At 39.4% G+C, this 72,089-nt stretch overlaps 2 protein-coding genes across 5 annotated transcripts in view; one reads left to right on the top strand and one right to left on the bottom strand.

Moving 5' to 3' along the window:
- The first annotated feature begins 12,423 nt into the window (after positions 1-12,423).
- On the top strand, positions 12,424-43,440 carry NRBF2 (nuclear receptor binding factor 2). The gene is made up of 4 exons (XM_004369848.2): positions 12,424-12,663; positions 28,164-28,248; positions 40,715-40,755; positions 41,919-43,440. The coding sequence occupies exons 1-4, from the start codon at positions 12,634-12,636 to the stop codon at positions 42,627-42,629; spliced, it is 867 nt and encodes a 288-aa protein (XP_004369905.1). The 5' UTR covers positions 12,424-12,633; the 3' UTR covers positions 42,630-43,440.
- Positions 43,441-52,300: 8,860 nt separating this feature from the next.
- Positions 52,301-72,089, bottom strand: part of JMJD1C (jumonji domain containing 1C) — a 115,366-nt gene continuing 95,577 nt past the window's right edge. For 3 of the 4 annotated variants that reach the window (XM_023739185.1, XM_023739180.1, XM_023739189.1), the window contains 13 exons: positions 70,529-70,618; positions 68,562-68,689; positions 68,161-68,374; positions 67,436-67,650; positions 66,419-66,697; positions 63,446-63,614; positions 62,796-62,886; positions 62,315-62,445; positions 61,999-62,121; positions 59,793-59,932; positions 58,368-58,544; positions 53,531-53,662; positions 52,301-53,213 (listed from right to left, as the gene is read on the bottom strand). In XM_023739185.1, the coding sequence (XP_023594953.1) occupies positions 53,124-53,213; positions 53,531-53,662; positions 58,368-58,544; positions 59,793-59,932; positions 61,999-62,121; positions 62,315-62,445; positions 62,796-62,886; positions 63,446-63,614; positions 66,419-66,697; positions 67,436-67,650; positions 68,161-68,374; positions 68,562-68,689; positions 70,529-70,618 (1,979 nt within the window). In that variant the 3' untranslated portion in view covers positions 52,301-53,123. The remainder of the gene's footprint in view (positions 53,214-53,530; positions 53,663-58,367; positions 58,545-59,792; positions 59,933-61,998; positions 62,122-62,314; positions 62,446-62,795; positions 62,887-63,445; positions 63,615-66,418; positions 66,698-67,435; positions 67,651-68,160; positions 68,375-68,561; positions 68,690-70,528; positions 70,619-72,089) is intronic. The other variant, XM_023739187.1, reaches the window with a different exon arrangement.

Genomic DNA, 72,089 nt, shown 5'->3' with positions numbered 1-72,089 from the left:
TTGAATAGACTGATATTAAGACAGGGAATTGCTGTGGGGGTACTAACTCAAACCCTGGGACCAGCCAGGCGACCGGTGGCCTACTTTTCAAAACAACTGGACAACGTGGCCTGGGGATGGCCCCCTTGTCTTCCAGCCGTGACTACAACATGTGATTTGTTACAGGAAGCCAAGAAATTCGCCCTTGGGCAAAAGGTAACGGTAAACACACCACATACAGTTTTGCCTTTTTTAGAATAACAGCGAGGTCTTTTTGGCTCACGGCAGGACGGATGAGAAAATGTTAGACAATCTTGTTAGACAACTCAAACGTGGTTCTGAATGCTGTCTCCTCCCTCAATCCCACCACACTGCTGCCTATTTCAGAAGATGCCCCTGTACATGACTGCCTAGAGATAATTGAAGAAGTTTATTCTAGCAAACCAGATCTGTCAGATGTTCCTTTGACTGACCCAGAGATAGAAATGTATACGGATGGCCATAGCTTTCTATATGAAAGATGCCACAAGGCGGGATATGTAGTGGTGACACAGACTGAGGTCTTAGAGACAGCTCCACTTCCTGCTGACACTTTAGCTCAAAAGGCTGAACTCATCATCCTCGGGTGGGCCCTGCAACTAGGAATAAGAAGACGCATAACTGTGTATACTGATAATAAATATGCCCATCTTATCCTTCACTCACATGGTGCCTTGCAGGAAAAAGGAGACTTCTGAATCTGCCAACAAAGAAATAAAACATATACCAGAAATCCTAGGACTCCTGAAGGCAATCAATGATCCCCTTCAGGTGAAAATGGTATAATGCTCCGGACACCTAGAAATTTTAAATATCTGCTGATTTTTGTGGACACCTACTCAGGGTGGGTAGAGGCTTTCCTTTGTCGAACCGAATGAGCCCAAGAAGTGATCAGGGTGTTATGCAAAGAAATCATATCCTGTTTTGATCTTCCAATCTCAGTACAGAGTGACAACAGGGGAGCTTTTATGACAGCAGTCACCCAAGAAGTCAATAAAGTTTTAGATACAAATTAGAAAGTACACTCAGCCTAGAGACCACAGTCGACTGGAGAGACCAAAAAGATGAACCATACTCTGAAAAAGGCCTTGGCGAAACTTTGCCAAGAGACGAGCTCCACTTAGATACAAGTTCTCCCCATTGCCCTGCTCAGAATCCGGGTAGCCCCTCGAAGTGGGCTCAGGTTGAGCCCTTACAAATTAATATATAGAAGACCATTCCTGAAAAAGTCGACTTTCCCCACCTCAGTAATGACCGAGGTAGAGAAAAGAGACTGGGTCCGTTCTCTGAGAGCTGTCATAAACGCTGTTAATCAGTATGCTTCTTCTCATTTGTCTTTTCCTTCTGACACTTCCCTCCACAGGTTCCAACCCAGAGATCGGAGATTGGGTCCTGTTGAAGGCCTGGAAGAATCAGCCCCTGAAGATCAACTGGGGCCTCAGTGGGAAGGACCTTTTGAAATTCTCCTGACCACCCACTCTCTGAAATTAACAAGAGTAGCGGAGTGGGTGCATCACTCCAGAGTAAAAGATTCCATTAGTGGTAAGATTCTCATTTTTTTCTGGGCTGTTTTGCCCCAGCTTCCCCCTTCCCTGAAGCCTTCATATGACTTCCCAAGACTGCCAAACTGATGTCATCTATGCTAGCTGTTGCTTAGACGAAGTGGCAGCCGGGAACATGGAAGGAACACAGTAGGCACTGAGTATATTAAGCAATTAACAAAAACCAACCAGTTGCTGTCAAGTGGATTCCTACTCATGGTGACCTCATGTGTGTCAGAGTAGAAATGTGGCTCCATAGGGTTTTCAATGGCTGATGTTTCAGAAATAGATTGCTCGGCCTTTCTTCTGAGATACCTTTGGGTGGACTCTAACCTCCAACCTATGCAGCCAATAACCTTTACAGCCAATAACATTTGTACCACCCAGGGACTCCAGATTAAACAATAGATTTAGGAATCATGGCAGCTGTGGAAATTGCTCGTTAAGAGGAAGCTGGAGGCAAATCTTTCCCAGAAAACTTAAGGAAGAACAGTGAATGAACTTCTGCCTTATTACTTTAATCATTTCTTTCCTACCATTCAGTTTCTAAGTATCCTCCCATCTACACTTCGTTCAATGGTTATCAAACTCTACCATCTTTTCATAGCTCATGATGCCCTTGACTCATTCACAACATGTGACAGCTCTATTTAAAATAAAGCCCAGATTGATTAGCATTTTGCGACAAAGGGTCAGAACAAGAGGTAAAGGTAGAAGTATGAGGTCTGTGTAACTGGGGATGGTGAATATAAAGGCCAGAGAGGATTTGATTAGGATGTCTCAGTGCTCTGAAATGCCTAGGAAAATAGTATAGGTGAAAGGGATTTCCCTAGTGCCTGATCTGAAGCAAATCAACAGGTAAGTTATTTTTTTAATTTATTTATTTTTAATACACTTTATTTGGAGTCTCTGTATGGCGCAAATGGCTAAGTGCTCAACTACGAGCTGAAAGGTTGGCAATTTGAACATACTCAGAGGTGCCTTGGAGACAGGCTTGGCAATCTGCTTCCAAAAGGCCACAGCCTTGAAAATCCCATGGAGCAATTCTACTCTGCACATGGGGTCACCGTAAGTCAAAATCAGCTGGATGGCAACTAACAACAACAACAACAATTTTTTAGGGTTTAAGGTTTACAGAAAAATTGCACAAAGTACAGAGTTCCCATGTATCCCGTCTCCCCCTGCACACAATTTCTCCTATTAACATCTTGCATTAGTGGGGCATTTGTTACAATTGATGAACTGATATTGCTACATTACTATTCACTGTTAAAAGTAATCAAAACTCAATGAAATCTAAATATAAGGTCTATTCTGAGCTGTTATTCTATATGCATATAGGGAGACCATTTTGATTGCAGAAAAAGCAAGTGGCTCGAAGAAGCTAGGTACAGTGAGGCTTACAAAAAGAAGAGGAGGGAGAAATATGGAAGATCAACCATTGGCTAATCTTTACATGATTAATTGAACCCTGCCGTCCCCCTTTTGCTGAGATGAAGGGATATCAGTTCACAAGATAGCCTTTGCCCCTCCAGCCGGCCATCTTTTGAAAATCAGATTTGGTAAGCCTGGTTTTGAACAGAAAAGAAAAGATTTGCAACTTTTGTTGAAAGAAGAGCTGCTGGCAAACAAGTTTTGGTCAGGGATTTCTTTAAAGTGAATATTTGGTTTTGCGAGTAAGAAAATCCCCAAATCAAAGCAGGTTATTTGCTATCAATTTCTCTCCTTGACATAACCAACACTCTGTGTTGTACAGTTCTATGGATTTTGACAAATGCATAATGTCACGTATCCACCATTACAGTATCATGCAGAATAGTTTCAGGGTAAGTTATTTTTTATACATGCAAACAAGACAGCTCTATGAGTACACCAACAGCTGTGTGGTCCAAAAATGTTTGGGATTCTGAGGGGGAGCTGGGAGCAGCTCTCTCCTGCTCCCTCGTTGGGGAAACATTAACCTAACACTAAGTTATTGAATCATTGCCTTTCTGCCTTTATTTGACTTACTTTTCCCAGGTGTCAGCTTACTGGATAAAAAACCTGCCCTGAAATTCTACTTTCCTTGGCCTCCCCTCTGTTGAACTTTGTTGAATAGAATGCCTGGCTTCTGCGTAACTTGGCTCTGTTCATCCTGGCTCATGCTGAAGCAACTGGACAACTTGACTCATAGTCCAAGAAGTTAAGAGCCGGCCGACCGCACGGCTATCCTCTCCCACTCACATGGCCTGTTCCTGCCCAGTCTGGTTTGTGAATAGCTCTTGGCAAATACCGCGGAGGAGAATAGAGCCACTAACAATAGCAACTCCCTTTTTAGCTTGAATTTCTTAGTACTCAGGACTGTGAACTTAGGAAAACCAAAAATAACCTGTGTAATTGCAGTGGTTTTCCTAACAGTCTATTTCTGCTATTACCAACATTAGATGTCACTCCAGTAGATATTTAGCCGCTTGTAGTGAAAGAAGAACTGGGCTTATAGCAAGACAGACCTAGGTTCAAGACCTAGCTTGGCTATGTACTAATTTCATGACGCTGGGCAAGTCACTAATTTGAACCTTTGGAATTAAATGGCAGAATGTACGTGGAAGTGCTTGGAAATCTGCAGAGTGCTATATAAACTATTACTACTAGGAAATGGGGATACTTTGAAAGTTTTAGGAAAAAGAGTAATTTAAATCTTCAAGAAGCACTTGAATCAACTTGATACAAGATAGTACTTACCCTCTGCTCCCCATCATGTTCAGTCTTAAAAACAAACAACTAAATCTATAGTTAGTTTCTGTTTAAAGGTAGTCTTCCACTTCATTCATTATGAAGTTGGAAATGGTGCAACATTTAGTGGTTCCTTTCAAATCAAGGAATGACACAGTAGTGTAGTAAAAAGGGTCATCCATTACATGCCGACTATGCTGGTAAACTGGTTTTCTAAGAATTTTATATATAGCGAGAAGTGGTTTTTCAGATTTAGACATTGTTCTGGACTGAATTGTGTCCACACAAATATGTGTTGAATTCCTGGCCTTTAGATCTGTGGAGGCATCCTTGGGTGGTGCAGATGGTTAAGTGCTCAGCTACTATATGAAAGGTTGGTGGTTTGAACCCACCCAGAAGCTCCTCAGAAGAAAGGCCTGGCAATCTGCTTCCATCAAGATTACAACCAATGAAACCATATGGAGCAGTTCTCCTTTGTAACACATGGGACCACAATGGGTTTGTTTGCTTGTTTGTTTGTTTTGGTACTTGTGGATGTGATCCTATTTGGAAATAGGATTTTTCTTTTGTTTTGTTAATGAGGGTGCCCAGTGTAGGGTGGATCCTAAGCCTTATCCTTCTGAATGTTAAAAGACCAGAATAGACACAGAACCAGGGACTGCCTGGGGCTACCAACAAGGAAGGAATTTGCACTGCCCAGACCCTGATTTGGACTTTTAGCCTCCAGAACTGTGAGAAAATAAATTTCTGTTCTTTAAAGCCATCCACTTGTGGTATTTGTGTAACAGCAGCCCTAGGAAACTGAGACATATTTTTGTCCAATGCTTCTCTTGCGCATACATAAAAAGGGAAACATAAGTGAAAGAAGCTGGTCAAAGTATTCCTAAGGCAGTACAACTTTATCATAACTGCTACTGACTGTGATTTTAGGACCACCTGATTGCAGAGAGACCTGGTGGTGCAGTGGTTAAGAGCTCAGGCTGCTAACCCAAAGGTTGGCAGTTTGAATCCTTGAATCCACCAGCTGCTCTTTGGAAACCGCATGGGGCAGTTCTACTCTGCCCTACAGGGTTGCTATGAGTTGGAGTTGACGGCAACGGGTTTGGGTTGGATTTCAGAGATGGTAAAGTGGGGCAAAAGACAACAGTAAACACCCACATCCTCACCACCTTGCTTAGATACAGAACAATTCTCCATGCTGTTGTGATCCTTTCAGCACGGCCCCCTGATCCATTCTCTTTCCTTCCTGCACTAGATACATGTACTGTTTATTTTTATGAAAATAACGCATATGTTATACATTTTTTCCCAACCTCGCAACCCTTAGGTGTGTTATATGTGAATGTGTTACTTTAAGAAAAAAATGATATTCACCTGTATTTTGAGTTTTGATAAAACCATTTTGATTCTTCTGAAATCCAGATTTCTGGGTTCATGGAATTGGGGCAACCCATCCAGGCCATCTGCCCTTAGGTGTTCTTTTGAACCTTGAACCTTTAAGAAACTGTTTTCCTAAAGTCACCTTAAAGGCAAACAATAGCCTAGTAAGCAGCTTAGCAGAGATCATTTTGCCATAGACATTGGGCTCTTTTAGAGAGTTATCTATGTACAGCCAGTTACTAGGAACAGGAACCCCAGGGTCTGACTGGGAAATATATGGCATGTCCTTAATGACTATGTTTTTCTTGTGTTTTGATGTCATCTCGTAAATTAACAACAATGACCTACATAACCTGCTTTCACTCTTCCCTCTTGGGAGCACCTTTCCAAATACTGTGCGATTGGGATCATATTTACTCAGAGTAAATATATTCTGTTACACTAATTTTTGGTTTTTCTCTGTACATTTAGGTTTTTGACATTATCATTCCCTTGTTTCTTCTCCAGCTTCACCAAATATGTACCTTAAACAATACATTGTTTGGTCTTGCTTATGACCTGGTTGATTAATGAGAACTGTATCACGTGTTCTTCTGTAACTTGGTTTTATTTTCAACTTTAGTTGAGATTCGTCCATGCTAATGGATATGGCCGCTATTCATTTTTGTTGTATAGTGTCCCCTTGCCTGTATATTCCACAATTTAACAATTCTTCCCTTGATTGGCATTTGGGTTATTTCCAGTGTTTTGGAATTACAGATTAGTTTTCTCTAAACAATCTCGCAGTTATTTCATAGAACATACGTGTGAGAATTTCTCCAGAGTATATATACCTAGGAGTAGAATTTCTAAGTCTGGATGGCGCACTGTCCTATTCTCATGGCCAACACATGTTGCATCCTTCCTCTCTTCCCTGAATATCCTGAGGGGACATGAATCCTCTTCTAGGTTAGTCTATGAATTGGACTGAATGTTTATGGTCAGGTACCTTCAGAGAGAAGAAGAGGAAGAAGGGAAGTAAGTGGTACTGGTTGTAGTGATCTTTCCAGCCTACAGTTCTGAGAGAATAGGGAGTTTGCATACTTAGAGTAACTATGGAATCAGAGAAGCTACTTTCCTATCTCTGCAAGTGAGGCACTTGAATTGCCTCCTTGACCTCCTTTCTGTCCACCTTAGGCCTATTAGGTGTGTCTGAGGGGTCAGTAGTATGTGTCAATGCTTGCAGTGGTTTAGGGCCTGTCTTGGTTATCTAGTGCTGCTGTAACGGAAATACCACAAGTGGATTGCTTTAACAGAGAAATTTATTCTCTCACAGTCTAGGAGGCTAGAAGTCCAAATTCAGAGTGCCAAATCCAGGGGAAGTCTTTCTGTCAGCTCTGGGGGAAGGTCCTTGTCATCAATCGTCCCCTGGTCCAGGAGCTGCTCAGTGCAGGAACACTGGGTCGAAAGGACATGTTCTGCTCCTGACACTACGTTCTTGATAGTATGAGGTCCCCCTGTCTCTCTGCTTGCTTCTTCCTTTTATATCTCAAAAGAGATTGACTTAATTAAGACACATTCTAATCTTGTAGATTGACTCCTGCCTCATTAACATACCTGCCTCTGATTCTGCCTCATTAACATCACAGAGGTAGGATTTATAACACATAAGAAAATCACATAAGATGACCAAATGATGGACAGTCACACAAGACTAGGAATCAGGGCCTAGCCAAGTTGACAGATATTTTGGGGGGACACAATTCCATCCATGACAGGGCCTAACTGCAAGTCTAGGATAGAACTTGGTACGTGCCATTTCTCAGGGTCTGGTTTTTAGGTTTCCTCCAGGAGGACCAGGAGAAGACATGTTCAATGAATTCGGGGCGTATAGGTTTCCTTCAAACAGCCATTCACTCTACCAGAAATAAACAGTCTCCTCAGTACTAACCCTGGCTCCTCTAGACCTGAGGCCTAGCTTAAATTTCACTGCCTCCATAGACTTCTCTGGAGCCCTGCTGGCCCAGTGGTTAAGAGATTGGCTGCTAACCAAAAGGTTGGCAGTTTGAATCCACCAGCTGCTCCTTGGAAACCATAGGGGGCAGTTCTACTTTGTCTTATAGGGTCACTATGAGTTGGAATCTACTTGATGGGAATGGGTTTTTGGGTATAGACTTCTCTGACCCAACAGCTGAAAGAAACTTCTTAGCTTCCTCGGCATTATCTTTACTTCTCTTTTGGTATTACTTTTTACCTCATAGTCATAATTTTACACCTCAAATGAACATTCACCATTATCCAGGAATTCAACTGTTTCCTTCATAGTTTGACTTCTCCACTCTGGGACATTCTCTTCAGATGAACTTTATCTTCTCACTTTCTGTTGATGGTTTTTACCCCATTCTTCATTAAAAAAAAAAAAAAAAAGTAGCAGCAGCAATTGGTCTCAAATTCCCACATTTTCCCCATAAGCAAATTACAAACTACTTGTTATGGATTGAATTATGGCCCCGTAAAATATATGTTGAAATCCTAACCTCTATGCCTGTGGTTATAATCCCATTTGGGAATGGGTTGTCTTTGTTATGTTAATGAGGCAGGACTGATGTAGGGGGTATCTTGAATCAATCCCTTGAGGTATTAAAGAAGTGAGCGAAGCAAAGATGGGGAAAGAGCAATGCCAAGCCACATGAAGACTGCCCAGGAGCAGAAGCTTATAAGAGACAACAGAGCTGACAGAGAGAGAAAGCCTTCCCCTAGAGCCGGAACCTTGAGTTCAGGATTCTAGCCTCCTAACTGTGAGAAAATAAATTTCTGTTTGTTAAAGCCACCTACTTGTGGTATTTCTGTAATAGCAGCACCTAAGACACTACTTTTATGTGTCCATCTTCTCCTTTTCCTTCCAGTTAAAATGGAGGAAGCATCTTTCCTTCCCAAGGCCAGTCTCTCCACTTGGAATCTGAATTCCTTTTCTCCTCACGTTCTTAAGGAACTTCACTCATCCTATCTCTGCCTCATCTATTATCTTTCTGTTGCATACATAGATTTTCATGTATCTCACCTTGACCCTCTATTTCAATTGTTCCATTTTTATCCTCCATGGAATGCCTTCAATTTCTTCATCCTTCAGTGGCAGTACTTTCCTCCTCCATCAGATGTCTAATTGCTGGCATTTGATTTAGGAAATAATATTAGAATCATTTATTCCCTCTACTTGAGCACAGAGGATGTGACCCAGCTGGAGCTGGGCTCACAAGGACTCACAAGGACACATCAACTGGGCCCTGAGGTATAAAGAAAATAGCTAAAATAATCTTGGAAAATATCTTTTAGGGAAACTTTCACATAAAGCCCATCAAACAACACAAAAGACTTTCTACTCTAATCTTTTTCTATTAGCATTTAGTGAATAGAAATTGGTTGGACCAATGAAGACCCTCCTGACTCTCTTACTGAAACCTGTACTAATGATTGTTAAGAAAGGCAATTTAAAATGTAAGATCACAGTTTCTAGCCAATCTGAAAAGGCTAAGCTTTCAATGGTTTTGCCCGTTTGTAATGTTAATATATACTGATGATTCTGTAACTATTCTTTGGGCTCGGGCAGACATGACTGTGGCAGCATGCTTGTCCATTTTCCCATTCTTGCCTGTAGTGTAATATTCTTTGGACTTGGACAGACATGGCTCTAGCAGCATGCTTATCTGTTTCCCACTTCTGCCCTTTTGAATATATGCCGAGTAAAACTTACTTTTTGTTTTACTAAACTTTATGATGTTTTTCCCCTACAACACATTCCTTAGGGCTCAGACCTACCAGCTCTTATCGGCGTATACTCTTTCCCTGCCCAAATTAACATCTTTACCTAGACCTCTCCTCTGAGCTCCAGTTTTGTAGATTAAGCTGCCTACGTGACATACCCACTTGGGTGTTAATATGTCTCTCACTTGTATGAGCTGTTGTAGCGTAAAAAAATCACGAAGTTTAGTAAAGCAAAAAGAAAGTTATTCTTTATTTGGCATATATTCAAAGGGGCAAAAGTAGGAAACAGACAACCATACTGCCAGAGCCATGTCTGTCCAAGTTCAAGGAAATACCACAGAACAGACAAAAGTGGGAAAATGGACAAGCATGCTGCTAGAGCCATGTCTGACCAAGTCCAAAGAATATTACAGAATAGGCAAGAATGGGAAAACGGACAAGCATGCTGCCATAGCCATGTCTGCCCGAGTCCAAGGAACCCTTACAGGGCCATCAGTATATATTAACATTACAAATGGGCAAAACCATTGAAAGCTTTACATTTTCACAAACTGGCTAGAAACTGTGATCTTACATCTTGAATTGTGTTTCTTAACAATCATTGGTACAGGTTTCTGTAGTGACAGGAATGTCTTCTGTAGGTCCAACAAATTTCTATTTGTTAAGTGCTAATAGAGAAAGATAAGAGTAGAAAGTCTTTTGTGTTCTGTTTGACTGGCTTTATGCAAGAGTTTCCCTAAAAGATATTTTCCAAGATTATCTTAGCCTCAGGACGCAGTTGATGTGTCCTCGTGAGTCCTTGTGAGCCCAGCTCCAGCTGGGTCACATTCTCTATGCTCAAGGAGAGGGAATAAATGATTCCAATATTATTTTGTAAATCAAAGAGCCAGGTTATTACAGTATTAGTTTTTCCAGATCCACTCTTCACCTTTCACGGCCTTGATCCCTGCCCTGGGAGACTGATTTGTATGAATTGTTACATCAACGGGCTCTTTTGCCTTCTAGCTTTGGTTGGATTTGACCAATGGAGAATCTGAGCATGAGGTCTAAGGGAAGAAGAGAAGGAGGAGATACAGTTATTTATTTCCCTGGATCCTCCCTGCTATGTCACCTAATGGGACAATGGAAGCAGAGTCAGAGAGAGATTTGAAGATGCTGTGCTGCTGGCTTTGAAGATGGAGGAATAGACCATGAATCCAGCAATACAAGCAATGCAGATGTAGAAGCTGGAGAAGGCAAGGAAATGGTTTCTTAGACACTCTAGAGGGAGCAAGGCCATTTCAGTACCTTGGTTTCAGCCCAGTGAAACCATTTTGGACTTCGGCTCCAGAACTGTAAAAGAATACATTTTTGTTGTTTTAAGCCACCACTAAGTTTGTGGTAATCTGTTACAGAAGCCATAAGAAATTAATACAATGTCCAAAATAGAACTTCTGATTTCTCTTACAAACCAGTTCCTCCCTATTGTTTCCACCTGGTTGTTCAAACTAGAGATTGATCCATTTTCTGCAAGTTTACTTTCAATCCTTTACCAAATCCCTTCAACTCTATGTCCCAAAATATATTTTCTTCTCTCCCAAACAGTGCCAGGCACATGGTACAAACACAATAATTATTTGTGTTTTAATAATAGAGTGGATGTATGAACAAATCTTCACTGCTGCCATTCTATCTAGTCCAAGCTGTCATAATTAAGTTGCCTAATAGCTTATCCTGGTTCTTCTACTCTATTCTCCACATTGGAGGGGAACTCATCTTTTAAAAACTGCAAATTAATGCAGAGCATTGCCTAGCTTAAAATCCTTCAATTATTTCTCACTGTACTTTGAATAAAATCCAAATGCTGCAAGTTTATCTGGCTTTAGAATTTTAGTACAAGACATTTCCTGTCAGGAAGCCTCTTTGGTTAGCTGGCTCATATCTTTCAGGTTTCATCTTAAAAATTACACCCTCATAGAGGCCTTCCTTCACCACCCTCTAGGAGGGCCACATCCACCTTGGCTACTCTAACACAACTCCCTATCTCTTCCCTTTAGAGCTGGTAAAACAAAAATCATATTAAGCCAATAATAGAAATTGATTGAAATTTACTGAATATACAATTTGCAAATCGGGTAACATTTCGATCAGGGAGTCAAAAATGTTCCGAAGATGAGAACTTCTAAAAATTCTTATACCCAACCTTATTGGCATTGCCATGGAAAAAGGGCTGGAACAGAACTGATACGGTTTGTGGTCAGAAGGATTTCATACAGCATTGTCTTGAAAAACACCCACATACTTTGGACATGTTATCAAGCGGGACCAGTCCCTGGAGAAGTACATCACGCTTGGTAAAGTAGAGGGTCAGGGAAAGAGAGGAAGACCCTCAATGAGATGGATTGCCATGGCTTGGGTCAGGCACACCTTAGTCCTCAAAGCAACATCGTTGCTTTTTAACGCTTTAAGGAAATACCGGTGGCATAGTTTACAGCCTCACAACAAGCAAGCCACCAAAGTATGGCAACTGACCAGGTGGTAGTGTTTATTTACTCTGTGAATTCCATGACAGAAAGGGTCTGCACACAATTGTCAAATTTGGCCATTTGTGACCCATATTTCCTTTATTCGTTTGTGAGCAACTAGAAGGAAAGCCGTGAAATTATTCAAGTTTGTCTCTTCCAGTCTATAATTGCTCAAGTCGTTTCTGAAAAAAATTAATGAACTGCAAATGGAATAAAGGTGGGAATGGGGGAGCAAGAGAGTGCAGTTAAGTAGAGTGGATATCAGCACAAGTCAGGCTGGAAAGAAACGAGAGAAACCAACAGCAGAAACCAGCCTATTTATTTAATAAGTTACCAACAAGCCAGCACCCTCTCACGTGACGTCAGGACCGACTTCCAGAAGCTGAACAGAAGCCTCTCGCGAGAGGAATGATTGCCCACGCGAAAGCGTGCGTCTGTCAGTGCCTCGCCTTCCCTGAGCCCCACCCACTCCCTGTCTCACTCCCACCTTGAACCAGCCTCCCGCGCGTGTGATGTCAGCACGCCGTGCGTGGCCGCGGTGCGGCGGAGGGGGCGGGCCCGGGGCGAGGCGCCGGAGGAGGAAGTGGTGTGGCCGTTGCTCCCTCTGCGCCCACCGCTGGCTCTTGGGGCGCAGAGAGGGGCTGCACCGCCACTGCGTCGCGCTCCATTGCTGCTCCCCTCCATGTGCCCAGGCGCTACCGCTCCCCTTCCTCAGGCCGCCGCTTACCCCGGGGTCTATGGAAGTAATGGAAGGACCCCTCAACCTGGTGAGTGACCCACAGAGGATCGCGCCCACCTTCGGCTGCCTTTGCCTCAGGAGTCCGGTCCCATCCCCGGCGTGCCAGCCGACCCTGGAGGCCTGGCGGTGGGTTTGGCAGTGACGATCCCGGAGGCGGGGGGCAGCAGGCAGGCCGTGGCCCCTCAGCAGCTTGGGGCAAGCTGCCGCCAGACTTTGCTTCCTCCCCGGGGACCCCCGAGGAGCTCCGGAGTCCCACTTCTCGCCGCCCCCCTGCCGCTGTGTCCTGGGCGAGGGGAGGTCGCCAGCCGGGGTCGCCACCCTCTCGAGAGGCCGGGGAAAATGCCTCCAGGCGCCACGTAGCCACCTTCATGCAACCTGGAGAGGCAATGTAGAAATGGTGTGTAATACTGGTGTTAACTTCAAACACGGGAGTTCTGAGTCTGAGCCTCCCCACTTTGGAGAGATGGGGGGATATATTCCGTTTTACCCCCATTTTTCCCTTCACCTGTTTGTAGCGTACATTCAGACGCATAATCTGAGAGTCTCTCTTCTTCCCAAATTAGAGAGAGGTGGAAAGAAGGGCCATTCTTGTTTTTAACTCAGTTTCGTCACTGCAGGCATCACGAAAGTATGAGAGAAGTTTGCCTTTCTGAGAAAAAGTGCTGATAGTCCATCCTCTTTTATTATTATGTTCTTAGTTATTTTAAGTGTTGCAATTAAAACAAACATACACGAGTTCTTTCCAGACTGGCCACCGCATCCTTTGGTTTCCCAAAGGGGGTACGCATTTTGGATGTAAAAGTCAGATTACTTAAGGTTGCAGAGAGAAGGAACTTTTAAGAGCCACAGATTTGCAGTTTTGTCACAGATGGGATTGGAAAAAAGCACGTAGTTCCTCAGATTGGAACTCTGATCCTAGAGTCTTGGAAGAGCCCTGGACTGGGTTCAGATCGCTATACAGAACCATACAGAACTGACGGTTTAAAGCATAGATTCTGGAGCCAGAATGCTTGGATTTGAGTTCTGGCTTTGTCACTCAATAGCTGTATGACCTTGGGCAAGTTACTTGATCTCACTAGGTTTCAGGTTTGTTTTAAGCTTGTTGTGAGGATTAAAGGAGTAATAGGTGTAAAGTCCTTAGAACAGTACCTGGTATATAGTACAATGTAAGAGCCATTATTATAACCAGACCATGAGCCCTTAATTTAAAATCTCACTTGTAAAATAAAGGTTTGGACTTATTGAGCTTTAAAAACCTAAAATTCTGGGACCTAAAGCCGTTTTTCCCAAAAGACTGGTGTTAGAGTAGCTGCTCTGAGGAGCTCCTCCAAATTCCCCCTCCCCCCAATGGATGAGAGTTGTTTACACTTAAGAAAAATTGGACTAGATTTGCGAGTGTTTAAAAGTCAGGGAAATCTCTTGCACCTTTTTTGTTCTTAAGGTGACAAGTAATTTGTGGTTAAATAGATGGATGGCCTAATACTGAAATGTCGCATTATTAAAAATAATCAGCAGTTTACAAAGTGCTTCAGAGTTCAAGTGTCCTTGCAAAATAACCATTGGTTCATTTCCAGTTAGCTTCACTTTGTTTGACTGCAGGCTGCTGTATAGCCACAGCCAAATGCTCCACAAGCTTGTGGATTATGAGAAGACTGCAACTGAATTAGAGTTGTAGATGGAGTAGCTGAATAGCCATTTAGGAAAAAGTAGTTAAATGATGACAGTAGTGTTCTTCTAGAAGGAGAATTTTGAGAAGAGTTCTGTTAAGCAGGCTAGCATAATTCCGTAATCTAGCCATAAAACTTATGTGGGCAAGTATCAGAAATTTGGCATCTTGGTTTCTTAAACCATGTGAGATTTGAAAGATCTGACTTCAGCATAGCTGTTTTTTGGAAGATAATGATGGAACAGTGTTAGCGTTTACTTAGTTGGTTTTAACTCTGCTGCTTAGTATCACAGACAGGCCCCTGAATTTGTTGTCACTCAGTTTTAGAAGACTGGGGTTTTTGAAGACTCGCATTCTTTTACATCAGCAGGTATTCAAATTAGTATCCAGTTGACTCAACTTGAGAAATAGTTCTCAGTGCTGTGATTCAGTGAGTGCCTGTGAAAATCCTGGTAGTATATATAAGCTTTTTCTAATGGTATAATAGCCTAGTCCAAATTCGTTGTATAAGGACTTATTACAGTATAGATTTATAACCTTGCATCTTCAGAGCATCCTTGGAATTTATAAGAATGCTTCTCAGATTTACAGATGAATAAATGTAGAGACAAATTAAGTAGTTGCTTAGGTCATGACTCAAATTCATTATGGATCACAACTTATTTTAATATCGTGACCTCTTTCTAGCAACGCTTACTTCTGTGTTGTAGTTGTTAAAAAATTTTTTTCATTTCATCCGTGTTTACATTTAGTGCCTCTGATTTAGTATTGATTTTTTTATGTTAGGTTTGCAGTAAGGGCCTGTAGACTTTATTTCCTTTCAGATAGTGACTTTTTAAGATAGGATGGAAGAGACCAGTTTGAAATACTCGTTTCAATATGTAGTATACATATTGTGTTCTAGTTCTCTGCTCTATGAAGTTGGTCAAAAGAGAAATAAGATAAATTGTATTTCTGTTGAAATAATTACAGCTTGGACTCCTAATAAGATTTTTTTCCATCAGTTTTTTTTTTTTTTTTTCCCTGGGCCAGTTTTTAATATGGAAAAACTGTAACATAATTACTTAGTGTGTATTTAGGCCCTTTTTTCCATAAATTTAATTTTAGGTAACGTGAATGCTGTTAGCTAATGTCAAAACTTGTGTGAAATAATTTCTAGCTCTTTGGCTTGCTTACTGCCAACTTGGTAAGTTTAGTCAGACCTTAATTTGTTTATACATGACCGTTGCTCATGCTTTGCTTACCTAGACTGCAAACTCTTAAGGACAGTGACCATGTGACTACCTTGGCCACAATTGTATTTCATGTATTTGGCCCTTAAGAGCGCTGAGAAGGTATTTATTGAATAACTGAGCTTCCCCCTAGAGTAGTCATTTCTCACAATACATGAGGTTGTTAATGAAGCTTTTTGCTTTTAAGCTTCTCATTTAAGAAAAGGAATCCGATATCATGGTCTAAGGAATGGCCTGGTATATACCTGGAGTCTTTGTAACTATCCCATATTAATTATATTGGTGTGCCTCTCTGTTTTGTAGTGGATGGCAATAAAATCTTTAAGGTAAAAGGAGGTGGTTTGAAACCGCTTCCTGTTACCCTGAAAAATTTCAAGGGAAATTTATCACATGTCACAAGCTCTGCTGGGCTTAATGGACACACTGTATCTGGCGATTACTAAGTGCTGGCAGTTGACTCGATGGCAACAGGTTTTTTTTTTTGTTTTAGATTGGCATCAGGTACTTTGTATATATTATTTTGTACTCTTGATATCCATATGAGCATTTATCCCCATTTTACAGGTGAAGACACTGAAATGCAAAGTGGTAGTAGTGGGATTTGAAAGCAGGATTCTAAATAAAATACTGACTTTTCTATTAGTTCAGTGTTTGCTTTTATTTTTTTACTGTGATCAACAATGAGAAATTTTTACATAATGATCAATACGCACATACATATGTGTATATTAATGTAGAGCTACTACATTATGGATGATGCCTCTTGGAATTGTGCAAAAAGCAGAGGCCCTCCATAAATTTTAGCAGAACAAAATAAAACTTTGCTATATGTGATGTACTCTAATAATATTTACTATCAGATTTTTAAAATGCAGCTTATGACCCACTAAATTGATTTCACAAGGTATAAGTAGGCTACAACCTGTAATTTGAAAGATGGTATACTAGATTCCCACTGTCTTCAAAGCAGATGGTGATAGTTCTGAAAAGAAGCAAGCTAAACGGGAAAATAAAGGAAGGAAACAGAAGCTGGCAGAGCTGCATGTGGGAAAAGTTGATTCTTAGACTTAAAATTGTAAAGAGGTCTTCCTGGACTTCTCTAACACTTGAACAATTTTCTTAAGTGTGATTGTATTACATTAGTTGGTGTGACAGTTTAGTGCTTATTGTTAGAAAATACTGCTTGCTGCTTGTTGTCTATAGGAGACTCTTAGTGAGTTGACTGGAAAAGGGAGCATGAATAAGGTTTCTTCTTTGCTCCACCCTGAACACTCTACCACAAGATTGAAGTACATTCGATTTTCCGTCACCCTCTTTTTGGTATTGTTTCATATTCTGAGTATTCCTTTTCTTTTCACCTTTCCTTATAGCTTTCCCCAGGGACACAGAAATAAATAAATAAATAGAAAGTAATACTGTTTTTCTGTGAGAGAGAAGACAGTATTGAGCCTGCCTTTTTAGAGTGGTTTGTAAAAGTAGAATACCTGCCAGTGAGGGAGTCAGTTAGTAATCTGGCCATAATTGTTAGGATTTTTTTGGTGGCAAGTATTGGAAACCCAGTTCAAATTAATTTAAGCCCAATGGGGTAATTTATTGGAATCCCAGAAAGGTGCTGGAAGGCCAGGCATACAATGCAAGTGGACCTAAGAACATGTGGGACCTGGGTCTCAGATGTAGTCAGGATTCTCCATTTTCTGCCTCTCTGGGCTTGACTGCTCACTCCTTACTGCAGACCTATGTTTTCCATTTGGCTAGATCCTGAATGTCACATTAGTTAAAACCACTTGAAACTTCCTAGACATGCTCTCTGGTCCTAAGTCTGAAAATCTGGAGGAAGGGATTCTTTATGTATGTGTCCAAGGGACCAGGTCATACCATAGTATGACAGCTTGCACAGGAATCATATGGATTGCCTAGGAAGAACAGTTCACAAAAAAGGGGTAGGGCACGTGGAAACTGTTGGCTGTTTCTGAGAAGGAGGAGCCAGGGAGGGAGGAATTTGTACAGAGTACAGAGTAAGTTATCAACAATGTTATTATATCTGAACTTGTTTTACTTTTTATAAAGGTTTTAGAACATTTTTTAGTATTGTGCTTTCATTTTTACTTAGGAGGGAGTAGGAAAATTTTAGTCAAAATGTCCTAGAGATTGGATGGATGAAATAGTGTGTGAAGTAAATGGACCATTGAATATGAATATACATATCTGTATACATATAGATGGAATCCCGGGTGGTGCGAATGGTTAACATGCTCAGATGCAAAACAGAAGGTTAAATGGAAGGTTGAGTGCACACAGAGGTGCCCGAGAAGAAAAGCCTGGTGTAAAAATGGCCTGGGTGTGGTGTCTGACCTCCTCTAACTTCACATGGGGGAAGGAGAATCAAGATCAACCGCCCAAGGCTAATTCCTATGAGACAGAGGTCAGCCATGCCTTCTCTCTCCACCATCTTTCCCAATTCTGACAAAAACTGTCCCACGGCACTCTACTGCTATGTTGATCCATTTTGAGTTAACTTTCATATATGGTGTGAGGTATGGGTTGACTTTATTCTTTTGGGTATGGAAAATAGTTGTCAGCACTATTTATTGAAGGGACTATCCTTTCCCTGTTGAGTGGACTTAGCACCCTTGTCGAAAATCAGTTGACCAAAGATGTAAGGGTTTATTTCTGGACTGTTGGTTCTATTCCATTGGTCTGTATGTCTATCATTATGCCAGTACTATTGACTCTTGTAGCTTTAAAGTACATTTTGAAATCAGGAAGTGTAAGTCCCTTACTTTGTTCTTCTTTATCAAGATAGCTTTGGTTGTTTGGGACCCCTTGCAGTTCCATATAAATTTGAGCATTTGCTTTTCCATTTCTTCAGAGAATGCTGTTAGCATTTTGATAGGGATTGCATTGAATCTATAGATCACTTTCAGTAGTATTGACATCTTAATAATATTAAGTCTTCTAATCCATGAGTACATAATGTTCTTCCATTTGTTTAGATCTTCTTTAACTTCTTTCAGCAATCTTTTGTAGTTTTCAGTGTACAAGTTTTTCACCTCCCTGCTTAAATTTATTCCTAGGTATTTTATTCTTTTAGATGCTATTGTAAATGGACTTGTTTTCTTAATTTCCTTTTCATATTGCTCATTGCTGGTGTATAGAAACTGAACTGATTTTTGTGCATTGACCTTCTGTATTGACCTTGTGTATTTTGTCTATTGACCTTGAACCTTGCTACTTTGCTGAATTCGTTTATTAAAAATTAACTCTGGTAGCTTTCCTGGAGATTCTTTAGGATTTTCTGTACACACACTCCTCACTTATTGACTATCTTGTTATCTGATGTTTTGCATTTATGATAATAGTGAAAACTCTTCTGTCTGACTGTTTTGTGCATTAAAGATGTTTATCTGATAGTAACTTGCAGGCACACCTCTCCCTGGCCCTCTGCCTCTGCCCAAAGGCATTCAGCTTTCTTGCTCCATGGGCTGGGAAGCCCACTGCATGGTCTCTCCTCCTGGTCTTTCCTGCCACTGCTTGTCTGCCACTGCTTCTCGCAGTCTTCAAGTTTACAGCTCGCTCTCGTCTCAGCTCCTGGCTGTTCTTCCTCGGTGGTGGTGGGATCCTCTTTTTCCCACCTCTGGGGTGGCTCATTTCAAGCCCAGCGGAATGGCAAAACTGACTATTCCTTTTGGTGGGCCACAGTTACCCTATACATAGTCACACCCAATCACTTGGGTGGGAATTACAAGATCATGGCTAGAAAGGCCACACAAAAGTGATTAATTGCACCATACCCAGTGATCTACTGTTGAAAAACCAGCCATTGAAAACCCAGTGGAGCATGCATGGGTTGCCATGATTTGGAATCTGCTTGATGGCAACTGATTTATACGTATAGAGACACATATACTTAGATTTAAAAAAAAAATCGTAAAATATAATAACAGGTTTTCATTTTAACCATTTTTTTTCATGTACAAGGACCTGAGGGGAATTTTTATGCATATTTGTAGGGTGTCTTCATGGCATTTCTTCCAATCCTGGACTCTTCTCCTCAAATCCTAACCTTTTTTGGTTCCAGTCTTCTCCTCTGCTGAATGACATACTACTTTCCGCTTGAATTTTATTTTTTTGTACTCCATTTTGGAAAGTGTCATCAAAAAGAGAGCTGGGATGAATGTGGGTTTCGCCTTGTGTATTTCCCTTTTCTCAAAAGAATATAGTCCTCCACTATTTTTTTGTCCAGTGCCTGTAAATGGTAGCTTTCATATATTTTGTTCAGCTTTGTAATTGTTTGCAGCAAGAAGGTAAGCCAATGCCAGCTACTCCATCATGGCTGGAATCAAAAGTCCAAATTTCCATGAGAATTGTAAAGAAATTCTTACAAGAAAACTAAATCAGTTTATTGTAAACCCTAAATGCCAGAAAGTACTTTACTATGAGATTGTGGTATCATTAAATCTAATACTCAATGATAGGGTATCACAACTCCTTGAGGATTGGCAATCACTGCTCTCCCTATTTAAACATTATTTCCAATAAAGTTTGAGGAAGTTTACAATAGAAGACAGACTTGCTATATAATAATTGTATGACTTATCTATTGCTGCAAAACAACTAAAAACTTACCAGCTTGAAACAACACACATTTTATTATGTCACAGTTTCTGTAGGCCAGGAATAAGGGCATCGTTTAGCTGTGTCTTTGCTTCAGAGTTCTCACAATGCTGCAATCAAGGTATCAGCTGGGGCTACGGTCTTAAGTGAAAGTTCCACTGGGGCAAGATCAGCTTCCAAGCTCACATACATGGTTGATGGCTGGATTCACGTCCTTGAGGGCTTATGGACTGAGGGCCTGAGTTCCTCGCTGGCTGTTCACTGAAGGCCACCATCTGTTCCCTGTGAGCTTCTCCATAGGGCATTTCACAGCATGGCAGCTGGCTTCATTAAATTAAGCAAGGGACAGAGAGTGTTATCAAGATGGACGTGATAGTCTTTTGTAACCTAATCATGGAAATGACATCCTGTCACCTTTGCTGTATTCTTTTCCTTAGATTCAAGTCACTAGGTCCAGCACACATTTGAGGAGAGTATATATGGCATCAGTACCAGGAGGCAGGATCATTGGGAGCCATGTTCGAAGCTGCTTACCACAATTATTGATAGAGAAGCAAAGAAAATAAGAACTGAATTACAGAGTATGAAGAAAATTCTAATTCTAAGGAACCCTTTGCCGTCAAGTCGATTCTGACTTATAGCGACTTTATAGGACAGAGTACAACTGTCCCATAGGGTTTCCAAGGAGTTGCTGGTGAATTTGAACTGCTAGCCTTTTGGTTAGCAGCCATAGCTCTTAAACACTGTGCTACCAGGGCTCCAATTCTAAGGAAAGCTGCTACTAATGATTTAGTAAACGTACTGTGTGACATACTAAAATGGAAAAGATAATTAAGACAAAAAAAAACTTTGATTTTTATGAACATCAAATTTATAAAATTTTATAGGAAATCTAGAAGCTCAACAGAACAAAAAAATTGAACTCGTTTATATACCAACGAGGGAGATGAAAATGGGTTAATGGAATTGAAGTTCTTGAAGAGAACTGTCTTAATAGTTTCCAAATAAATAGTGATATTTCATTTAAGAAGCATAATAATAAGTTAGGAACCCAGGTAGTGAAGTGGTTAAGTTCTCGGCTGCTAACCAAAAGGTCCGTGGTTTGAACCTACCAGCCACTCCGCAGGAGAAAGATGTGGCAGTCTGCTTCTGTAAAGATTACAGCCTTGCTTTGGTGGTGAAGGATAAGACAGTACACAAGATTGGGGAAGCCAGCACATCTTGACCAAGGCAAGGTCATGGAAGCTTCATAGATACATCTGAACTCCCTGAGAGACTGAATTACTGGGCTGAGGGCTGGGGACCATGATCTCGGGAACATCTAGCTCAACTGGTATAACATAGTTTATAAAGAAAATGTTCTACATCCTACTTTGGTGAGTAGTGTCTGGAGTCTTAAAAGCTTGTCAGTGGCCATGTAAGATACTCCACTGGTCTCACCCCATCTGGAGCAAAGGAGAATGAAGAAAACCTAAGACAGAAGGGAAAGATTAGTCCAAAGGCTAATGGACTACAACTACCACAGCCTCCACCAGACTGGGTCCAGCACAACTAGATGGTGCCTGGCTAGGACCACCGACTGCTCTGACAGGGATCACAATAAGAGGGTCCCGGACAGAGCTGAAGAAAAATGGAGAACAAAATTCCACCTCACAAAAAAAGACCAGACTTTATGGTCTGACAGAGACTGGAGAAACCCCAAGAGTATGGCCCCTGGACATCCTTTTAACTCAGTAATGAAGTCACTCCTGAGGTTCACCCTTCAGCCAAAGTTTAGACAGGCCTGTAAAACAAAATGAGGCTAAATCGGCACACCAACCCAAGGGCAAGGAGGGGACAGAAAAGCTGGTAATGGGGAACCCAAGGTCGATAAAGAGAGAGTGTTGACACGTCGTGGGGTTGGCAGCCAATGTCACAAGACAATATGTGTATTAATTGTTTAATGAGAAACTAGTTTGCTTTGTCAACCTTAATCTAAAGTACCAAAAAAAAAAAAAAATTACAGCTTTGGAAATCCTGTGGGGCAGTTCTACTCTGTCCCATAGGGTTGCTGTGAGTTGGAATTGACTTGACCAATCAGAATCGACTTGATGGCACTCAACAGCAACAACAATAAATAAAAATTTGAGCTTAATTTGATTAGTACCTGAAATAAATGCACTCTTGACTTAAACATTATTTGAATTGTTAGTGAAACTGTCATAAAGACCTAGTGTGTCTTTTGTCCTTTCTGAGTGAATATGAAATATTGAGATAGTCTTTCTCACAAAATCTTAGTGCATCTTGAATACTTGATAAAGAAACATGTCATCAGAATTATAAAAATATCAGTGCTCAGACTGCTTTTAGAATCTCTACCAAAATTCCTATTTGCTTCTTGTTCCTGTTTTACCTTGAATTACCAATGAAACATATTTCAGGACTAATTACTTTAAATAGCTGTGATTCTACCAAGAACACTATTTAAAAGGATACAATTTAATATGCAGAATCTTCAAAGATTACTTAATAAAATAAGAATGACTACCAAAATAGGTTTCCTACAATGTCTTCAGTAAAAATAAATATGCAATTTAGTCCAGTCTCTCCAACTGCGTTGTAAATTTCTTGATGGCAGGGACCTCCAACGGTTTTATTTGTTTTTCATAGTGCTTAGCATAATGATGCGTTTATTGAGTATTAGATACCAGGCACCATTCTGAGTGCTCTGATATAACTAGTTTAATCTTCACAGTAGCTCTCATTTTAGAGGTGAGAAAGTTGAGGCAGAAAGTTAAGAATGCCAAGTTCATGTGTCTAATCGGTGTTCATGCTGAGATTTGAACTCAGGAATTCAGGCTCTACCCAGAGTCTGCACTTGCTGGGTGTCAAATAAGAACTTAGTAGGAACAGTACTTTTTTTTAGATAAGAATTTGATTGCTCTGGCACCAGATAACTTAGAGTGGGTGTATGTTTTTAGTGGGTCAGTTATATTTGAAACTAAAATGAAATATGGTTCCTGAATTGGCACAGTGACTAGAGATTGGACTTTACATGGGGGGATTTTGGGGGAGTCAGGAGATCCATGAGGTCTTGCTCTTGCTACATGAGAGAGAACATGTAGTTTGTTCTTTGGGGCCTCTTTCAAAGCTCAGAAAGATAAAGGCACTTGCCAGTTCCCCCCTTCCAATTCCTTTTTTTTCCTTCTAAAACCTTGTTGATTGTCACTTGCATTCCCAGGAGAGTAGGGTTTCTTTGGCTGCATTGATCATTCATAGCGCTATTAGAACCCATGTGTTAAAGAAATAATCATAACTGCTGATACTTACTTGCTTTCTTTGTCATGTACATAATCTTTCTAAAAGACCTGGATCATTTCTGGATACTACAAAATCTTAATGTGCTCAGAAAATATTTTTTGCTCAGTCAAAGACTATGGTTAAAATTTATCCATTATTTTAAGTCACCAGTTATTTATGATGATGTTAGGAATACATTCAGACTTAGAGAAAAGTTTGTTGAATTACTGTTTAAAGGATAAAATGCCTTTGAAGCAACTGAAAGAGATGATCTTGACTTTTGAGTGTTGCTTGTTTCTTCTTTCTTACAAAAATAGGAGTGGGGAAAATGCAAACAGCATGGGTTGCAGGAAGTGCTATTTTCTACTTTTGTCTTCACCTCTGTTTTACGCTGAAGAGTATAATTGCAAATGTGCCACAGTATTTCCAGTTTCAATTGCAAAAGTATTTCTCTGAAGTATTTTTATGAGACCCTGATGGCACATTTCTTGAAAAGCATTCAAGATAAATCACTTTATCCCTTATTGACAAAACAGATTTTGCTTAATTTTTTTTAATATTTAAAAATTTCTTATTGTGGTAAAATATATAACAAAAAATTTACCGTTTTAACCATTTTTAAATGTACAGTTCAGTGATATTAATTACATTCACCATGGTGTGCTACCATTCCAAACCCAAATAAATCCACTGCTGTCTAGTCGATTCTGACTCATAGTGACTCCACAGGGTTTCCAAGGTTGTAAATCTTTACTGAAGCAGACCTCCACATATTTCTTCCACAGGCGGCTGGTAGGTTCGAACCACTGACCTCTAAGTTAGCATCCTGCTGCTTTAACTGCTCTGCCACCGGGGCTCTTCCAGATGTACTACCATTACCACTCGCTATTTCCAAAAGTTTTTCATCCTCCTAAACAGAGACTCAGTATCCGTCAGCAAGAACTCTCCATTCCTCCTTATCACCAGCCCTGATAACTACTAATAAACTTTGGTTCCTATGCATTTGCCTATTCTAGATATTTCATATACGTGGGATCATAACGATATTTGTCCTTTTGTGTCTGACTCAGTTCACTCTGCATAATGTTTTCAGGGTTCATCCATGTCGGACATGTATCAGAACTTCATTTCTCTCTGGCTGAATAGTATTCCATCGTGTGCATATGCCACATTTTGTTTATCCATTCATCTGTTTATGAACACTTGGATTGTTTTCACCTTTTTGCTATTGTGAATAATGCTAGAGTGAACATTGGTATACACTTATCTGTTTGAGTCCCTGCTTTCAGTTATTTTGTGTATATACCTAAGGGTAGAATTGTTGGGTTATATGGTAATTCCAATGGTTAAATTTTTGAGGAACTGCCAAAGTGTTTTCCACTGTGGCTGCATCATTTTACATTCCTACTAGCAGTGGGCGAGGTTTTCAATTTCTCCACATCCTTACTAACACTTGTTATTTTCTGTTTTTCTGATCGTATCCTAGTGGGTGTGAAGTGGTATCTCATTGTGGTGCTTTACATTTTTTTAAAAGAGTCTTTGCTAAATCATCTGTCAGTGTATTAGTGAGGGAACCATTACATTAGTTAGAAGATTAGCTGATCATCTCTGCCTTTCTCCTTGCTGGCTGCTTATGTAAGTTATATGACCCCTGTTAGTCTATTGGGCGTCCTTACCTGAGAGGGAAACACATTCACAGAGTCACAGTGAAGGTAGTTGAAATGATGTATATTAAAGCCCTTTTGAAATTCTTAAAGTGCAGCACAAGTTAAGGAGGCAAATGACTATTTAATACATTTATTTCGGTTTATTTAATACATTTACCTCTGTTCTTTTGGTGAGTTGTAGCTGAAGAAAATCTGTACTATTAAATATTGGTATGATTAATTCATCAACTGTAAAATGTACAACTTTTTATTTAAAAACATAAATAGTAACTTTAACGTTTAAAGGAAAGAATGAGTTGATATAGAAGAAGCTTGGGTTTTTCTGTGATAAGTGATTTCCTGATTATAGTTTTTTAAACCTATACAGACTAGTGAAAGTGACTACAGAATAACTTGTTTTGAAAGGAGCTTTTTAAGAATCAGGAAAATACACACATTGAGTAACAAGCCATGATTGTAGTTCTTTTTGTTAATCTCTGAAGAATGGAAGGATGTGCGACACTGAAGGAGTTAAGTGCCTGGTGTTAACCTTGAGAAGGTTTATCGGTAAACTGAGAGATGTGTCCATTTCCTTTCATATACAGGTAGTCTCTGATTTATGACATATTCGAGTTACAGGAAACCACATTTACAACCATTTTTTTTTCTTTGTTTGCTTGTTTGGTTTTTGTACATCTTATCGTTAGTACATCTTCCTGGGTGGAAGTTATGGGAAAATGCATGCAGGGGATATGGAAGAAATTACTGAGTTATGTCCATGCTCCAAGCATTTGATCAGGATAATATGATGGAACAGATTGGTGGAAAAATCGTCTGTCAAGAACGCTGCATTGTACCACCATTGCAGAACAGTTCATAGATCACAAAGAAGGAGAATTGACAGATCAGGACTTAATAGATTTTGAAGAGGAAAGAAATGCTGAAGAAGAATAGAAGTAATGAGGAAGAGGAAGGAGAAGTTGTCAAAAAATTTTACAGTGAAAGGATTAGCTGGAGTTTTTTCTAAACTAAATAAGAAGCTTCAGTTGCTTGAAAACATGGACCTAAGTGCTGATCACTTTGCAAAGTCAGTAGGCAGACTTGGGAAGCAGTGAGATGTTACCGTGAAATATATGAAGGAAAAAAAGGACCATACAGACAACTCTTGCTAATTCTGACTAGAAACACCATCCTCATTCCCAGGCATAATCCAGATGATCCAGAACCTTCCACAAGTGAAGTTATTACTGCAACTGACAAAATGCCGTTGTTTGACTCTTCATTGTTGGAGTAAATTTTTATGATTTGTGTATTTTCTTATGATGACACAACCTTGCTTGCTAAAAATGAGGAGGACTTGAAGCACTTACTGATGAAGATCAAAGACTACAGTCTTCAGTATGGATTGTACCTCAACATAAAGGAAACGAACTGGACCACACAGCTGGACCAATAAGCAACATGATGAACAGAAAAGATTGAAGTTGTAAAGGATTTAATTTTACTTGGCTCCACAATCAACGTCCATGGAAGCAGCAGTCAAGAAATTAAAGGATGTATTGCATTGGGCACATCTGCTGCAAAAGACCTCTGTAAAGTGTTAAAAAGCAGATGTCACTTTAAAGACTAAGGTGTGCCTGACCCAAGCTATGGTGTTTTCAGTCGCACCATATGCGTGCGAAAGCTGGACAATGAATAAGGAAGACTGAGGAAGAATTGATGCCTTTGAATTAAGGTGTTGGTAAAGAACATTGAATATGCCATGGACTGCCAGAAGAATGAACAAATCTGTCTTGGAGGAAGTGCAGCCAGAATGTTCCTTAGAAGCAAGAACAGCAAGACTTCATGTCATGTAGTTGGGACATGTTATCAGGAGGGACCAGTCCCTGGGAAGGACATCATGCTTGGTAGTGAGTCAGCAAAAAAGAGAAAGACCCTCAGGGAGATGAATTGACACAGTGACTGCAACAGTGGGGTCTAACATAGCAACAGTTGTGAGGATGGTACAGAACCAGGCAGCATTTCATTCTGTTGTACATAGGGTTGCTATGAATCGTAACCAACTTGATGACACCTAACAACAACTGTGTATATATGTATTTAAAAGGAGCCCTGGTGGCACGGTGGTTAAGTACTTGGCTGCTAACCAAAAAAAGTTTGGTGGTTCAAACATACCAGCTGCTCTGTGGGAGAAAGATGTGGCAGTCTGCTTCCATAAAGATTGTTGTCGTTATGTGCTATAGAGTAGGTTCCGACTCATAGCGACCCTGTGTACAACATAATGAAACAGTGCTCTGTCCTGTGCTGTCCTCACAATCATTGCTATGTTTGAGCCCATTGTTGCAGCCGCTGTGTCAGTCCATCTCGTTGAGGATCTTCCTCTTTTTCGCTGACCGTCTGCTTTACCAAGCATGATGTCCTTCTCCAGGGGCTGGTACCTCCTGATAACGTGTCCAAAGTATGTGAGATGAAATCTCGCTATCCTTGCTTCTAAGTAGCATTCTGGCTGTACTTCTTCCCGATATAGATTTGTTGTTCTTCTGGCAGTCCATGGTATATTTCTTCACCAATACTATAATTCAAAGGCATCAGTTCTTCAAATCTTCCTTAAAGACTACAGCCTTGGAAACTTTCCTGTCGGGTTCTCCTTTGTCCTGTAGGGTTGTAATGTATCTGAATGGAATTGACTTGATGGCAGTGGATTTGGTTTTTGGTTTTATGTATGTGTTAAAATATATCTGTAAATTTATATGTAATGTTTCCAACCCCTAAAGACAAATGTCAGATTTATAAAGATACTGATAATAAAAGGCAATAATGAAGACAAAAAAAGTGAGATATTAGACTTATGTCAGAACTGACTTAGGATGGATGGAGGAGTCATAATGGATTCCCATGGTAAGTCGGGGACTACTTGTACTATGGTTCTATTATATACCATTATACTATATACCATTAAATTTCCCTAATTACAGATGTAGCTGTAATGGAGGTTTGGTGTGTGGAAATAAACATTATCTTCTTAAAAACAATTTTTTTAAGTTGTGTCTTATTTTATGATTAGAGGAACTTAGGAATGTTTGTCTTTTAGGCTCATCAACAGAGCAGACGAGCAGACCGTTTATTAGCTGCAGGGAAATACGAAGAGGCTATTTCTTGTCACAAAAAAGCTGCAGGTGAGTATTCTTTTCTTTTTTTAAAGAATATTTTTATTGTATTTTTGGCAAAAGATTACACAGCAGATTAGATTCCCATTTGACAGTTTCTACACAAATAGTTTAGTGACGGTTATATTTTGCACAGTGTGTCCACATTTATCTTTGTGTGTTGTTGTTCCATTTCCAGTACTCTAGTTTTTCTGCCCGGGTGAGTATTCTTTTTAAGAAATACTGAGTCTGAAACTGGAGAGCAATTTTATTTCTCCACTTTCTCTAAACACTTAGAATGAAAGTCACAGTACTGATGATGTGTTTCTGCCCTGCACACGTAAGGCTGACACTGCTGACCCACTGGACTGTTGGCTTTGATTATTTTTAAGGGGTTGTATAGGATTTACCAGCTCCTCCTAACTCAATTTTCTTTCCAAACTATGAAGATTTCATACCTGCCATGATTCCTAGACACCGCTTTCTGAGCCTGTTCATTCCGAAAGACAGAGGCTGATTGCAAGAATTCTGCCAAATCATCTTAGTCATTATGGTAAAGGCTTATGGGTTTCAAATAGGTGGCCATTTTGGGTTCTGAAAGTAAGAACTAATTTGACTCCAGTCAGTTAATTTTCACTTGAGTTTCTGTTTTCGGAGATGTTGATGACACAAAATCCATCAAAAGCCATTGCCACCTAAAATGTTGAAAGATTTTTCCCATAGTCTTTCTTTAGCTTCTCTTCTGAGTATTTCATCTCTACATTCATGCCCATAGTAACATCCTGATGATAGTTTTCTTTTAGGTATGAAATTTAGAATTTTTAGCTTCTTATCAAAAACCTAATTTTATCTCAGTCAAAGTAACCTAGCATATGTTGAACTCAAAAATAGATCTTAGGGGCCTGTTTTCCACACACCTGTTTCTGTTGGCTGAGTAATAAACTGAAAAGCTTTGGCGAATGTGACGGTTAAGGTTGTGTGTCAACTTGCCTTGGCCATGATTCTCAATGGTATGGCAGTTATGTAATGATGTAGTTTGGCAATTATGTAATGATGTAGTCATCCTCCATGATGTGATCTGATGTGATCAGCCTATCAGTTGTAAGGGAAGTTTCTTCGGGGATGTGGCCTGTATCCAATATATATATGGATGTTCTGGCAAAGCTCGCTTACTTGCTCTAAATCCTGCATCTGGCTTTTCATCATCTGACCTCTGATTCTTGGGACACGAGCCAGTGGCCTGCCGTATTGCCTGCCGATCTTGGGATTCATTGGCCTGCACAGCCTGTGAGCCAGCATTGTCTTACCTACCAGTCTTGGATTTGTCAGCCTCTGCAGTCCGTGAGCCAGCAGCCTGCTGACTTACCGATCTTGGGTTTGTCAACCCCTGCAGCTATGTGAGTCAGGAGAAGCCTCCAGCCTGACACCTGACCTGCAGACTTGGGACTTGCCAGTCTCTATAACTGCATGAGCCGTTTCCTTGAGATAAATTACTCTCTCTCTGTCTCCCCCCTCCCTCCCTCTCTCTCTGTGTATATGTATATATGTGTACGCTTCACTGGAGAGAACCTAATCTAAGATATTTGGTACTGAGAGTGGTTCTAGAGAAACAGAATTGTAAGGATGAGTTTTCTGAATTGATCTCAAGTCTGGCTAGTCCTAAGGCGCCCATGACTCTGCCTCCAGTAGTAAAGAGGATGCTGCTAATCCATGGCGTGAGGTGGCAGTATTATTATGCAAAAGATCACCACAAATAGATCAGATATTGGTGAGAAACGAGGTTCTGGGCGATCACGTTTGATACTTTTCTACAGTTTTGTCAGAATGAGTAGTATAGGGAACCTGATTGGTTGGTCCTACTTTTTTTTGTGTGTGCTTTAAGTGAAAGTTTACAATTCAGGTGAGTCTCTCAATACAAAAATTTATACATACCTTGTTATGTGACCCTAGTTGCTCTCCCTATTTTGTGACAGCACACTCCTCCTTTCCACCCTGGATTTTCCGTGTCCATTCAGCCAGCCACTGACCCTCTCTGCCTTCTCATCTCACCTCTGAACAGGAGCTGCCTATTTAGTCTCATGTATCTACTTGAGCTAAGAACTAAAATGCCCACTCTTCACAAGTATCATTTTATGTCCCATTGTCCAGTCTAATCTTTGTCCGAAGAGTTGGCTTCGGGAATGGTTTTATTTTTGGGCTAACAGGGTCCAGGGGCCATGTCTTCTGGGGTCCCTCCAGTCTCAATCAAACCATTAAGTCTGGTCTTTTTACTAGAACTTGAGTTCTGCACCCAATTTTTCTCCTGTTCCATCAGGGACTCTGTGTTGTGTTCCCTGTGGTTGGTCCTACTTTTGCTAGACAGGGTGGTAAAAGAAAGAGGAGCTCAGGGCTTCAGAGACACAGCTCAAGTGCTGCATGAAAGACCTTAAAGTTGACACTTGTGCCCTGAAAGAAAGCTTTATTTCTTGTAGTAACAGAGCTGATATTGTTGAAAACCAAACCCAGAGTCTTAGTGTCATTCATAGTGGCTGAATTACAACGCAAACTGAATTTCCAATCTCAAAAGGTATCTGAAGTTAAAGTGAGTTGATTGGGAAGAAATGGGATCCCGAAACTTGGGATGGAGGCATATGGGCAAATAGTCAGGAAGCTGGGGACATTGAGCCCCTAAATTCCATTAAATCACTCCCGCTGACAGAACCATTCCTCTTACTCCCATCTGAAGAGATGACACCATCTTTGTCTGCTAAGCCACCTTCCCCAGTAAAACCATCAGCCTTTTCACCCCAATCTGATGAGATTAACCCAGCTTTGTCTGAAGAGCCTTTTTCTGAGATACCTCCTGGGTCAGGCATCTGAATCATTGCCTGGGGCACCGCCTGGGGTAAGTTGCCTTACCACACATTGCTGAAAGTTCCCAGGACCCACTGTCATCACCCACTTTTGTTTCTAGATGTATAAGTAGATTTAAGTCTCAGCAAGCCCCAAAAGGTGAAGTATAAAGTGTGACCCAGGAGAAGGTATGCTACACTCCGAAAGAAATACTTAACTTTTCTAATATGTGCAAACAGAAACCTGGGGAATATGTGCGGGACTAGGTATTAAGGGTGTGGGATAACAGTGCAGGGAACATAAAGTTGAGTCAGTCTGAGTTTATTGCAGATTCTTCATTCAGTGTTTCATCTTGAGAGGCTAGGAAAAGGTCTAATAGTTTATTTGGTTGGTTCGCTGAAGCATGGATTACGTGGTGGCTTAAACTAAATCCACTTGAAGTACCAGACCTTCCTTGCTATACTGTAGAAGAAGGTACTCAAAGGCTTAGGGAAATTGGCATGTTAGAGTGTGTTTATCAGGTTAGACCCACAGACTCACACATGGAGTGTGCAGAGGACACACCTTTTCATCACAATGGTGAGGGACAAATTTGTGAAGGGAGCCCTAGCATCCTTGAAAACCGCTGTGATTAGTGGGAACTGCCCTAACTGAATTAAGACATCTGACTACAGTGGGGCTGATTGGACCCTGTGGTGATAGGGACCAAGTGGCAGCACTAGGCTGTTAGGATAGGAAAAGCCAAGTGGAAGCCGTTAGATCCGCCCCCACACAGGAAGATAGTAAGCCATAGGCAATACCATGTTCCTGGAGGGATTTCAGAAGTTACTGTCACCATCAAAGACTCGAAGGATGCAGTGGTGGTAATTCCCACCACATCCCCATTTAATTCACCTGTTTGGCCTGTGCAAAAAACAAATGGATTTTGGAGGATGACAGTGGATTATTGTAAACTTAACCAGGCAGTGACTCCAGTTACACTTGCTGTTCCAGATGTGGTTTCATTGCTTGAGCAAATTAATGAACATCTCCTGGTACCTGGTATGCTGCTATTGACCTGGCCAATGACTTTTTCTCGATTCCGGTTTTGAAGGAACGCCAAAAGCAGTTTGCCTTCAGCTAGCAAGGCCAGCAATACACCGTACTGTCCTGTCTTGGGTGTATCAACTCTCCAGCCCTACGTCAATTTAGTTCGCAGGGACTTTGATTGCCTTTCCCTTCCACAAAATGTCGCACTGTCTGTTAATTGATGACATTATGCTCATTGGACGTAGTAAGGAAGACGTGTCAATGACTCTGAACTTACTGGTAAAACATTTGCATGCTAGAGGGTGGGGAATTAATCTCACAAAAATTCATGTGCCTTTCACCTCAGTGAATCTGTTCTACGAGTCCAGTGGTGTGGGGCATGTCGAGATATTCTTTCTAAAGTGAAGGATAAGTTGTTACATCTGGCCCCCCCTACAACTAAAAAGAAGGCACAACACCTGGTGGGCCTCTCTGGATTTTAGAGGCACCATATCCCTCATTTGGGTGGGCTACTCTGGCCTAGTTATCAAGGGACTCGAAAAGCTGCTAGTTTTGAGTGGGGCCCAGAACAGGAGAAGGCTCTGCAACAGGTTCAGGCTGCTGTGCAAGCTGCTCTGCCCCTTGGGCCATATGATTCGGCTGATCCAGTGGTGGTTGAAGTGTCAGTGGCAGATAGAAATGCTGTTTGGAGTCTCTGGCAGGCCCCTATTGGTGAATCACAGCGCAGACCCTTAGGACTTTGGAGCAAATCCCTGCCGTCCTCTGGAGATAACTACTCTCCTTTTGAGAAACAGCGTTTGGCTTGTTACTGGGTCTTAGTAGAGACTGAACGCTTAACCACGGGCCACCAAGTCACCATGTGGCCTGAGCTGCCCATCATGAACTGGGTGTTGTCTGACCCACAGAGTCATAAAGTCGGACGTGCACAGCAGCACTCCATCATTAAATGAAAGTGGTATATACGAGATAGGGCCTGAGCAGGACCTGAAGGCACAAGTAAATTGCATTAGGAAGTGGCCGAATGCCTGTGGTCTCCACTCTTGTCACATTACTTGCCCTCTCCCAGTCTGCACCTATGGCCTAATGGGGAGCTCCTTACGATTACTTGACTGAGGAAGAGAAAACTCGTGCCTGGTTTACAGCTGCTTCTGCACTATATGCAGGCGCCACTCGAAAGTGGGCAGTGGCACATTATAGCCCCTTTCTGGGAACTCCTTGAAGAATAGTGGGAAAGGGAAATTCCCCAATGGGCAGAACTTGAAGCAGTACACCTGGTTGTTCGCTTTGCTTGGAAAGAGAGATAGCCAGATGTGCAGTTGTATACTGATTCATGGGGTATGGCCAGTGGTTTGGCTAGATGGTCAAGGACTTGGAAGGAACACGATTGGAAAATTGGTGACAGGGTGGTATGGGGAGAGGTATGTGGATAGACCTCTCTGAATGGGCCAAAGAAGTGAAGATGTGTGTGTCTCATAGGAATGCTCACCAAAGGGTGACCTCGGCAGAGGAGGATTTTAACAGTCAAGTGGGTAGAATGACTTGTTCTGTGGAAACCAGTTATCCTCTTTCCCCAGCCACTCCCATCCTTACCCAGTGGGCTCATGGACAAAGTGGCCATGGTGGCAGGGATGGAGGTTATGCATGGGCTCAGCAACATGGACTTACATTCACCAATGTCGACTTGGCTACAGCCACTGCAGAGTGCCCAGTCTGCCAGCAGTAGAGACCAACACTAAGTCCCTGATAATGGCACCATTCCTTGAGGCAGTCAGCCAGCAACCTGTAGCAGATTGATTACATTGGACTGCTTTCAGCATGGAAAGAGCAGCATTTTGTTCTTACTAGGATTGACACTCTGGTATGGATTTGCCTTCCCTACACGCAATGCTTCTGCCAAAACTACTATCTGTGGACTCACAGAATGTGTTATCTGTTGTCATGGTGTCCCACACAGCATCACCTTGGATCAGGGGACTCACTTCACAGCAAATGAAGTGTGGCATTGGGCCCATTTTCATGGAGTTCACTGGTCTCACCATGTTCACTGTGATGCTAAAGCAGCTAGTTTGATAGAACCATGGGATGGCCTCCTAAAGACACAATTTTGGTACAAGCTAGGTGGCAATACCTTGCAGCATCAGGGCAGTGTTCTCTGGGAGGCAAGTATATACTCTAAACCAGCATCCAATATATGGTGCTGTTTCCACCATAGCCAGGATTCACAGTTCCAGGAATCAAGGGGTGGAAATGGGAGTGGCACCACCTACAATTACCCCTAGTCACCCACTCGCCAAATTTTTGCTTCCAGTCCCTGCGACCGTATGCTTTGTGGGTCTAGAGGACTTAAGTTCCTAAGGGAGGAATGTTGCCACCTAGAGTTATGAGTTGGAATCTACTCGATGGCAATTTTTTTTTTTTTTTAATGGGAGAGACACAATACAGATTCCATTGAACTGGAAGTTAAGAATGCCACCTGGCCACTTTGGGCTCCTCCTGCCTCTGTGTCAACAGGCAAAGAAGGGAGTTACCATATTGGCTGGTGTGATTGATCCTGATTAACAAGGGGAAATTGGGTTGATGTTGCATAATGGAGGCAAAGAAGATTATGTCTGGAATACTGGAGAGCCCTTATTGAGTCCTTAGTACTACCATGCCCTGTGCTATAGAAACTATAGAAAACTATAGCAGCTTAATTCCAACATGACTACTAATGGCTCAGACCTTTCAGGAATGAAAGTTTGGGTCACCTCACCAGGCTAAGAACCGTGACCATCTGAAGTGCTTGCTGAGGGTAAAGGGACTACGGAATGGGAAAAAGGTAGTTCTAAATACCAGTTATGACCACGTGACCAGTTGCAGAAACAAGGACTGCAGTTGTTAGGAGTATTTCTTCCTGATATGTGTGCTTCAAATATTTTTGTTTTCTTCACCTATAAAATATAAGCTGCAAATGGCCCTAACGTGTTTTCAGTTGTACACGTTAGTTGTATCATGTTAGGTGCAAGTATAACTTTGTAATTTGTCTTCATTTAGGTTAAGGACTGTATATGGTTTAAGGAGATGTGTACAGGTGCCATGTTGGCAAGAGGTGGACTGTGAGAGTTAACATTGTGTGTCAACTTGGTTGGGCCATGATTCTCAGTGGTTTGGCGGTTATGTAATGATGTAATTTGGCAGTTGTGTAATGATGTAGTCATTCTCCATGATGTGATCTGACGTGATCAGCGAATCAGTTATAAGGGGAATTTCTTTGGGGGTGTATCCTGGATTCAGTATATATTTATATATATGGACGTTGTGGCAAAACTTTCCAGCTAGCTCTGCGTCTTGCATCTGGCTCGTCGTTTTCTGGCCTTTGGTTCTTGGGACTTGAGCTAGCAGCCTGCCGTATTGCCTGCCTATCTTGTGGTTCATCGACCTCTACAGCCTGCGAGCTAGCAGCCTGCCTTCTGAGCTGCTGATCTGGGGTTCATGAGCACTTGCAGCTATATGAGTCAGGAAAAGCCTCCAGCCTGATGCCTGACCCACAGACTTGGGACTTGCTAGCCTTTACAACTGCGTGAGCCATTTCCTTGAGATAAATCTGTGTGTATGTGTATGTATATGTATATTTATATATATACACACACACACACATACATACATACATACATACATATGTGTATATACATAAACACACACACACTTCACTGGTTTTGGTACTCTAGAGAACCCAGCCTAGGACAGGGAGGGAGTGTTTTATTTACTCTCGTTATATCGAAAATGGATGTAGTCCACCTTTCTTAGAAACAGTCTCTTTCCCTTTGGGCCCTATAGACCAATAGAATGATCAAAGCCATATTCTTTCTTGGTAGAGTCTGTCTCTCTTGTGTTACCTTATTGCTAAAATGCAGACTGTGGTGGGCATTGGTTTGGCTAAATCCATGCTTTGATGATTTGACCTAAAAGTCAGTTATTTTCAGAGAAAACTTAAAGTCTTATTTTTAAAGAATTATTTGCCACTGGAATGTACCACGTTAACATTTGTATCTGCTGTAGGTCTGAGCATGTAGTAGCTACCCCATATATCTTTGTGTATTTTTACAGTGAATTTTATGGGAACTTAGTACAACATTAAACTTGGCAACTGTTGTTGTTAGGTGCTGTCGAGTTGGTTCCGACTCATAGCGATTCCGTGTACAACAGAACGAAACACTGCCCAATCCTGCACCAGCCTCAGAGTTGTTGCTTTGTTTGAGCTCATTTGTTGCAGCCACTGTGTCAGTCCATCTCGTCGAGGGTCGTCTTCTTTTTCACTGATCCTCTACCAAGCATGATGTCCTTTTCCAGGGACCGGTCCCTCCTGATAACATGTCCAAAAAGTGTGTTAGACAAAGTCTCGCCATCCTCACTTCTAAGGATCATTCTTGCTGTACCATTCTTGCTGTACTTCTTCCGAGACCGATTTGTTTGTTCTTCTGGCGGTCCATGTTTAAATTGTTACTAAACCATATTTTCTTATCAATCAGATTGTTGAAATTTGTAGTCTCTATAAAGGCAATGTAGTACGCTTAAACTATTTAAAAAAGAACATTGCCATCGAGTTGATTCCGACTCATGGTGACCCTATAGGACATCCATATTGTGGATGAATGCCCCAATGAAATGATACCTTTAGTTTTATAACCCAAAGTGGTCATGGTTACACATGTGTAGCATATGGTGAAATAGAGGAATAAGCGTATGTTGTGCATTGAGCAGTAACATACTCTGAACACACAAACGATTCTTGTTGACCTGCTCCACTGTTTTTGAAGACTTAAACTACTATTGGATATTAAATGTACCATCAGCCCCTTGTCTCTGTATTTAAATTCTGTGACATTCTCAGGAGTAGAAAAGGTGAAGGTAGGCTTTTGGGTCACATGGAGCTAGAATTAAGTTTGACTAGTAAATATTACAGAGCTGATTTGATTTGGAGTTCAGGCTTGGTGGTTAAAAATATCCTTTTGTTGTGTTTTAGAGTAGAGTTGTGAATGTATTGTTAGTGCGAAAATTGATGAGACTGGAATGAGCGCCATGTATTCTAAATTGACTTACATCTAGGCTTTGTAACAGAGGTGTTGTGGGAGGTGTGGCTGTAGATGTATTCTGAAAGGAGGGAGCTCAGTGTTTGGAAATCAGTTTAGAGGCATGACAGGGGAAGGCCAGCATCTGGGAAAGACTGATGGGAAGGAAAGCCTGAAATGAGAACTCGGACGGAGCATCTGTCTCCAACTCTCAAAGACCAGAGGAGATATTTAGGTAAGACACTTACCCCAAGATTACATAGCTGAGGACTCTTTAGCCATGATACTTGGTAGTGCTCTGATAGTGTTTTGTAAATGCAGTGAAATGAAGAGATCACTTGATTTCTCTTTCCTTTTGGGGAAAGGTAGGATCTCCTCTTGAGGTGGATAGTGGCTGGATTAGATGAAAACAGTATATGAGCATTCATTTGCCAGACAAACTGAGATCTGTCAGGAGGGGCAGAGGGAGGTGTCCACATTTTCCCACCCCACACATGGCGTCACCATGAGTCAGAATTGACCTGAGCAGCTGGTTACTGGTTAATATCATAGAAGGGAAAATCTGAGAGGCTACAGCCTTCCAAAGATTCAGCATTGTTAGAAATAATCTTTTGTTTTAAACCCTGAGTAGCAGCTGTAACTGGATTGGTGTAATTCTCACTTACCAGTCTCACCCAGCCCAGTTCCCTAAGTGTATTTCATTTCTTCCACAGACAACAAAAGAGCAAAAGCTGAAATGGGGAAGTTAATAATAGCCATGGACAGTGCTTGTAACTCAAAATGAACATTTCAGAAGATTAGCAGACCTCAGAGTACATGGTATTTCTATGTAATTGATCATTATTTTGGTTGAAAACCTTTTTTTTTTGTAGTTTAGGTGAAAATTTACAGAGCAAGTTAGTTTCTGATTCAAAAATTTATACTCAAATTGTTTCGTAGCATTTGCTGCAAGCCCTCATTGTGTCAGCACTCTCCCCCTTTCCCTTTCTACCCCAGGTTCACCGTGTCTGTTTGTCCAGCTTTCTTGTCCCCTCCCACCTTCTCGTCTTTGTTCCTGGGCAGGTGTTGCCCATTTCATCTTGTACACTTTGATTGATCCAAGAAGCACATTCCTCACGTGTGGTGCTGCTTGTCCCATAGGCCTGCCTCATCTTTGGCTGAAAGGTGAACCTTTGGAGTGGCTTCAAGTCTGAGTTAGTAGGGTGTCCGGGGGCCATAGTCTCGGAGGTTCCTCCAGTCTCTGTCAGACCAGTAAGTCTGGTCTTTTTCGTGAATTTGATCATTTGTTCTACATTTTTTAAAACAAATCTTGATGTGGACCTTCCCATGAAACTGAAATGGTAAGGAGACACTGGTGCCAAGAAAATGATTCCAGAACAAACCATCTTTACCATTCAGGGGAATCATTTGCTGTGTGAACAGACAGGCTGCCCAGTTTGTGCTTTGGTAAGTTTAACAGATTCCTGATAAAGTAATAATAGAAGTTATTATTTCAAGAAGTAATAGCGGTTTCAGGTTTTCTTAGTTTCCCTTTCGCACCATTCAGTTCGCATCCACTGTAAGTACTAGCCTTGTGCCGTAACTGGAGAAGCAGTTCCATCGGAATTGTAAACGTTTTCGAGAGGTATTCCTTTCTTCCGTTTCTGACTTGGTAGGTATTTCTTCCTGTTGTGAATCTGTGGAGCAAATCCATGAGCATGCAGTCAGATTTTTCACATTCTTTTTTTTTTTCCTTTAAAATGACTCTTTTTAAAAGCCACTGTTTTAAAATTCAAATATGGGAAATACTTTAAATGACACAGTGACTTGTTAAATTTCTGTGCTTTGAGAACTCTGTCCTTGGGTGTCCCTTCTGTCTTGATACGCAGTTTCAAGGTTCTGCAAAACAAGGACATTTCAGGCTTGTTTGTGGGAAACTCGCATTTGTTATGAAAGTGTATTTAAAGCAAACTAAAGTATAGACCTGGAGACAAATATGTACAGGTAAGATGGGAGGGCTGTCTAGGAAAATTCATCCACACGGTATGAAAGCAAATAGGATGTCTCAACAGAGCTACCCAGTTTAAACATGAGCAGAAGGGGAAAAAATAGTATGCAGCTATGCAAGCATACTATAGGGATAAAAGACCAGGAAAAAAACTGAAGAGAAAGTGTGGTCAATGTGGCTGGAGCAATGGCTGCATAACCACCTCTGTGTTTGCTGGGAGAAGGGAGCATCCAAATTAATCTGTATCTCAGGGACTGTTGTAGAACCTGGCAGACAACAGTTCTAATTCTTGAACTCAGAAAATCATCAGCATATTTGGATTAAGACTAGATAGAAAGTAGTGCTTTGTAGCGACTGCCAAAAAGCGAAAGGGAACTTAATGTAGAGGTGGGAGATATCAAAAAATTTCTTGCAAGCAAGAGATTAAAAAAATGGAAAGTAATTGTGTGTGATTCATTATTAATACTTGTTATTTATACCCCACCTTGTTCCAGAAAGGATATGAAATGCTTTACAGAGGAACATATCACAAAATATAAAATATAATTAAAAGTAAGTAGACGAGGAAATTCGTAGAAAGATAAAATGGGGAAGGACTGGGAGTATAAGTTCACAAAATGCACCAGGAGTTCTTTGATGTTTTTATGCTACAAGGGGACTAAGAACTTGGCCTTAGGCTTCCTAGAAGCCAGCCCAAACAGGAAAATGAATGGATTTTCACAGTGGCTATTTAAATTCAAACAAATTAAGCCACTAGGAACTGATCTTAAGATCAGAGAGAACTTTTATTGAAGGGCTTCATAAATGACAGTATAGTGTCGTCAACAACTTCTTACTGTAAATATGTCAACAAGTTCTTAGAGCTTTGAACTAACCTGATTTTTAACTGAACTAAATAGGCTGTTGGAGCCACTGGGTGTTGCAGATGGTTAACATGCTCAGCTGCTAACCAGAAGGTTGGAGGTTTGAGTCCACCCAGAGGCACCTCAGGAGAAAGGTCTGGCAATCTTCTGAAAAGCCAGCCATTGAAAACCCTCTGGAGCACAGTTCTTCTCCCATACACACGGGTCACCGTGAGTCGGAATCGACAACAACTAACAGCAACAGCAGTAGGCTGATGGCATAAGTCAGAAACACAATTCAGTAAAATTAGTTCTCTAGGAGGCCAAAATGATGTAGCCCAGGTATTCAGGTGGGTAAAAAGTCAGTGATACTCTCTTGCTGTTTTTGTGGGCATGAGTAATAGGGTTTTGATGGCTTCTTGTTTAATTTCAGTCCTCCCTAATCCTGTTATTTTGATTTGGCCATTTTTGGTTCTTCACTGGTAAAATCTACAAGTGTTTTAACGAACAAAACATTCAGAATGGGGTAGGGAATATCTCCATTTGATGACCACTGATTTCCTTTTTGGAGAAGCGAAGAATTGCCTTAGACAATGAGGAGCTTATTTCCTTTTCTTAAACACCTACTTGTTTCCTTTACTATATGGCAGAATTGCTTATAGCCCAGTTCTTTGTCATACGAGTACTCTTTCTTCCTTTGACCCGTTAATTACAAAACAACAACACTCATACACTAACATGCCTCTTTCTTTAACCAGCATATCTTTCCGAAGCCATGAAGCTGACACAGTCTGAACAGGTGAGACACTTTCTTAATATTTGCAACAAGGGTTAGAAGGGTTTTCTTGTGGAGATTTGAACTGGGTATAAAATAAACCATTGTGCCCCTCTCCAAAGTTAGTCAAAACTGTCTAAAATGGGCAGGAGAAGAATACTTTAGAAAGGAATTTAAAACTAAATGAACAGCTGTTGCTGCCAGGTAACGTACACAGAAACTTTTGTCGTTTTTGCTAGTGGTTATTCCCAGATCTCAGATTGTCAGACATGTCCTCTCTGAGTTCAGACACACCTTTTAGGGCCCTCCCTGATCATGAGCCTGGTTTTTAACCATTAGCTCACAGTAAGCAAGCAGGCTGGGCCAAGGAGAAATCAGCTGGACTACGTTTTCCTTTTATGAGATAATTTAAATCTGAATAGTTTCCCACTTGTCTTTTCCTGAATTCCTAAGCAATTCTAGTACTTTAAACTTTGTTTCACCAGTGGCTTAAAATTAAAATTGTTGTCTTTGTTTGGGGAGAGCCTGCCTGGGCTTTTAAAATACCTTTATCCAGAGATAAATTATCCAGAAATGATGGTACATAGAAGGTAGTAAATGTTTGTTTAACTGAATTAAGGAGATAATTTTAGCAAGAGATATCAAGCAATCTCATTAAGTCCCCCAGTGGCAGGGAAAAGCCATCAGTTCCTCAAACTGAACCAAGGGAACTTAAAAGTTATGATCTATCCCTTCCATTTTGATCGTATAGAACCTGCTCATGATAGTGTGTAATTACAGACGTGCATTGAGCCTTCTAAACACGCTGCTGATAGGAAGACTTTTCATTTTAGCTGGGTGGAGAGTTAAGAGAAGATTTCTAATTTTAAGCTAAGTACAAATGGCATTGCAGAAGGGTAACCATATTCTGAAAAGGTCCAATTTGGTGTATTGACTTGGAATAGGACTTCTGAATTCCTGAATGAATGGTGTTTTGTTTGTGAATAAAAATGTTAGCTTACCCAGAAAAAGACGTAGTTAATTTGAAAATTTTTTGAGGTTCTCCTGAAGTGTAAACATAGTGTATAAACTGTAAGTGGTACTGGGTTATTCAGAAAGGAGGCTTTTGGAATAGTATATGGGACATTACTATAGAGAGACTTAAAATTTTAAATTCTACAAATTGTATCTTTCTTTCTGTGTAATAGGCTCATTTATCACTGGAATTGCAAAGGGATAGCCACATGAAACAGCTCCTGCTCATCCAGGAGAGGTGGAAGAGGGCAAAGCGTGAGGAAAGATTGAAAGCCCAGCAGAATACAGACAAGGACATAGCTGCCCACCTTCAGACATCTCACAAACCCTCTGCTGAGGACACGGAGGGCCAGAGTCCCCTTCTTCTTCAGAAGTACAGCCCTTACACAGAGAAACACCTGCCTGAAAATCAGCGGGCCTTCGACAGGGATCCAGACACACTACTGTTCTTACTTCAGCAGAAGAGTGAGCCAACGGAGCCATGCATTGGAAGCAAAGCCCCCAAAGATGACAAAACAATTATAGAGGAGCAGGCAACCAAAATTGCCGATCTGAAAAGACATGTGGAATTCCTTGTGGCTGAGAATGAAAGATTAAGGAAAGAAAATAAACAACTAAAAGCTGAAAAGGCCAGACTTCTAAAAGGTCCAATAGAAAAGGAGCTGGATGTAGATGCTGATTTTGTAGAAAAATCAGAGTTATGGAGCTTGCCACCACATTCAGAAACCCCTACAGCCTCTTCAACCTGGCAGAAATTTGCAACAAATACCGGGAAAGCCAAGGACATTCCAATTCCCAATCTCCCTCCCTTGGATTTCCCATCTCCAGAACTTCCCCTTATGGAGCTTTCTGAGGATCTTCTGAAAGGACTTATGAATAACTAAAATGGATGACCATAGAAGAGGTGAGAAGAGGAACTAATAGAGTTAATCCAGAAAAAGAGCAAAAGGGAAAACCACGTGCCAGGGTGGTCTTGGCGATGCATCACTGTCTGGCATACTACAGAAGAGGCACTGCCAGAACTTGGAAAACAGTCACTGTGAAATACATTACATATCTGATTTACTGACTCGGTAATGATTCCGGATTCGGCAGACACTAAACTCTTGGAGGTTCACTTTCTCCTGATACAAACCAAACGGCTACCTGGAATTAATTTTTCAAGCAACAATTACTTTTCTTATCTTCAGGGTTGAAATGTGGAAGAAGTATGTTATGTGTAATTAATCTATAATGCCATAAATGATAATGCAAACCTAAATAATATGATAGCCTGAGGGGCTGCCTTGTATTTGAAACATGCTTTCTATCATGCATTGACTGTATGCAGTTTGTTATGCACATTTTGTTTAATTAAGGTGTGTAGGATACACACCTTTCTAGATGAAACTATATGTGCCACACTTTGCACTACTCATAACATAATGATAACCTCAAGACTATCAGGAGAAATATTTAAATTTCCATTTTATGAAGAAAGGAACCAAATTATTAGTTATGCTTTTTAAAAAAAATACCAGTTTACATAATTAATCAGGGTGCATTTTAAGTTCTAACTTTTTTTGTTTATTGTATAATGCATCATTTGAAAATACCAAGGAAATATCCTTTTGTTTTTAATGATGCATGAGTGGAAGTAATGCTAGTTGGCAGTATTTGGTTGTAAGAAATAAAGTCATTGTGTTTTATACCTTTGTTGAATGTGGTTGGTAGTTACAAAGCAAGTTTTGTATGGCTTCTCTCTGTGTTCTAAACTTTAAATATGAATTTGAACAGATGCAGTCAAATGATTAATTTGGTGCGTTAACTGTTTTCCTCAGTGTTGTCAGTTTTCCCTGCAGCTATAGGGAGAGAGAACACAAATTCCTGGGGTTTAAATGTGTTCCCAAACTTTTTCTTGACTCAGCACACATGGGAAATGCTCAGGGCTACTCTAGGCTGGAGGTGCCTGCTCCCCGGGGCCCCAGCAATCCCGGCAGAGCACGGTGGGTGGGGTGGCTGGGGAAGCCCCGCCTTGGCCTTCTTGTCTGAGAACATTCCAGGAGTGGGAAGGGGAGGAGGAAGATAGAAGCAAAACAGCTGGGCACAAGCCATTGTGTGTGTCTAAAGCATGGACTTAGCTTATTGTGTGGAATTACGGGAGTGACAGAAATGTGGACAGACACCATACTGCCTCCTGAGAGGGTATCAAGGACAGCTGGTAGATTGAGGGAGTAGGTTTGGGCTCCCAGCTTAGTGAGGAAACTAAGCAGGATCAGATGAAGTGAACCATTCAGAGCTCATTTATTTCCTGTCTGATCTTGCTACAGGTGAAACCAAAAATAAACTAGCTCTTAAAATAAGAGTTCTGTTAACAGTCAAATGTTAATTTGTCCCTCTCAGTGTTGTATTATCCCAGACTCTGAGGACGTTTGCTTGCCTAACTTTTCTTAACAAAACTTGAGATTTTTGTGCCCAATATAACCATTTTATTAGCCTAAGCCATTTCTCTCTAACAAGTGAGATTTGTTATGTTTTTCATGAACATTGTCTAATTCCATTTCCTCTTCTGCCACTACTTCTTCCTCTCTGTACGTTCAGCGATTTGATAGGCATTTTACAGGACCCTTTTCTCAGCGTTTTACCTAACAAATGCAAGTTAAACAGACTAATCTTAACTTTTCCATTGTCTTTGAAGCTCTTATTGCCACTGTCTAGTACTCTTGTTTAATCTGTAAGTTTTATGTCATTAGAATGCATGTGCCTTTTGACCAGGAATACACAGTACCTTTGCAGCATCCTAGCCCAAGGTTTTTTATAGAGTAGATATTGGAAAAAAACAAAACAACAACCCACTTGTTTTATTTCAATTGTAGGACTTAGCCTCTGAGCACGTGGCCCATCTCCTGGCTGGAATTTTTAGGTGTTTATGTGTCTTCTGTTTGTCTCGCACAAGGCACTGGAAGGAATTTAAGAATAAGCTTGCTTTTCCCAGATAACTATGCACTATGCATGTGCATCAAGTTGAATAGGCTCTTGTTCTTCCTTACTCAATGGTAGCCTCTTGCTATTGAATCCAAATAACTGCTGTTAGGTGCTGCCGAATCATAGCGACCCCACATGACAGAGTAGAACTGCCCCATGGGGTTTTCTTAGCTGTAATCTACAAAAGCAGGTCACCAGCTCTTTGTCCCGCAGAGCTGCTAGGTGGGTTCAAACTGCCAACCTTTCGGCTGCCGCGAACCAGTGCATCACCAGGGCTCCTTTCCAGATAATCAGCTGAGTGTTTTAGTCTGGAAAGTGTAGTCCTGACTTCTCGTTTTCAGCATTTTAGAGAGTAACAAAACATTCTTTTCAGAAAGTAGGTATATAGTAACAATCTTAGCTATATTGCTATGGTAACCAGATACTCCATAGTACTTGGAAACCATAAAACAGGATAGGTAGATGTTCTCAAAATAATCAGTTCTTCGAAGTCACTGTCTATCCCCAGTGTTTTACCAAGGTTATTGAAATAATGAAAATATTTCGTCTCTAGGTAAGTCAGTTCAAAATGTTAAATTATCATTTTGCTTTTAATTCCAAAATTTGGAAGCTTTCTGATTCCAAAAAATTCGTTGCCATCGTGAATTCCGGCTCATAGCGACCCTATGGGACAGAGTAGAACTGCCCCCTAGGGTTTCCAAGGAGCAGCCGCCAGTGGATTCAAACTGCTGACCTTTTTTTGGTTAGCAGCTGAGCTCTTAGCTGCTGCGCAACCAGGGCTTCCCTACTCTTGTTTAAATATATTTTTGGATAAAAAGAACAGATAGTTTTAAATATAAACAAATTGAGGTCCAGAAGGTTATGACTTAGGTTAAGTCAGATTGGGAACAGAGCCCACCAAGAGCAAAGAAACTTGGTCTGACTAGCAGTCCTGTGCTGTTTTTATTGGGCCATGCTGGGGCTGAGTTGTCCAGTTTTCCCACTGTGGCCAAGGGGCCCCGTCACTCAAACTTTAGGGACACAGTTTAGCACTGCATTATCAGTTACTCTCAGCTTCCCAAGGAGTTGGAGACCCTGTGGTGAAAGCTGAGTTTCTTTTTACACCTAACATGGCCATTTCCTGGAGTATCCTTTGTCATTTGTGCGGAGCTGTGGTTAAAGTTCTATAGATGAAGGTGAACAACAGTGTGAAGCACAGTCTGCCATAGGATGTTTATAACCCACTTGAATCAAGATGTGAACCGTAATAGCTACTATTTATTGAATTATTCTAGACCAGTAGGTTTACAGGTTATATATAAAGATCATTATATTTTGTCATAATCCCAGTATAGCCTTATCACAGACCTGTTGGAGCAGGCAGAGTGGCTGTTTAAAAAGGAAGAAAGTCTCCAGATTGTTGTGACCCAGTTGTAATCATCCCTCTAAGGGCCACTGTGGACCAACAACGCCATCTGGTGGACAGTGAAAAACTTCTGGCTCTTTGCTGGGTAATTAGCCTGGAAGGGTACTTGTTTTCCTGCAGTTTCAAGGCTGGGCGTCTGCTAATGACTGGCATGGAAGGATGGGGTCGGCCAAGGTCTTCCTTGAGTTTCCTAGTCTAGAACAGATATGGAAACCCAACTGAAAATGAAAGTGTCTTTAAGATCTGGGTCAGGTTAGTGAGGGGCAGGGACTGTTTACCCCTGTACACTTGCTTCCTGTCTGACCTGGCCTTTCAGGTCCTGCTCCTTTGGTTTAATCTCAAAGTTAACTCGCCCTGGACCAACACCCTCCATCTCCCTGGAGGTTAGGTTGAAAGCTATCATTATCAAGAACTGCTCTAGCTTGGGTGAGGGGTTTGCAGATCTAGAGAACTTGGCGGCCAAAGCAAGCCTGAAGCAATGTGCCCAGTTTCTTGGAAGAACCAACTGGATGTTTGCTGAGGGACCTGGGAAGGGGCTGGGCTGAGCTGTAAAAAGTTAACAAAAACCCTTAGTTGGTCACTAGTAAATACCTCATAGTGAAGACTGGTTTATAGAAGTGTATTAGAGAAAGAAATGCTGCAGTTTAAATTAGTGTAAATCGAAATATAAACAAGTTTTGATTCAAAGAATTTTGTGCTGTACAGTCAGCTATAGTGGTTGTTCTGAAAATTCAAACGTTTCGGTGTGAATCGTCTATTAACAAAACCAGAACCAAACCCACTGCTGTTGGGTTGGTTCCGATTCATAACGACCCTACAGGACAGAGCAGAACTGCCCCATAGGGTTTCCAAGGCTGTAATCCTTACCTTTCCAGTGGGTTCGAATCGCCTGTTACGAAATATGAATTTTGTGTTTGCGTAGGAGCAGTTTGATCTGAGAAAAAATAAATGCAGAAAACCACCTCCCGAACCAAACCACACAGGAATGTACAAAATGCACACGCACACACCTCAAGTATCTCCTAGCTACCTCCTTTCATGGTGTACGTCACGGACCACACCATCCGCATCTGGTACTAAAACTTTACGTGAGATTTCAGGTAACCCTCCTTTCACCACTTCACAGTAAATCATAAGCTGCAGCCCTTTTGATGGCCACCCACTTCCACAAGCAAACTTGGGGTCTTTTTTCAGGGCAAAGTGCTATATTTATTGGTATTTATATATTTAACATGTGTAAAACTGCTACCGTTACTCTTTAATGTGTCACTAACAAAGTTTTCCTTTATATCCGGAATGTCTGCTAACACAATATTAAAAATTTCTTGTTCGACATAATCCGTTTCTACAAAACAAGCAAGTAAATTCTGGTTGACAGTTCTGATGATGTGTTTCCCATCCATGCCTCACGTCGATTACCCATTTCCAAAGAATCACGGGACAGAATAAATACATGGGGAAGATGAGACCACACTGCTTTCTTTACCTGTAGCATATCCTGGAAGTTGCTGCCTATTGGACTGCACCCTTGATAGGTACTGGTTTACTTGACGTTCACCTCTTGTAAAAGCAGTTCCAAGCAGCAGCTTCCTTCCCCTCTGCTTCTCTAGAACAAGAGTGGCAGAGTGAATGACCACTTTTGAAGGTGTGTTGTGTCAAACAGCTAATGTGTTTATGGAAAATACTGGAAGACCACCTAAAAAAATGTCCACATTTGATCCTTTTTTTCTGTTCTTTGAAGGGTTGTGTAATATTTACTTCCTCTCTGAAGCTTTCCCTAACCCCAGGCAAAATTTATTACATGCTTTTTTGTATGTTTGTTATGTAGCATTTAGCACAGATGGCACAATTGTGAGGTTCCTAAGTATTTTTCTTACCACCTTACTTCCATTACCACTGCTAAGCCAAGGGTTCAATAAATGATTTTGAATAGCTTATAAAACATAGTTATGCTGCAGTGATATCCTCATATTCCAAGTCTCATTTTTGCAAGGCACATGTGGTTAGAACAATGATCCTTGCATCCTCTTTATCATGAACTTCCCTTAGTAAACCTGTATGCCCTGCTTTGAGTCTGTTCTGTATTCTGCAATACTGATTGGACCTGTGAGCCAGTAACCACTCTCAGTACGTTATCACCAGAACTGTGCTGGCTCAGTAAAGGAGTTAGTCCTCTCTGATTTTGAACTTCATCCTCACGTGTATTTGTTCACTGACCCAGCTATCCAAATCTTTCATCATCTGTCAAATTTGGGGTCAAAGATGGAGGCTGAAGGGAGCAGCACTGGACTCATTTAGAATGCACCTTCTCTCAGAGCGGAACCCAGTTATGGCCCCCACATGTAACACATGTCCTGCAGTATAGTATATCCTCCATTGGTCCCAAGGTGGAGCTCTTTTTCAGACAAGCCACAGAGAAGAGCAATTCTCCAGCCTTAGCTACAGCTGGTTGACTCATGTACAGAGCCAACTGAGAGCAGCTGAAGTCAGAAGTCAGCTGTGAAAACCTCTCCATCCAACCAAGAAAGGGAACCAACTTTGTATGCAACCAGTGACCCAGGACCTGCCAACATCTCATTTTCGTTTGAATGTCAACTTAGCTTTCATTAAAAGAGCCAGACTGATGGCTGCGACCCAAAGCACTTTGTGTACCACTCAGTTCCTGTACCTTCCCATGGTTTCAAGGAGGGACTAGCTAGGCTAATCTAAATGGTGTATAAGCAAGGATGTCATAACTTGTAAGTCAGGAAAGGCCTGAGCCTGAATCTTGATGATTGGCCTGGTAGAATACTGCTTTGTATCTTGGCCAACACATCACACCCCAGTTTAGTGTACTGAACAGATGTAAAATTTCTAAATCACGTTTTCTTTTTCCTCTTCCACAGCTGACAATCCTGATCTGGCTAGGCGGGCATTAGGCTGAATTTATAGCTGTCTATCTGTATGTTGCAGTATGTATACACACACACAGAGGTTAAGATACAAGAGCACTATTCTTCTGATCTTTCAATATTGAAGAATTCTAGGGGCAAAATACTGAACAATGCAGGAACCGTCAAAAGAAGATGGAAGGAATACACAAGTGTCTCTACCAAAAAATAACTGGTCGAGGTTCAACCGTTTCAGGAGGTAGCATATGATTGAGAACTGATGTACTAAAGAAAGTCCAAGCTGCATTGAAGGCATTGGTGAAAAACAAGGCTCCAGGAAGTGACAGAATACGAACTGAGATGCTTCAACAAACAAATGCAACACTGGAAGAGCTATGGCAAGAAATCCGGAAGACAGCTACCTGGCCAACTGACTCAAGACATCCATATTTGTGCCCATTCCAAAGAAAGGCAATCCAACAGAATGTGGAAAGTATCAAACAATATCATTAATATCACACACAAGTAAAATTCTGCTGAAGATAATTAAAAAACAGTTGCAGCAGTACATCGACAGGGAACTGACAGATTTGAGTTGGATTCAGAAGAGGACGTGGAATGAGGAATGTCATTGCTGATGTCAGGGGAATCTTGGCTGAAAGCAGAGAATACCAGAAAGATGTTTACCTGTGTTTTAATGACTATGCAAAGGCATTTGACTATGTGAATCTTAACAAATTATGGGTAACAGTGCAAAGAATTCTAGAACAGTTATAATTCTGCTCATGCAGAATCTATACAAAGGCATTCGAACAGAACAAGGGGATACTGAGTGGTTTAAAAATCAGAAACGGTGTGTGTCGGGGTTGTATCTTTTCACCATACCTATTCAACCTGTATGCTGAGCAAATAATCTGAGAAGCTGGACATATGAATAATGTGGCATCAGAACTGGAAGACTCAGGAACAACCTGTGTTATGCAGATGACACAACCTTGCTTGCAAAGTGAAGAGGACTTGAAGCACTTACTGATGAAGATCAAGGACCACAGCCTTCAGTACGGATTACACCCGAACATAAAGAGCACATAAATCCTCACAACTGGACCAATAAGCAACATCATGATAAATGGAGAAAACATTGTAATTGTCAAGGATTTCATCTCATTTGGATCCATAATCAACACCCATGGAAGCAGCAGTCAGGAAATCAAATGACTCATTGCATTGAGCAAATCTGCTGCAAAAGACCTCTTTAAAGTGTTGATAAGCAAAGTTGTCACTTTGAGGACTAAGGTGCGTCTGATCCAAGCCATAATATTTTCAATTGCCTCATATGCATGTGAAAGCTGGATAATGAATAAAGAAGACCAAAGGATTGATGCCTCTGAATTATGGTGTTGGCAAAGAATATTGAATATACCATGGACTGCCATAAATCTGTCTTGGAAGAAGTACAGGAAGAAGTACAGCCAGAATGCTCCTTAGAAGCAAGGATGGCAAGATTTCATCTCACAGACTATGGACATGTTAACAGGAAGGACCAGTCCCTGGAGGACATCACGATTGGTAAAGTAGATGGTCAGTGTAAGAGAGGAAGACCCTCAATGAGATGGACTGACACAGTGGCTACAACGATGGGCTCAAACAGCAACGATTGCAGGACTAGGTAGTGTTTCATTCTGTCGCACCTAGGGTATGAGTCGGAGCCGACTCAACAGTACCTAACAACAATTCTAATGAGAGGAAACTAAATATTCAGCATAATTTCCCTTTTATAATGTCTTCTTGACATAGAAGGTTTTCAAAATATTCTACACATTTAAGATCATATTTACCATACCATTATCTGGAGGAAACTGACATACTCAGATTTCTCATATATGAGGAACATCAAAGCCAACCAAAAGGATGGAGGAAACAAGGTCAGTCAATGGCCAGAGTAATCACTCCATTAGGGATCTGATCAGCAACACAACTCCAGCCTTCCAAAAATCCACAAATGCCTTTAATGATGTAAGTATTAAGGTGCATCCTTTCCACACCAGACTTAGCATGAATTAGGTCACTATCATGGAATTCAGTAGCTGTAAGACCACAGGTAGGTGGGTTTGCTTTGAAATAAGCCACAATGTCTCGGGCTTGATCCTCCTTAGCTTGGGCTATTCCAAAAGGGTTGTAGTATGGTTAGAAGGTGGTTCAAGCGACAGCAAGAGAAGCAAAAACCTTTGGAGAGAAAAATCAAAGACTTTGTGCTCTCTGTAGGCTTTAGGGGATCAGTAGAGACTAGTTACCACAGAATATTTGGTTTTAAATTAATTTCACATCAAACATATGAAAGTATTAGACAAAAGGTAACACTTAGTGAGTTGAGCCACATTTAGAAAAATAGCATTAAAAAGTCAAAAACTCACAATAAAATAAGGTCCACAAAATCATTTGAAATATTCCTCAGCCCAGTATTTCTTCTAGCCAACTAGTTATCATCCATCCCACTAACTCTTGGGCCAGGTATGGGAATTAATGTGAAACGTTAACTGCTCACATTCCTGCTGAACCCTGCCTGGAGTGGACAATGCCATCAACAGCCCACACTGACCTAAAAGATGGTGGACATGAGCAAAATCAGGACAAATACCCACAAGCAACTTGCAAGATGTCACAACTTGGGGCTACTGCTTTCTTCCTTCAAGCCATGTGACATTCGCCTTCAGAAGAAAAAGGCAGGCCATCCCTCTCAGAATCCTGCAGGTGTCAGTGGAGGGTTATGTATTTTCCATAACTAATAGGGTTAGGACTATGTGAGCTTCCAGCAACCAAATGATAATAGCAGTCAGCTATTAAAACCAAGACACAAAGTTAAAGCAATGTGCCCAAGGTAACACAATACGGAGCAAAACTTATGTATTTAATCCCAGGTCTGTCTAACTATAGCCACATGCTCCCCTCTCCTTCGCTCACAACCCCCTCCCCCCCCACCATATTAGCAGCTGTCTTTGCCATGGAACAAACAAACTTACCGGAAACTGTCTGGGCAAACACTTTTGAATTCATGTATGATTCCCCTTCAGTGTGTCCATAAGTAACAAATGCTAGAATTACCTGTATTCCTTATTAGGTTGGGCCATAGGACAACTAAGTTGGAGCACTTATTTGTGATTGTCCATAAAGCCTGAAGAGATGAAGAACACTAACAAGAGTAAAAGATAACAGGAAGACATTTTATCACAAGAAAATGGTGGTAGTCATGGTGATGCAGAAGAAACCCCCAGTAGTATGCCATGTCAAAAGAGGGAGAACTCTGGAACAAGCCAACTTTTCATAAAGTCTTTTTAATGGAAAATGTAAAATCCCTTTCAACTTTAATGTACAAAGCCATATGTAACACTTGCACTTTAACAAATAAAAGCAAGCCAATGCTTTAAAAAAATACATCATTAAATGTATATATGTATATATTTACAGAGCATATTAAGTTTAATATTTAGCTTTAAAAGTTCACATAAATTTACCAAAATGAGACAATTTTAAATAAATTACACCTCTTGAAAATGTTTAATTGTACAGTGAATAGCTTCAACAAAATATTGAAGTGTCTGTATTTAGTATCTACTTTATATACTTTGTATTTTACAAATTTTACAATTATTTGGCAGTAATTTTCTGACTATGACATGACCGCTGTGCGATTCAGCAATTTCCCAGATGCAGGCAATAGCTGGTGTTTGTGTCCTATTCTCACAGTTAACTGTCTCAATGTAGTGAAAAATATCAGTTATTTTAGCAAACTGTACAAGGTCACATTTACACTTGATCGACAATATAGCATAGAATTTTGTCTTTTTTCCAAAAATAAATACATCATTTTAAATCTGGCATTTTCACAAACTTAATATACAGTATAATACAAAAACAGCTGTGAAGGGCTGTTTTTAAATTTAGCTTGTTTTAATAACATTGAATCACAGGAGCTGTGACATATGCTATACTGCTGTGGTGTCAGTAACAAGTAATTACTACGAAGAGAAATTTCTTGGCACTGATGGTTTCATGAAGCTTAAGTCAGTGTGCATACATATCATAGTTCAAGGCTAAGTAATCCCACTTCAACAGGCTAGAAACACCAAACTGGACCGCACTTAGTTCTCTTCCATATCCTCTACTTCATCTTCATGTGTCTTCAAAGCTCTCACCATTTCCTTGACTGCATGATACAAAATATTTTTCACCTAAAAGAGATGTTGGTATTTCTAGTCATTTCAGTTGGAGACAAATTAACAAACGAAAATTGGGTTAAATTAAAGCAGATAAAATACAATTTAATAAAGGCCAAGGAAAGCCAAATTTAAAGAAAAAAAGTTATTAAACCAGAAATTGAAAGGCCACTTAAAAGTCATACAATTAAATACATATTGGTGTTACCTTTGGTTGTTTCCCTAATGTGACAAACTAGGCAATGACCACCCCTAAGCTGTTATAAATGTATCATATTTCTGAATAGAAAAAGCCTGCAGAACAGGATACAGTTAGAAAATTCATTTCTTACCTGTAATTTATCATCATAATTGATTTCTTCCTTCAAAAGTCTCAGTTCCTGTGTTAAGTGAAATGATTGTACAAGATGTTCTGGAGACACAAAGTCTTCAGTTACCTGAATACAGCTATGAAAATTCTGTACCTGTCCCCAAAAGAAAAAGTGAAATACGATTTTTAGAATGTGGAGCAAAGAAAAGCAAATTTGTCTAAAAGGGACAATTCTACTGGATACCTTATTTTCTCCAAAACGTCAACCGAATTTCAAATCAGATGAGAAAGCAAGGCTACTGAAAAGCTTTATGTATGCTGACTTTGTAGATGGAATACTTTTTAAAAATACATTTTAAACAATTACAAGTGTATAGTTCAGTGGCATGAATTACATTCACAATGTTGTGCCACCATCACCACTGTCCACTTTCAAAAGTTTTTCATCATCCTGAACAGAAACTGTTCCCATTAAGCAGTAACTCCCCATTCATCTCTCCCTCTAGTCCCAGGTGGCTCCTAATCTACTTTCATTCCTTGTATTTGCCTATTCTAGATATTCCATGTAAGTGGGATCATACGATATTTGCCCTTTTGTGTCTGGCTTATTTCACTTGGCATAGTTTTTAAGGTTCATCCACGTAGTATTGTGTATCAGAACAGCATTCCTTTTTAGGCTGAATAATATTCCTGGAATACTTAAATGATGAATAGAACTTTTCCAGGAATCATTTTGGAAAGGCTGATAACAGATCCTCAATTATCAATTCTGTCAAGATGGATTTAAAAAAAAAAAAAAAGTGTTACTTAAATAAAAATGTTAATTGGAAAGAATCTGTTTTACCAATGCAATCAACCTGAGTATGTTTGCTGTTGTGCCTTTGGTTTTCAGCATTATAGTCATTTCACTGTTGACTTTCACACCAGAGGGTAGGTTAAAGAAAAGGAAATGAAACTTAGTTCGATTGTGAAGAGCTGAGATGAAACCTGTAGTTCAAGCACATCTACTACCCCAACAGTTTTAGAATTATCCTAGCATTATGGTTATTTGTACCCTTCTTTCAAATTAACCATTTAAAGACAGCCTTCAGTCTCCTGTGGTATCAGGTTTTCACAAGGAGTCAATCAATAGTCTCATCTGTTATTTGTTCAGCATGTGCAAACCGATGCCACACTTCATTATTTCTTAGGACTGCTTTTTATTAATGCTCAGTATGACGACAGAGGAAGACCCACGCTGATCCAGTCTGGATTTTGTGATATTTCTAGGTTGTCTTTTAATGATATCTAAAGATGTCACAGAATTCCTGGCAAAGGAGAAATAACTGGTGGTGTTTTCAAAGTGTAGTCCCTGGACAGGACCATCAGCATCTCCTGGGAACTTGTTAGAAATGAAAATTTTTAGGCCCCTGGACCTACTAAATCAAAAACTAAGAGTGGGGCCCAGCAATCAATGTTTTGACAAGCCAAGCAGGGAATTCTGATGTACAATAAAGCTTGAGAACCACTGATTTAGAGTTTAGGATTATTTAGGGGCCACCTGTATCTGATTATTGGAAATGTCGATACCACCAATAAACAGTGTTCAGAACCTCTAAGAACTTAATAGGTTGTAGATAATAATATATCTCAAATCTAAGTTAGGATTAGGAATAAACTCATCACTTCCTTACTGTATTATCATCAACTGTGAGCCATGGATGGCGCTCTCTCAACAGAGTACAAATAACTGTGCTGTCATTACCATGCCACATAGGAAAGTTTTTATAATTGGCAATTTCTATGCCAAAACTGTAGCAGAGAAGTTAACCTTTTGTCTTGAATCACTCAACAATGTAGTGGCAGAATTCGGAACAGAATTTGCTAGTCTAGGTCACGTAAGCTGCCCTCAGTCTATTCTTTTATCAAAGATGAAATTTGCTTTCTACAATCTAAGCAAATTTTTAGCAAATCTCAAAAGAAAACATGTACAGTACATGTGTATAGCCCTAACTGGAATATGGATTCTAACCTGAACTTTCTGAAGTAATCAGAAAACACATATAGGAAGAGGTCAAAATTTACATATGTTTGTAGAAAGAGTGCAATATACGTCAATTATGGAAAGCTCTAATGTTTTCATCTACACTTGTGCAAAAATTTGTTGAGAATGAGAACATACTTTCAAGACTTCTAGAAAAAGGTCTTACAAATATTTAAGTGTATTATTCTAGGCACAGAGAAAAAGCAATGAAACATAGAAATTCCTGACATCATGAAGCTCACATTCTAGTGGGGGTTAGTTAAAAGACACAAAATAAGTAAATTATAAAGCATATTAGAAAGTAATGACTGCAATGGAAGAAAATAAAGCAGGAAGGAAGACAGAGAATTGGGGGACACAATTTGCACTTTTAAACCAGGTTGTTAGGGATAACCTCACCGAAAAGGTAACATAAAAAGAATGAAAAAACAAGTCTTAGACTGAATTTTTACGGTGTTTCTTTTTATACTAAAAAAGCTACTAGAAAATGTACAGAAATCTTTGTGACCTTGAGTTGAAAAAACAAGTCTTAGACTGAATTTTTACTGTGTTTCTTTACATAATAAAAAAGCTACTAGAAAATGTACAGAAACCTTTGTGATCTTGGCTTAAGCAAAAATTCCATAGATACAATAAAAGGATGATCCATAAAAGAAAAAAAAAAGGATCAACTAAACTTAATCAAAATTAAAAAACTTCTGTGCTTCAAAGATACCACTGAAAGAATGGAAAGACAACCCATAGACTAGAAGATTATACAGATATCAGGTAAGGACTTGTATCTAGGATAGATGAGGAACATGCAAAACTCAGTAAGAACAAGTACCTAAATAAAAAGATGTGTTACATAGCTATGCATTTGACAACACTTTCAGAACTATATACTAAAAAGGGTGAATTGTACTGTGTGTAAATTACACCGCAACTACTAGCAGAAAGGCTGGCAGTTCAAACCCACCCAGAGGCGCCTTGGAAGACAGGCCTCGCGAACTGCTTCCGAAAGGTCACAACAGCCTTGAAAACCTATGAAGCAGTTCTATTCTGCACAAATGGGGTTGCCATGAGTCAGAACTGACTTGATAACAATTAACAACATTCCCATTTACAGAAGTATAGATTATATTTACAGTGAAATTCACCTTTTTTTAGTATATAGTTCTGTAAGTTTTGTCAAATGCATACTTATGTAACACAATCAAAATAGGACAGTTCCATTACTCCAGAAGAAGTCATGCCCCTTTTTAGTCAAACTCCTCCCACCCAAATTCCTACAACCATTTACCTGTTTTCTGTCCCTATGCAAAAAACCCCAAACCCACTGCTGTGGAGTCGATTCCGACTCATAGCATCCCATAGGGTTTCCAAGGAGTGGCTGGTAGATTTGAACTGCCGACCTTTTAGTTAGCAGCCCAGCTCCTAACCATTGTGCCACTTGGGCTCTTCTGTCCCTATAAAACAAAACAAAACAAAAAACCAAATCCATTGCCGTCGAGTCGATTCTGACTCATAGCGACCCTACAGGACAAAGCAGAACTGCCCCATGGGGTTTCCAAGGAGCAGCTGGTGGATTCGAACTGCTGGCCTTTTGGTCAGCAGCTGAATGCCTAACCACAATGCCACCAGGGCTCCTCTGTCCCTACAGTTCTGCCTTAATGAGAATGTCATATAAATGCAATCATGTAATATGATTCCTTTTTGAGTCTGACTTTTATTACCTAATATAATTTTACTATACTATTCCCTTAAACGGCTGTTCCTTTGAAGGCATTTATGCAATTTAACATAAATATGTTCTTATCTCTAGGATGTCACTGTATAGAAAAATGTACCAATTAAATTTTGTATTTTTATATTTTACTATTATTAATTCCATTTGAGAACTAAGAATGAGAAATCTGATCCTGAACTTGACATCTTAAAAACTAAGCAACTGTTATCACTTTGAGGAGTGTTTTTGCAAATAGTCTTACAAATGTTAAACAGGCAGTGACTGCACATATAGTTATATAAAATGTGGGATAGAAGTACATATATCACAGACATCTCAATTACTGGGCACTGGGAAAAGTCAGAAACCAACTCTTGAGGAAAACTAGCCTTTTGGGATCTCAGCTTTCACTTGCACACTTTGTTCCTAAGAAGGGCTAAGGTGGTCTGTGGTAGTCCCATCCCATTTTACCTATAGGAGTCTACTGTGTGCTTTCAATCCCCTCCTCCATATCTGCCATCTATTCTATGCCATTCCTCCAGATGCCATGGTCAAGCCACAGAAACAAAGATTAGGTGTTTAACTTTTTTGTTTCCCTCAAAGTTTTGTGCATCTGTTACTGTATAAATTATATACCACCTTTCGACACGACTACTGCCATGTTAGCATGCTAAAGGGAGGCAGAAGGCACACCTAATGTCTGAAATATGGAATAGTCAAGTCAGTAACTCATTCTTATACTTGGTGCCTTATTTAAAATGCATGATCTGTAGTCTTGGTCCTCCTCTTCCCACTTTTAAGCTTCACAATTGAGAATTATTTTATAGTAACTATTTCCCCTAAAAGAGGTCTTAAAAATTAAATTAGATTTTAATCCATTCAGTCAGAGACAAGAAGAAAATGGAAATCTGGCTTATGTTAAAACAAGTTAATCTGTCAAAGTATTTAATTATGCTAGATCTCCCTAAGCAGGAGAAAGGCATTTTAGTGATTTCTTAAAGAAGGCAGACTGGTACAGGCCATTCTCTTACTTCTGTCTTCTTCCATTTATATCAATACTAAGAAAACTTTTCTTTTCTCCCCAAAACTGGTTCTTTCAGTAATAGGTATGGTAAAGTTTTTATGTACCTGATGAAGTGCTCCTGCTGGCAAGATAATGGCATCACCAAGGAACTGGATAAGAGTGCAGGTTCTGACTCCATATTCTTCAAGCAGTCTCTGGCGGAGCTTTTTGTTCACATACCAACTTTGGTCACGTATTGGATCATGTTCCGGTAGAATTTCAAGGCCTTGTTCTTTTGAAACCTGAAATATGGATTAAAATTAAAATATATACCCCAATTTTTAAGTAAGGGAAATGACAAATCCCATCCAGTGAAATTTCAATTTTCTTTACCATAGTCATTTGTTCTCAAAATTTTAACGATTACTGACTATACTTTTTGAGTTAAAGAATGTAACATTCTACAATACTTTGAAAAAACCAAAGGATAACAAAACAATATGGCATACTGATATGTTGTTAATAAAGTGCAGCATACACCTTTCACATCTCCTTCTTCCATAATAAAGTTTCCACCCATGTGGTTCCTTTTCTTATACTTGCATTAAAAGTATAGCACAGAGCTGAGGAAAAGTGTAGTTGCTTTTTTCTCAAAAGCCCAATCATTCACATGTATGGATTTCATAAACGTTTCTTGATCCTGCTCTTTTTTTAAATACCATTATGTTACTAGCCTTCTAACCCTTGAAAATCAATTTTAGAGGCCTTTTTGGCAAACAGTGAAATAATCCTGTTTCAAAAGGCATAATTTGTCATACTGTAAATTAAAATATTGGTAGATATTCTGGGATAAGATAGTAGATACAGGGTGATAGCTTCCTTCACGTTGGTCACAGAGAGACTTTAAATCTTTTCTGAAAAAAGATGAAGTAAAACGATAAACATCAGTGACGATCCATTAAAAGAAATCCTCATAACTGTAAAATTTAAAAAATATTTAAGGGAAAGGTTTGAACCATTTATTTCAAGTTTCTATGTCGCTTTCTTTCAGAGTGTCCAACAAGTAAATTAACGGTACCATTACTCAAAATTTCAGTCTACTCAAACACGTATTGCAGAGGGATTAGATGTGATAGTGTGGAATCATTCTTTAGGTCAACAGACAAAAATATCAATCAGACTAAAAGAAAATGAAGATCCTACTTTCTTATGATGCTTCCATAAAGCATCCGTTTTTATACCCTGCCATTCAATCCCTAAGAATAACACCTGGCTCATCAACAAATTAGTCCTTTACTATAAAGAGGTGGGGGAGCACTAGTAACTGAGAAGAAATTGCCATTTAAAAGCCTCAACATAAAAAAGGCTTTCATAGGTACAGTGGAGAGAAGCTTTTGACTTTCAACAAATACTTTTAAAAAAAATCCCCTCATCTCTTGAAATAAAAATCATTTAATGACTTTGTATCGCTGAATGCCAAATGAGGTTATCTTAAAAAATAAGCCCTTCTTCAAAGTGGAGAGATACATTATTTGCAACCTAAATTATACCTTTTGAAGAAATTCCCTTATTTTGTCAACGTCTTTCCCAGCATAAATATGCCACAAAGCACCAGGTATTTCACTTGAGTCCTTCAATCTTTTTCTTAGAATATCATCCAAATCTTCTTCCTCAAATTTCTTAAGTATTCCTGAGATACAGAAGAATACTTTCAGATTGGCCAGTAAAGATTATCAGAAAGCTTTGTCACAGGTTGTCAAGGTTGGCTGCTGAAATCCACCAGCTGCTCCTTGGAAACCCAATGGGGCAGTTCTACTCTGTCCTATAGGGTCGCTGTGAGTTGGAATTAGCTCTTTGGCAATGGGTGTTTTACACAGATGTACTAGATACTGTCCTAGGATGTCGGGAGTACACAGATCACTGGTTTGGTTCTCAAATATTACCTGTGACAAAGTTTTCGCCCTCAATCCATAGTAAAACAAGAAAATTAAGAGCAATGTAAAAAGAGTATCATAAAAAACTATCCTTTATTTGGATTATAACCTTCATATGACAAGGGTTTAAAATGTTCTTTCTTAACAAAATTAAAACTTGGAAACCTTAGGCTGGATTTCTGTTTTTTCTCCTTTCAATTATACTTATTGTTGTATGGATTTAAAAAAAGGAGGGGGAATGGGAGTAGACGATATGTCATAGGGAAGGAAATGACTGGCGGGGGTAGAGAAGTTTAATCATCTGAGGTACACTCTGAAGGATGAATCTTGAATTTGCTAGGGAAACGAGGTAGAAGAGCACTTGTAGGCAGAGAAGAAGACATGTGCTTCAAGAGGATCAGTATTTCTTGATGTATTTTAAGCATTAATATACCCCTAAAACATTGCTTTCTTTGTGACCACCTATAAAAAGTGACAAAAATTTTAGATAAAGGAAGAGAGCCACAGAACTACTAAAAATGTGGAAAGTTTCCTCAAAAGACCAAAGATTATGCTGGGAACGGGGGGTGGTGGTGTGTGTGGGAGCAAAAATGGATTATAAAGTTCTAGCACTTAAGGAAAAGAAAGAATAGTAAGGAAAAAAGGCAGGTGTAACTATTGCAGTGAAGAGTAAGTGCTATAGAGAATTATTTCAACAAGGTACAAAGGAAGAGAAAATTAACTGCAGAATCATAGGCTTGGAAAGGGTAAGTAACTTGAATCATAGGTCACAAATTTCTGTAGTATAGCTGAGATTACAACTCAAGTATGCCTGAGTCTAAAATCTCTGGGAGAGAAAAAAGAGTTTCCATCTATTATAGTGAAAACTGTCAGTTAAGGAGGCTGAGAGACAAAATATAAGTTTTTATAGTTTTGGGGAATTCAGGCTGTGTATTACAGAAATTGTCAAATATACACATAGAATAAAAACTATAATGAATCTCCATGTCCTCAGTACCTAGCCACTAAGCTGTAGATACATTCTGGGCTGCAGATTCAGAATTAGTACTCTAAGTGGTGGTGAAAGTCACATACAGAATTTCACAGGAGCATGTAAAGTACAGAAAGTAGAGAACAAAGCCCGGAACTCTGAAAGATGAGCAACATTAAAGGGAAGCGGGAAAAAGAGTGATGCAGTCCGTCAGCTGGAACCAGGGAAGTGGTGTCACAAAAGTCAAGGCTAGTATTTGAAGTAGGGATCAACAGTGCCGTTTATTATAAGAAGGAAGAGTCTTCTGGAGTCTGCTCTTATTCTGAAGAGAAAAAGCCAGTGCAGAGGGAAAGGTTAAAGACCTATGTCTTAATGTCTACGTCTCTACAGAGAAAGCGTAACTGATGGAGAAAGGTTTTAGAAAAAATTCGAGGATGGGATCTAAAACCTAGGTACCAGATGGAAAGGTTATTTTTAATTAGGAAATAACCCTTCTTCCTCTGATACTGGAGGGAAAAATGAATGCTAGAGGCACAAACATGTCTTATGTATCTTTAGAGTCCCAGGACCTAGTTTCTCTTCTTTAATAAATGTTTATTTTCATAAAAATACTTAATTACTGGAAAGGAACAAATCAATAATATTCATTCTTAAATTTAAAAATTCTTTTATATCAAAAAGAGGAAAACTAAGCAACCTTCAAATAATGAAGATTAGAATATCCCTAACATCCACTGCAATTCTTTTTGGAATCTGTGCTATTATCTCAGAGGCTGGCGTTCTGGTTGATAACTCGTGTGTGTTGTTATTCAACTGTTATTCTTAAGCCACAATTCCTTTAAGGTTCTTTACCTGCTTTTGAGAGAACACCATTTCCTTTTGCTATGCCAACATATACTAGAATATTTACAACATCAGAAACTTCAATATGGAGATTTGTTGTTCCTATATCATGATCTTTAGCAGCAGCTACACCTGTGTATAAAATAAAATTTTATTGGCTGTTAATTCCTAAATATACTGCTTGATATAGACAATATTTCAAATGATTATTAGAAGAACACATTACATAGAAACTAAAAATCATCAGACAATTTATCTCTGGATAGAAGTTTCTGTTAAAATTCCATGTAATTCCATGTTGGGAAAAACGTGAATATATACCTACCATATGCACTGCACAACCTGGGTCCTAGATCAGGACGTACAAAAAATCCTGGCAAATGAGAGGCTAAATTGAATTTTCCTTCTGGATTACAATATTCTGGCAATGGTAGGCTCTTTAAAAGATCTTCATATCTGGAGAATAAGCACATTATACTCTTTTGAATAAAGATTTGCATTTTTAAGTGCTTTCAATATATAATTTCCAGATTGTTCAAAACAAAGACAACCTTTCTTTAAGGTCTTTTGATAGGTGAAATTTTCCTTGAATTAATTCAATGTTTCAATGAATACATTACATATAGGCAAGCACAGGAGAAGTGACACTGGCTAAAACTGCAGTTCTGCTCTCCTGACCCACTACAAAAAGCACCAAAAGAAGGTAGGCCCAGAACAGGTGGTATATAATTTATATCTTTGGGGATAATCTCAGCTCAACCAAAAAAGCCAAGAGTCAAAATAAAAACTTTTGAAAGATACACTACCTTGCTGGCATCATAGTCTTGAAGTCTTCTCCTGAAGGGCAGTCTTTCAACTTTAAAACAACTGTTTCTCCACTTTTGGTTTTTTGCCGTTCTATAAAGAATGTAGTTAATTTACTAGAAAGGTAATCACTGCCTTTTTGTTTTTATTAATGTTTTGGGAAGAAGGAAGAAATTCAAATGAATGATTTGACTGTTTTACAGTAAGTGCTTTATTGACAAGATTTATGTTCCTTATATATAGACATAGGACATATGGCATTCCTCACTGGTAATACTTTAAAAAATATTTCATCTTTAAAAAAAAATCTATACAATTGTTATTGACAATATAATCTTACATTTTCACTTTTAATTCTTCAAAATGCTTTATAAAAATTATATCGTTTGATTTTCACAAGTCATGGGGTTGACAAAATTACTCCCCATGAGATAAAGAAACAGTATAAGTGACTTGTTTATGGTTAAAGAAATTAGTGGTAGAGACAGGATTAGGACCCAGTCTCTTGATTCCAAATACTTGTTCTTTTTATTAGACAACAATGTAATATAGAAATGTCAAAGATTAGAAAAAAATCTATTAATTCTTGTATTTGAAATTCATCATTTTTTTGAGGGGTATGCTAAGAAAACAGTAAAACGAAAAAACATACTTGAAACTTCTTCAAAACCATCCCAGAATTCCTTAACACTGCCATTTGAAATAATGCTGTCTTTGCAGTTCAGGAGATCTGCTTGATGGTCTCCAAAATCAAGACTAATTGACTCCGCCTTCCACAAGCTGATGTTCATTTTCTTGTGCACACCAGAAACCACTGCAGGCTAAAAAATGAATAAATAATTAAACATTTAATTTAACACTATTGTTAAAAGGTATATGGATACTTAAAGACTTGATTTTACATACATATACATGAAACGGATTAACACATTAAGTTTCAGGCCTAATGACGACGATTGTTGAGTATAAAAGAGGGTATTAATAATAATATCCCTGACCTGAAAAGGTATTCACAATACGTTATCAACTAGAAAAGATGAGAGAATACCATGTAGAGTAGACTGCCATTTTTGAAAATAAGAATTTAAATGTGTAATAATTTTCAGGAAAGAAGTCTAGAAGGACATAATAAAAATTTCATTTGCAGTAGTAGCAATATAGATTTTTGGTTGTTTTATTATCTATAGACTGATTTTTATAAGCGGAACATTAACTACTTATGCAACAAAATGTTTTTTATAAAAATATATAGTCCTTGAGATTGAAACGTAATTTATATATATTCGTAGTTTCTATCATTTAAGGTGCGCGCGCGTGTGCACACACTCTTGCCCTCTCTAGCCCCGCAAGGATGATGATTTAAAAAAAAGAAATTAAACACCAGGCACAACAACATTAAATTTCAAGCCTAATGACCAATTCCCTGACAGTGAATCTTGCCTTTGAAATAACATAAATTCAAATTCCCTCAAGGCTAACCTAGCAACCAACAACTGAAGATTTATAGCTTCTGAAGCTCCATTTATAATGTGAAAACACCTGTTAGGAAATCTGATTTAGTAGTATTCTCAGTTTTTTTCCTTTTGTAAAAACTGTTTTATTCTAAGTAAGTCTAGAATATCGAGAATACTAAAAGCTGTGACTTAAGTTATTTGGCAAAAGATGACATTTATTAGATACTCTTTAACCTTTTAAGATAATTAAAATTTGGGAACCATAAAGCGGAATAAGCTCTAGGTAGAGTTCTCATTATAAAAGACAAATAAAAAGAAAAAAAAAAAAAATCTGGTTAACCACTTAGTCGAATATTAGACTTCTTTTCAATGGGCTAATAATACATTCAACTATTAAAATAGGTCCAGCTACTAGATAATTAACTACTGCCGGCAATTTACAAATAAATCACAAATCACATATATTCCTAGTCTCTCCATTACACTTATCTAGTTATACTACTATCCAGCCCCACAGCATTCTTTCTTATAATAATCAGCAACTTGGGAAAAATTAAGCAGATTTTAAAAAATGATAAGGCTCATTGTTTGCACATGGAAGTAATTCAAAGCAGAATTTTTACACTACCATCATCATCTTCCTGAAATACTAAAAGGTTTCCTTATTAGACCCCCTGCCACTGGTATTAAAAAAAAAACCACTGCTGTCAAGTCAATTCCGACTCATAGAGACCCTACAGGACAGAGTAGAACTGCCCTGTAGAGTTTCCAAGGAGCGCCTGGTGGATTCAAACTGCCGATCTTTTGGTTAGCAGCCATAGCTCTTAACCTAGCTCTTAACCACTACGCCACTAGGGTTTCCCCTCTAGTATTATTCCTCTCTAATTCAACTTCCAATCTGCTTTGCTGTCAGTTATTTTAAAATGTCAATCAGATTATTTTGATTCCTCAATTAAAACTATCAACTAACAAGATAAAGTTCAAATGCCTTATCATAGCATGTAAGGGCCCTTCCTAAGCATTAGCCAGACCACCTCCTTTCCCTGCCACTCCTCCAGAGACAAACACAACTACTTACAGTCCCCGAAACACTTGATGCTGTTGAACATCTCCAACCTTTTAGCCAGCTAGCAAAATTTCACTTAAGGCATCAATTCACAAAAGACTTTCTGAACTAGTACCCTAATTCCCAGAGTTCCCTCTTCCATGTTTCTATAGCACCTTGACCAAAGATCTTAGGACATTTAGCATATTTATGAAAATAATTATTTATGTGTCTGTTTCATAACTCAAGTCCACACAAAACTAAATGCTCTGAAGTGTGGCCCATGGATGACCTCAGGGTTTCAAGGAAATCTATGAAGCCCCACCAAAAAAGTGTAAGTAAAATTTTGTGTATATGCACTGCACAGGTATGTATTTTCTTCTGGGGAAAGAGGGACCAAGTTTTTATCCGATTTTGAAAGGAACTAGTGACCGAAAAGTATTAATAACCACTGGACTAAAATGGTTCTTACTCGTAACTCATTTTTATATAGCTTACTCATTTTAATATCCTAATGCCTATCACAAAGACTGGATCTCACTGGGTGCTCAATAACTGTTCAATGAACAAAGTAAAATAAAATAGCAGTTATGTTTCCCAGAAAGCACGGCATAAGTTGAACATGATTATACTAAGTCATGCAAATTCTTAAAGTTGTTCATAATTTTTGCATTAATGTAATAAATTGCCATCTGAAATGCATATCAAACATTCTATCAAAACTTTGGTCAAACAGAAAATCATTTTATTAGGGCAGAATTAAATAAAAGAGGAGTCTGTCATTCAGGATTTTATGAACTGACTTATAAATAAATGTTCTATGGATAAACATTAAAGGCACAAATATCTACACATTTTATCAGCTCAAGAAAACTGCTTCGTTTTAATAGTAGATATGAAGCTAACCGGACAATAAAAATCTGAGGAAGGGACTTAATTAAATATCTGTTCACTGAGAAGCAAACATTCTAGTACCTTTTTGGTGCTTTTGATAATTTCTTTTCCCCCAAATATGCTAAGTATTATTTCTTTACCCCTTGTTTCTATCCCTAAGCAGGAATAATTATGCCTATTCATCCAGTTTCAGTTCCACTAAAATTGTACACAATGAGTTTAAAATACTCACCTGTCCTTGTTTCCAGCATTCTTTGAAAAGTTTCCAATTATTACTATTCTTATAATCTTTAAGCCATAAAATATGCTTCTCACAGATCCAAGAATGTGGTATATCACTGTACAATTTATTGTTTTCATTCATGGCAGGTTTTCTGCTTTCTTTAGGCTCTTCTTTAAGCTCTGATTTTACATTTATCTTGGAGGCTTTATTTGGTGGAATTTTGTTTTCAACAACTGAAGCAATTATGTCATCAAGAATGTTTGGCATAGTCCTTCCACTCTTGCTACTCTATTAGGGAAAAAAAAATTCTGAAAAAAATTGTATTTTGAGGGGAAATGTATACATTTTTCTGCCACAGACTTACTATTATTTTATAAACTCTTACTTTTATTTACTACTAAAGATAGCAAACAACATCCCTGTGTCTAGCATCTGCAATCATGTCAGTAGACAAGGATTCCCAGTTCCTACACTGTTCCTGACAGACAGGCATCACAAGTATGCTGCTCTCCATGGAACCGCCAGTCTGCAGAACCTAGAATGGTGGCCTTCCTATCTTGCACATTGTTTTAGGCCTGTAGCAGAGGGGCTGGGTGAGTGGAGTGCCCTATATGTTTTTTAATGCTACTAAAAATTTGTATCTCCTCATCTAATCTTTTTTTCTCTTCTGGTGAATGATTCCAGCAAAATTTGCTTTCTAAATATTTTAGGTAACATAAAACATTCATTTCCATATGTATTTTTTTTCACTTTAGATCTACGGTTTTGAAATTCTGAAGGGGAGTATCTTAGGGCTTTCCAGAAAAAGTCCCTTCCCCTAATCTTGTTTTTCCGGGAAAATGATATAAAAAAAACTCCTACTCTTAAGAGAAGTTGTAATACAAATGTGAACATGCCTACTAATCTGGTACATTTAATTTCATCTACAGCTGTTTACTGTGTAGTTCACAGCCAACAGCCACGCCTCTAAATCATCTAAATTTAAGGCCTATATATTAAAGACAAAAAACCTGGCATCACACTTACTGGGGCTCCCATTGAGTAGACTGGTGCAAAGGCGATGCCAGCATCTGTAGAGCCCACGCGTAGCTTGCCAGCTGTTGTGGTCAACAAATCCCGTAAAGTTGAGCCTTGTTCATTATTCTGGGACACAGGAGGTGATGTTCTGCAGTTTGGAGAATCAGGGTTGTCTTGTTCTTGCTCTTCTTTAATTTGCTTTTCAAGAGTACATTCTTTGTTTTCTGAAATAAAACATTCCACAATTTGAACACAATTAAGTTTGCTGCTAAAGTACAAACAAAAACTGGTACCCTGTATTTTATAGTGGGAGATAAAAACTGTAGCACTAGTGATTTATTCACCTGAACACACACCAGAGGATGGATTAGATCCTTCAAAATGGAGTCAAACAGTTTGAATATGAAAAGGCCTTCTCAGCATCTTAGACATGTAGCTGAGTTTGTACCTGTCACAAATGAAAAATGCTACAGCTAAGACAGGCAGAAAGCATAGGTAAGTTACATATACAGTGCCCTGGTGGCTTTACTGATATGCTCATCCACACTGATTCTGTAACTAATTTTGATGCAATCACAGGAAGGCACAGATTATCTAATGAGAGAAGACAAATGTTTTATTGAACTTAAGCCATGATGAGAACAGGATAAATGTAAATTGTTCTAAGTTTAATAGTGCACTGTTGCTTATACTATAATCCTCTAATACATGCTTAGATAATTAATTATATTTACCTTTTTTTTCCTCTCTGGCTTTTTGCTCTGCAAGATCTGCTAACCAATGCAGCGGTGACTGGGATTCTGGAGGCGTTGACTTGCTGTCTGTGCTTATATCACTTCCTGGGCTGCTGCTGCCATTAGTCTCAGACTTCTGAGGGGTAGTTTGCTGCTGAGACTCAGGCATGCACAGAGAAATTTTATTACTGTGATTAAGAACATTCTGCAAAACCTACAAGGGTTAGAACAATTGAATTTTTTAATACTATCTCTTCAATTATTCAGAGTTAAAAGTAGTTATAAGATTCTTACACAATAACACAGAAAACATAATCCACAAAACAGCCTTACACTGGATGTCAAATATTTAAGTTTATTATTTTAACCATACATTTTGATTAAAGGCGATTTTTACTCACCTGAGACACACCATTCACTATAGGAAAATTTCCAGCTTGTGCATTCTGTTTGTTAGTACAATGACAATGGGACTTAATACCATATTTTTCTCTAAGCGTGTGCATCGCATCTAAAAGGTCTGTCAAAACTACAAAATAAAACGGTAGTTAATAAAAAAGTTACTACTACCTTTTAAGACCATAAAACTTTTTTTTTAAATTGTATTTTAGATAAATGAAGGTTTACAGAGCAAATTAGTTTCTCATTAAACAATTAATACACATATTGTTTTTTGACACTGGTTGCCAACCCCATTACATATCAACACTCTCCCCTTCTCGATGCTGGGTTCCCAGTTACCAGCTTTGCTGTTCCCTCCTGCCTTCTAGTCCTTGCCCCTGGGCTGATGAGCCCATTTAGTCTTACTTTGTTTTATGGGCCTCTCTAATCTTTGAATGAAGGGGGAACCTGGGGAGTGACTTCAGTACTGAGTTAAAAGGATGTCTGGGGGCCATACTCTCAGGGGTTTCTCCAGTCTCTGTGAGACCAGTAAGTCTGGTCTTTTTTAGTAAGTTAGAATTTTGTTCTATATTTTTCTCAAGCTCCGTCTGGGACCCTCTGTTGTGATCCCTGTCAGAGCAGTCAGTGGTGGCAACTGTGGTAGCTGTGGTCCGTTAGTCCTTTGGACTAATCTTTCCCTTGTTGTCTTTGGGTTTCTTCATTCTCCCTTGCTCCAGACGGGGTGAGACCAGTGGAGTATTTTAGATGGCCGCTTACAAGCTTTTAGGACCCCAGATGCTACTCACCAGGCCTCAGCCCAGTAATTTGATCCCTTAGGGAGTCTGGATGTGTGTATGAAGTTTCCATGACCTTGCCCTGGTCAAGTTGTGCTAACTTCCTCAGTATTGTGTACTGTCTTACCTTTCACCAAAGTTATCACTTATCTATTGTCTAGTTAGTGTTTTCCCCTCCTGACGTTTTTCCTACTAAGTTTTAAATAATTAGAAATAGTAGAGGTTTGCTTGTGACATTTTAATTTTCTTCCATTTTTCTCCACACTACCTCTCGCATCAAGTTTGATCATTCAACCAAATTCATGTTCTCTATCAACTCTTTTTTTTAAATTTTTTTACTGTAATGAGTACATATATAACAAAATACTTGCCATTTCAACATTTTTTGCATGTATGATTCAGTGACATTAATTACTTTTATCATGTGGTGCAGCTCTCCCCACTGTTTCCAATTTCCTTTTTATTTACTTTTTGTTGTTGTTGAGAATATACACAGCAGATCATATACCAATTGAACAAATTTCTACATGTACAATTCAGTAACATCAATTACATTCTTTAAGTTGTGCAACCATTTTCACCCTCCTTTTCCTAGTCATTCCTCCCCCATTAACAAAAACTCACTGTCCCCTAAGGTTCCTATCTAATCTTTTGTATTGCTATTGTTGATTTGATCCCATATCTTAAAAGGGCACAATGCTCAAGGCAGAGATTTTTTACTAGTTAAGCTAAACTACTGTTTGGTTTTAAGAAGACTTCAGGGGATATTTTTGGTTTAAGGTTTAAAGATTATCTCAGAGCAACAGTTTCAGGGGTTCATTTACTCACCATGGCTCCAGAAAGTCTGGAGTCCATAAGAATTTGAAATCTGTTCTGCAGAATCAGTCATGCTGTCAACTCTATTCTTAAAAATTCAGTATGTTCAGAAAACTTAGAAAGCTTTCATTATAAATCCAATAGACTTTTTCATTACACTCTAATTCTTCCCTTCTAAAATGATTCCTCTATTGTTTTCTTCATCATTGGGGCTTGGTATCTCTTCCTAGATTTATGACAGAGGATTTCCAATAACTTTGAGCAAGAACAGGTCAAGATTTGACAAACCTTATCTCTCCAGTCTATTATACTCCTTTACAGTCTGGGGCAACCAAAAGCTCTGTTATACTAAGTAAACAATGTATGTTTATACTTACCAGAACCAGGTATAATTTGAGTTGGCATTAAATGTTTGTGATCATGAGGCTGTCCCTTCACACACTTCATCCAAGCATATAGTTCTTTATCTGTAAGAAGTTTGTAAGACACCTAGTTTTATATCACTCATGGTTTTAGAATTATAAAATAGATAACTTGCATATAAAAAGCTTAACAATTACATAAAATATCAACGACAGTCTCCAAATGTTTGATTCGTAACAAAATAAAGTTAGAAAAGAGAGTAAATTTTGCATAAACAATGATTCAAAATGGATATAATAACAGACTTTTTTAACATGACCATTCTTTATATTATTATTAATGTATTGTTGTTAGATGACACTGAAGTCAGCTCCAACTCACAGCTCCAACTCTATTACATGTAATAGAACGAAATGTTGCCAGGTTCTGTACAACCTTCATGGTCATTGTTTTGGCTATTGTAATCCATCTCAGTAAGGGCTTCCCTCGTTTTCAAGATCCTCTAACTTTACCAAATAGGATATCCTTCTCTAGCAATTGATCGTTCTTGATGTGTCCAAAGTAAGTAAGGTGAAGTATCATAATCCTCGCTTCTAAGGAGCATTCTAGTTGTATTTCTTCTAAGACTGATTTGTTCGTTCTTCTGGTGGTCCACAGTATATTCAATAATCTTTGCCAACAGCATATTTTGAATGCATCAATTCTTCATCTGTCTTCCTTTTTCTTTGTCCAGCTTTTCATGCATATGAGGTGACTGAAAAGATCACGGTTGGGTCAGGTATCCTTTAGTCAAAGCGACATCACTGTGTTTTAAAACTTAAAAGAGGTCTATTGCAAATTTACCCAATGCAATATGCTGTTTGATTTCTTGTTTGCTGCTTCCACAGATGATGACTGTGGATCCAAGGAGAAGGAAATCACTGACAATTTCAATTTATTCCTTGTTTGACTCTAGTTTCTCTATCGCTAATTTCTTTTGTATCTGTTCCTTATTTTCTATGCCAAACAGGGCTTCTGCCTGATCCTAATACATTATATTGACAAGTCTGATGTTTCTGCTAACTCATTTTCCTACTATGCTTCAAAGACATGTAAAGGAACAGTCTTGAGACATGTGAAAAAGCTGCTACTATATACCTAGTATTTAGTTGCTAATCTTGCCTTCAAACAAGGCTCCATACCTGGAGGTGTAAACATATTATAGCCAAGAAAATACCATACACACAAAAAGAATATTTACTACTTTGATCTCAAAATATTTCTCTATAAATTTAATTACATAGGTAGCTTACTTACAATGTGACTATATCAACTTCAATTAATATCACAAAATACATTAAATTAACCACACCAAAACAATCTATAACAAAAAAAAACCCCAAACAAACCCATTGCCTTTGAGTTGATTCTGACCCATGGCAATGTGTGTTGTAGAGTAGAGCTGCTCCATACGGTTTTCTTGGCTTTAAATTGTTATGGTAGCAGATCTCTAGGCCTTCCTTCAGAGGTGCCACTGGGTAGAATTGAATTGCCAACCTTTATGTTAGCAGACGAGCACAAATCGTTTGCACCACC

Source organism: Trichechus manatus, unplaced genomic scaffold (assembly GCF_000243295.1).
Source record: "Trichechus manatus latirostris isolate Lorelei unplaced genomic scaffold, TriManLat1.0 scaffold00007, whole genome shotgun sequence".
Classification (NCBI taxonomy): domain Eukaryota; kingdom Metazoa; phylum Chordata; class Mammalia; order Sirenia; family Trichechidae; genus Trichechus; species Trichechus manatus.
This window is presented reverse-complemented; position numbering and strand designations above follow the sequence as displayed.

What these genes read in the sequence shown, in the direction of transcription:
- NRBF2 (XM_004369848.2), top strand. Translation starts at nt 12,634, where the DNA reads ATGGAAGTAATGGAAGGACCCCTCAACCTG. An exon ending in TGGAAGGACCCCTCAACCTG is followed by an intron (nt 12,664 to 28,163) that starts GTGAGTGACCCA and finishes TTTGTCTTTTAG; the next exon opens with GCTCATCAACAGAGCAGACG. An exon ending in AGCTGACACAGTCTGAACAG is followed by an intron (nt 40,756 to 41,918) that starts GTGAGACACTTT and finishes TCTGTGTAATAG; the next exon opens with GCTCATTTATCACTGGAATT.